Source organism: Jaculus jaculus, chromosome 12, assembly GCF_020740685.1.
Source record: "Jaculus jaculus isolate mJacJac1 chromosome 12, mJacJac1.mat.Y.cur, whole genome shotgun sequence".
Lineage (NCBI taxonomy): Eukaryota > Metazoa > Chordata > Mammalia > Rodentia > Dipodidae > Jaculus > Jaculus jaculus.
The window spans coordinates 28653348-28723921 of record NC_059113.1 but is presented as its reverse complement, the minus strand read 5'-3'; the positions used below and the strand labels follow the sequence as shown (position 1 = coordinate 28723921).

The following is a 70574-nucleotide window of genomic DNA, read 5'->3' as shown; positions in this document are numbered from 1 at the left end:
AAAGCTTTGCAGATTGGAAAACAGCTCCAGGGGTCCATCTCCATGACCCCTGTAAAGAGTCACTGTGTTAGGCAACCACAGCTGTGTGCAAAGGACAGAGTGTCCTGTGGTCCCCTCCTGGTCAGGGCATAGGGGAGAGTGGGATGGGGTAACTGCTCTGGCAAGTGGGGTGTAGTGGCATCCAAGCCAGGCAGAGCCTATTTTCTGGGCATGGTGTGGCTCTGAAAGAATGTGAGAGCTCTTGTCGGGTGACCCTGAATGGGAGCTCAGGAGATCGTTTACCATGGCACATAGGAGCTCTTCTTCCTCCACCTCCATCACTGAGGTTTTCTGATAGAGCCAAGCACAGGTCTGCAATCCCATCAGCCAGGAGATTGAGATAGGAGCACTGAGAATTCTAGGCTGGCCTGGGACACATAGATTTCTGTCATAAGGAAGGAATGAAGGAAGGAAGGAGAGAAGGAAGAAAGGAGGGAGTGTTGCAGTCAGGATTACATTGCTGGCCAAAATCACTCAACCAGAGCAGCTGGTAGGGAAAACGAGGTTTATTTTGGCTTATAGGCTCGAGAGGAAGCTCCATGATGGCAGGAGAAAACGATGGCATGGACAGAGGGTGGACATCACCCCCTGGCCAACATAAGGTGGACAATAGCAACAGAAGAGTGTGCCAAACACTGGCAAGGGAAAGCTGGATATAACACCCATAATACCCTGGAGTATTAAACTAAAGCTTACTGGCACAGCCAAACCTAGCATTCAGAACATCTAAGTTTATGGGGGCACCTGAATCAAACCACCACATTCCACCCTTGGCCCCCATAAACTGATAACCATCCGTGATGTAAAACGCAATGCATTCATCCAACTTTAAAAGTCTCTGTAGTTTTTTTTTTTTATCAATTCCAATGATGTTCATACATCCCCATAATCCAAGGTCTCTTAACTGAGCCATAATACCATAAAATAAACTCAAAAAACCCATAATGGCACCAAATAAACATTCCTCTGAAAAGATGGCATTGGGCACAGCAAAGAAATACTCAAGCAATACAAGATTTAAACAGGGAAAACACCAAACTCTGTAGCCCCAAGTCCTACAACTCTAGTCAGTGACAAATCTCCAGGTCTGATAATCCTAACCAGCAGCAAGTCTCTGGAGTTCCAATTCCACCCCTCCAGCTAGGCTACTCACAATCCTGGAAAACTTCATCCAGGGCTGACAACTTTCCTTGGCAGGTGTCTCGTGGTCCCGGTGTTTCCACCAGGTCTCTGCTGCAATCCATGGTTCATCCTCATGGCCCCATGGGGTCTCCATGCAGGCATACAGCAAACCTGTTTCACACTGCCCATGGCCATTTCCAAAACACAAGACCTCCTTGCAAACTCAATGACCCTCTCTTCCCTGTGATTCTTATACTCCGTTATACCAGGTGGGGTGCCAATTTGTTAATGGGGGAGGTAATAAAGCAGACATTGAAGAATAGGACACTCCTTGAGCACTCAGGTCCCTTCAAAAGAGTGTACATTCTTTCTTTCTTTCTTTCTTTCTTTCTTTCTTTCTTTCTTTCTTTCTTTCTTTACTTATTTATTTGAGAGCGACAGACACAGAGAGAAAGACAGATAGAGGGGGAGAGAGAGAATGGGCATGCCAGGGCTTCCAGCCTCTGCAAACGAACTCCAGACGCGTGTGCCCCCTTGTGCATCTGGCTAACGTGGGACCTGGGGAACCGAGCCTCGAACCGGGGTTCTTAGGCTTCACAGGCAAGCGCTTAACCGCTGAGCCATCTCTCCAGCCCATAAACAGTGTACATTCTTTCTGTTGCCCCAGTGCAGTTCAGCTGGCCCAATCTCAAAGGTTGTAATCTTCCAATGGCAGCTGAATGAGCAGCAGTTCACCCAAAGATTTTTCTTTCTGTGCCATATCCCTCTGCTCACACCAGTCCATTTCTATGCACTGCAACCCTACACAAGTTCTCAGGACATGGGCATAACAGCAAGCTTCTCACACAAATTGCCTCTAGCCCAGTCCAAGCGAAGCTCTTTCTCATCCTCAGAAGCCAAACCTCACAGTCCATAGTTCTTAGTGCATTCAGGTCTTTCAACTCTGACCAGAATAGTCCATCAAGCTGTACTTACAGCACTGCAAGGTGTCTCTTAAGCCAAGGTTTTAAATCCTTCCACATTCCTCTTGAAAATCAACTCCAAAAGGCCAAAACCACACAGTCAGGTGTCTAGCAGCAACCCCACACCTCTGTACCACTTCACATTATGGGAAACACCTGAATCACCCAGCACAGGTAGGGAGGAAAGAAGAGAAAGAAGGAAGGAGGAAAGGAAGGAGGAAGGAGGGGGGAGGGAGGGAAGGAAGAAAGAAAGGAAAGATCTCTGAACCAAGCATCTCAGTTCCTTACTTGTTAGTCTTGGTGTTTTTGTCAAACCGCTATTTTCTCAGAAGTAGCTGACCTCCTGGACTGGCCAAGTAGGTTGTACTGGGCTCCTAGGTATCCGCACAGCCGTGGAGGTGTCTGACAGAGGTAGGCTCCAACACATCTGCAGCTCACTTGAGTTTGCAGAAAGATGACTGGGGAGTCTTCCAGGGGACTGACAGTGAACTTGTCCCATGTTTTGCCCTGATTCCCAGGGCCCTGCACATCCTGGGTGAATCAAAGGCCTGGGCTAGCAGAACTTTATCGAGGTGAGAAGTTGAACAAGCACAGGCTGCCTTTGCAAGGCGAGGGAGTTGACTTTCCTTTAAGAGAATGTTCTGTACCTGACAGGCTAGGGGAAGGGCAGAATATCAGAGGTGGGGAGGGTAGATGGGTAGGGGACAGGGAAGGTGGGGATGGAATTACACAAAAGTTAAGACAACGTGAATCAGCTCCTTAGAAACCCTCATTCTGATTAGCACTTGTTGCGCCCCTCCCGCCAGCAGGAAGAACGACAACAACAGGATTCTTCTCAAGCACACTTTATTGGGAGCTTCAAACTGAAAGAGAGAAGGACCCCGACCCTACGGAGCGCCAAGCTTATATACTTATGGTCATGTGATTGTATAGCGTCGTCTGATTGGCTTAAGTCTCATCAGATGATTTTGCATCACCCAATCGGGATGGGTGAGCAACCATATTAGAATAACATCATGTGCTCATGCGCAGACAATTAGGATACGAAAGCAGTAAACAAGCTGACATGGCAAAGCCTGAGGAAGCCAGCATGGCTTCCCACAAGCACTCAACAAGGTATAACCACTGAAAAAGGGAGTAGGGGGGACAGCAAAGTCTAACTTTAAAGTCATGGACTCTGGCCAATAAAGCCCCAGGCCCAGAATTTAGTTGCCCCCATAGTGAACTGTTGGCCAGGGATACCCATGAAGTTCCTGGAACAATGCAGGCCATTGCCAAAACACCTGATTATCTGCCACAGCTAAAAGGTAAGACCTTATTGCTGAAGACACCACTGGCTGCAGACATAGGACATCTGAATGTCATGCTGGAACTGAAAGGGGAACTTGGTCCTGCCTGACTAACCCTCACAGTGCCAAAAAGCCCTACGGGAACTGCTGGAGAAAAATTGTCACCAACAACATGAATAAGCCGGAGACTCTACAGGCTACACAATCAACCAACTGGTCAAGAAGCACGTACTTGGGCAGTAGTGGCTCACAGCCTCTGTGCATAGCCAGCTGTTCTCTAACTGGACATGATGCCTGTGCACTGGGAGAGAACTCATATCTGGTACTGGAAACCAAGTTAGAATCCCATCGTCAGGAAACTCAGACTTCAGAGAGAAGCCTCCACTGCTCTCTGGAAAAGAAGAGTGGGCTTGCCCACAAAAAGAAAATCACTTAAATTTGCATACCCAGCCCGCTTTAACTCAAGCCACCCTCACCCTTGTTCAGTGGATCTGCTTTATTTCACAGATGGCAGAGAAAACAGAGGGGAACCGAGATCCATTGATAAGATAAGAACTGCCTACCATGAAATGTGCCGCCTCGACCACATCTGCCACGGCCCAGGAGAAATTGCAGGGGAAGTGACGACATGAACACTGCTCTTACTGCCAGCCTGACAACCAGCCCCAGGTTGATGGTGACAAACACAGTGACCAATCAAAACCCATCAAAGCAGAAATCCAGGTGCTACAGAGAACTAACTCAGCGCTAAATTAGACTGTCAACAGGCCTGCTGTGGCTCAGGGAACATCGTGGAAAAGGGAGAAGAAAGACAGTAAGAGCCACAGAGTGGGTAGGGATATCCTGAGGCATGATCCCCACGACCTCACAGGGACTGACTGAGGCCTTCATGATCCTTGAGTGACTATCATAATCCCTCTGAGGTGGGTCTCGAGGAGGGGTAACAGGAGCAGGGGTGAGGGCATAAAAGAATAACCTGTTATAACTAATAAAAAATAAAAAATAATATAAATAGAAAAACATATCAAATATAAGGGATTAAAAAGCTAATCAAAACTGGCAAAAAAAAAATCTTAACAGTGAGGTATCTATTCCATTGCTTTCCAATATACCTTTCATTAATAAATGTTTTTTAAAAAAATTTTTTAAGAGAATGTTCTGACATGCAGGCTTCCCCAAACCACCACCAGGGTTTCTTCCCTTTGCACGTAGTAGGTTCTTTATGCTTCAAGGACCGGCTAGAGCTCTGGCTTGCTATTCTATTTTTGGCTGGTGTTCTCTTCCATGGGAGATTTGGGGGCAGGAGTGGAGGAAGGGAAGCATCATGCATGACCTGAAGTTTCTTAACAGAAATGTAAGGAAGGTTGCACAGACAGTGAGTCAGGCCCACAGTACACAAGCAGGCTACAGACAAAGAAGAAAGCTGGGTTTTGGCTGCTTCTGCTCAGCTTGAGATTTCCTAGAGATCCTCCTGGTGGGAGACATTCATAGCATTTTCTGGGGTAGGCACTAGAAACAGGAGCAGTTGGGGAGGCTAGTGGCATGCTCTATAGAACATCTTAGGTGTGATCAACCAGGGCACCTGGACAGAGTGGAGGGGAACAGAGCTCACTATTCACATGCTTCCAGAGAAGCTGCATGGATCATAGTTAAAGGGAGGGTGCTTGCCAGGGACGGCTGGTTTCCTGCCCGGGTCTTGTTAGCTTTGTGGAAAATCCTCATGAGCCTTGCTGGATCCTGCCTCCTGTCCAGACATGCTCCCCCAATCTCAAAGCCACTGAGCTCTCGGCCTCCCTCTCTGATGATAGGCTGGCGTGTGACTCCTGTAGCCTTTCCTCAGAGCAAGTGCCTCTTGGTTTTGCAGGGAACCCAGGCAGTCTGCAATACCCAAGCCAGGCTTTCCCCATCTCTTCATCATGGGACAGGGTCCAGTGCAAAAGGGAAAGCTGTGTATGGTATGGCAAGTTCTAACAGGATGAATTCCTGCAGCCTGGAAAAGGTGTGTGCCAGCACGGTTCTGGTATGGTAGGTATATGACCCTCAGGGTTCTCCCCTCTTGGCATGGCCACCCAATGGTGGACTACCCTCAACCCCATGTGTGTCCCACGTGGAGAAGGGCTAGAAGACTAGAGAGGCCTGAGGTAAGTGTGCTGGGAAGGAGTCAGAGACCTGCTGTTCATAATAGCTTACTGGGTGACCTCAAGTAGGCTACATAAGCCTTTGAGTCTGTCTAAACTCTCCTGCACATCTCTGTCCAGAGATAGAGCAGGCGGAAAGCACTCAGAATTTCCCTTTTCTGGGGGCATAGTTCAGTAACTAGATGCCCCCAGAGAAAGGCAGAATGCCCAGGGAGAGTAGACTGGGATGGTGAGACGCATATAGATCAGAAAGGAAGGTGTGTGCATGAGTGGGCAAGTGGGCCAGGCAGAGAGAATGGGAGAACATACATCAGGTACAAACCCTGCACGTAGTAGGGGCTCATTAAATGTTCACTGATTGATTGTTGGCCTAAGAGTTCTTGCTCACTTCTTTGCTTCTGTGTGGTCTGGAACGCAGAAGAATATGACTCCACATGCGTCATGGACTGGACAATCGGGGCAGTCATCCAGAAAAGGTGAGCCATCCCTCAGCCCACCACCAACCAGGTCTTTTGCAATAACTACGATGATGTTTCAAATGAAGTAGGATTTTGAAGAACCTGTGTAATTGAGGCTAATATCAGAGCCACGCATTGTTCCTTCAGCACAGGGGAGGTGGATGTTCTATTAATCTGTCATCTTCAAAAAACAATATTTGTACTTTGACCTTTATACAAAGTGTTCTATGGTTGTTGCAGAAACTGAAGAAAAGGAGGAAAATAAAAAGAAGACAGTTAAGATGGGCGTGGTGGTGCACACTTTTAATCCCAGCCCTTAGGAGGCAGAGGTAGGAGGCTTGCCATGAGTTCAAGGCCACCCTGAGACTACATAGTGAATTCCAGGTCAGCTTGGTCTAGAACAAGACCCTACCTCAAAAACCATTAAAATAGCCAGGCGTTGTGGCGCACGCCTTTAATCCCAGTACTCGGCAGGCAGAGGTAGGAGGATTGCCATGAGTTCGAGGCCACCCTGAGACTCCATAGTGAATTCCAGGTCAGCCTGGGCTAGAGTGAGACCCTACCTCAAAAAAAAAAAAAACCAAAAAAAAAACATTAAAATAAAATAAGACAGTGTAAGCACCTAAATGATCCTAGCACTGAGAGATAGCCATCATTTCAGGAGACCCTTTCTCAGCATTTTCAGCTGACCCTTTTCCTTCTCTTCGACTTCTCCCTCCTTCTATCAAACTGTCATCCTTATTTCTGCAAAATTAGAATCACATTAGATCTATACATGGAACCTGACTTCTCTACGTGACATTCATTAACATTCATTTAGTCCTTGGTTCATTCTGCAGCCCTTATTGAGGGATTGCTGGGCACCAGAGCACTGTTCTGGGGAATGGGAAAACAAAACTGATGAAAAGAAATCTCTGTCCTTTGGAAGTGTTCATTTTGGGGAGGTGCTTCTGGGAGATAGACAATGAACCAAGTTAAGAGAGCAAATCTGGGGTGCATTGGGCAACTGGAGAGTGTGGGGATGGAAGCAGGAGAAGGACAGGGTCTGGAGGGCAGCAGCAGGCACCATTTTTCACAGGGAAGGTCTCAGTGAGTGAGTGTGGGGGACCAGTGCGGGGAGGAACGTCTGAGTCTGAATTGGCAGGTGGACCCTTCCAATGACACTCTTTTTCACTGTCAGATCTCCAGGTGCTTGGAATGACTTTCTCAGAGATACTAGAAAATTCAGGGAGAAACGTTCACAAGTGGCAATATCGCTAATGCAATGTCTGAAAAGAAAAACAAACAGGATGTGGTGCTGGGAGTGCTATTCAATGGTGGAATGCTTCCTGGCATGTGGGAATGAATGACGAGAAGCCATGGGTTGTAGCCCCAGTGCTGGAAGAAGATGAAGGAAGAAGAGGAGGAGGAAGAAAAAAGAAGAGAGAGGAGGAGGAGAGGGGAGAAGAAAGGAAAGAGAAAGGGGAAGGCTGGAGAGAGAGAGAGGGTGGGAAAACATATATCAGGTACCAAGCTTGAGTACAATAGGAGCTTGTTAGGAAAGGGAAGGGGAAGAAGGAAAAATTAGGCCCCGACCCCAGAGTAATCATCGTGTCCCTGGCAGAAAAAAAAGTAAAGAGAGCCTGGCATAGTGATGCACGCTTCTACACTCAGCAGTGTAGCACTTGGGAGGCAGAGGTAGGAGGATCATTGTGAGTTTGAGGCCAGTCTGAGACTACATAGTGAGTTCTAGACTAGCCTTGGCTAGCGCAAGACCCTGCCTCAAACAACAACAGCAACAAAAAATAAAGAAAGAAAGTTAAGGGGAGGTAAGCTCCCCGTTATGGTATGTCATTACGTCTTAACCATAGCTACCTGGTGACCCTCCTGTCTCCCTACTTTGACCTGTGGGCTATAGGAATTAGTGAAAAGGAAAGTCCCACTGTGTTAGCTCTGCTTCCGGTGTTGGCTTCCTTCCAGAGAGATCCTTGCCAAAGTGTTGATGATCATTAGCATCAGCTTTGGCTTTCCGTTTGCACAGTTCTGTTTTCGGTCAGGATGGTGAAGAAGCACGGTTGGAGTTTGCTTTTTACCCTGAACATCAGCATTGGAAGGGAACCAGAGCTGACCTAGCCTATGAGGCTTAGCGAGGTAAAGGTTTTATGAAGGGACACCCTTCAGCTCCTCCAGCCAGAAGCTGGAATCCGCCCAGCCAAATGCTCTTTCTCCACGAAGCACAGGCCTCCTGGACTGAGATGAGACAGCACATCCCCTCCGAGTGGCCACACCAGCTTGTCCTCAGTAAAGCTCCGTGTAATTAACAGCGCTCTGGAGTCCACCACAGAAGCCGCTGTGCTGTGTGAGACATGAGCTCGGTCCTGCCGGCTTTCTTTGGAGCAGTAGCTTCTCCCTGCCTCAGAACTGACGTGGCTTTGCCCATGCCTGGCCTACATGCCTCCCTTGGGTGCATGGCCCCAGAAGGAGCCTGTGCCCCGGTACCCAGCAGCCAAGGCCTGCAGAAGCCCTGATTATGGAATGTCTGATGGGCTCCCCTCGGCTCTGAATGGACCTAAACCAGCCATTTGGAACCCTCCCAAAAAATCAGCTCAGTCGCTGCCATTTTTCTTAAAGAGGCAGAGCTGACTGCTGGGCCTGATGTGTTCTATAACACCCTCAGTCCTCCCTGGGTGTTGGGGAGAGGAAAGCACTCCTTCAGCTCTGGCCCTGAAACACCCACTCCACGGGGAGCTGATCAACACGCAGGAGAAGCCCTGAGAACTGGCTGTGTGGGGGGCATTCTTGCTGGCTTCGGATGGGGGAGACAGGAGGTGTGCGGAGTGGTTGAGGATGCAACAAGAGAACCAGGAACGGGGGCTGGGGTGTTAGAGCAATGGAACGAGGAAGCAGCATGGATGTGAGCAGGAGGCACCAGGTGGTGTCTATGGAACAGAGGACCCTACTTCTGTCTGCATCCCGCGTCCTTGGGTACCCGGGTTCTTCAGGGTCCTGTCACCAGCAGTGCAGCTGTGCCCACAGCTCTTTCTCCTCTATAGCCACGCCCCATCTGGAGCATCCCACCTCCAGGAGATGTTGGGGTCAGGGATTTGTTCTGAGCTATCTTCACATATCTCTGCCTGTCCCTGTTTGGATCAGACGTGGCCAGACCAGGAGAAGGGGCTTGGGGGCAGGAGTCTGATTTTGCACATTTGTCACACAGGCCCTTCGGTACAAAGAGCTGTAGGAGACTCTAGTGACTATCTGAATTGCTCAGCTTTGCAAAGCCAGGCCTCCATCCAGGACCTCCCTTACCTTAGAGTTCCTGGCAGAACAACTTAGCCAAGGGAGGAAGGCAGGCAGGGTGTGTCTGGCCCATGGCTCAGGTGTCTTTCCTAACAAGACTGAGGTTTGGAAGTGTGATTTCCCTGGCCCAGGGCTGGGGGAGCTCACCCTCAGGCCCCACTGTCCATTTTTGGACATCAGCACTACCTGGCTCTTTGCCTCCTCTGGCCCTCCCATCCATGACTAGTGAATTTGCCCTTAGAGAGAGCAGCCAGTCAACCTTCAGGAAACCTCAAGAAAGCCCTGCTTGTTTAGGGTAGTGTGAATGAGGTGTGGGAGTGAGCAAAGTGATGAAGGTTGCAGGGAGCCGGTGAAGAAAGAGAGAGCCCCAATGTCTCTTTCAAATGCCATGCAATGACCTCACTTCCTTTCACTAGGCCTCACATCCTGAAGGTTCCTCACCTCCCAGTAGAGTCACAAGCTAGTGACGCATGGCCAAACCATAGCACTGATTGGGTTATCTTGTTAGGTCCAGCTTCCCAGATCTGCTTTCCCCAGCCTGGCATACTTTCCCCAGCCTGGCACATCCCTTGGTTCTGCCCTCCCAGAAGACAGCTCAGGACCAAGGGTGCTGCACACAGATAAGTGGCACATGGTTTTGGCCCCACTGGCTCCTGGAATCAGGAGAGAAGGACTCAGCAAGTGCCAGCCACAGGCTGAACTGTATAAGGAGCTGGAAGAGGAATGAGCCTCCATCTGAAATCCCCCTTAAATTGCAAGGAGACAATTTCTGTGGGATGGAGACGGAAATAAAATCCTAAAGCTGGGACTTTGCATGAGTTAAGACCTTGCAGGATGTGGGGCACTTTATCCTCCAAAAAGAACATTTATTCCCCTGTCAAGAGGACAATGACAATGGCAATAAAAGGAACCATAAGGGATGGGGGTAAGGATTATGCAGTGATTATATATATGTAACTGGAGCAGCCAGTTATATATTTCTAGACCCAAATGACTTGAAGAGTCTTCACAGCAAAGGAGGTAATGCAGGACTTGGGAAGCACTCCAAGACTGAATGGCTCTATTTGGGAAATTGTTGTTTATGGAGCTTTATACGGTGTATTTACCAATTCGGTGGTCTAGACTACAGTTAAAAAGAGAACAAAGGGGCTTGATGGACAAATTATGCTTTTCCGGTGGGAAGCTATGGCTTTCTTGTAACTCTGTAATTGTTGGAAGGATTTGATAAAAGGCCAGGCTGGTGTAGAAACAGATACCGAACACGATAGTGTCACAGTTGTCTCTACCCCTGAAACCCTGACTGCGCCCAATCTCATCTGAAGGAGCTGTGGCTTCCCAGAAGCCTCCAGATACACAGCTGCTGGGGTCTGTGTGTCTGGAAGACAGTGAGTTCTGCTGGGCTTGTGGATGTCAGGGAGCTCAGAGGGACAGTGGGTGACATTTTCCGCCTTGCATAGGTGGCATCCTGCCTTGCCAGTACCCTCACTTCGTTTTTTTATATTTATTTATTTATGAGAGGGGGAGAGGGAAAGGAAGAAAGGAAGAAAGAAAGAAAGAAAGAAAGAAAGAAAGAAAGAAAGAAAGAAAGAAAGAAGGAAAGGAAGGAAGGAAGGAAGGAAGGAAGGAAGGAAGGAAGGAAGGAAGGAAGGAAGAGGCAGATACAGAGAATGGGCATACCAGGGCCACCAGCCACTGCAAACAAACTCCAGGTGCATGCACCACCTTGTGCATCTAGCTTACGTGGGTAATGAGGAATTGAACCTGGGTCCTTAGGTTTTGCAGGAAAGCGCCTTACCTGCTAAGCCATCTCTCCAGCCCCCTTCTTCACTTATTTAAGCAAAGAGAGTTCCTTCACTCCTCTTACAGCCTTAGAGATTGATTGCATTTCTTGTTGGAATGCTCTGGATTTGGGAAGGCTGAAAGAACCTCTGTGTAACTTAGTTTTCTCTTCTGAAAAGACAGTGCTCATAGGACTCCCCCACCTCCGTGGGATGGAAAATGGAGGGATGTAGCTGAATGGGTGACACGGTGACATAGATAGGCTATCATAGCCATGGGTGTTGAAGCAGGAACATCGTATACAAACTCCTAGGCACAGAGGAGGGTCTCCCAAGGGGATGTTTCTTAGTCTTAAATATGCATAGAATTTACCAAGTAATTTCATTGAAGTGCAAATTCATATTAAGGAGGTCAGGGTGGCGCCTGCGAGTCTTCACTGGGAACAAGTTGTCATTCTAAGATGCTGCTGGACTCAGAACCATGCTTCGAGTAGCAAAGTGCTAAGAGAGTAAAAATTGGACCCTTAAACCTTTATGTTTCCTGACTGCTGTGAGAGACCCCAAATTAATGATCTGTGCCATTTAGTTTGGCTTCTAGCTGTCGGAAAGAGAAAAGTCCAATGACTCTCTCAGTGAGCACGGGAGATTGTAGGTCTCATCTAACAAGAATTTGGGAGTGGGCAGCCTAGGATTTCTTTGGACCCAAGCTCTTTCCACTTCTCTTCCTTTTAAAAATATTTTATTATTATTATTTATTTGGAAAGAAGTGGGGGGGGATTGCACATGGGTGCACCAGAACCTTCTTACTGCTGCAAAGTCCAGATGCATGTACCACTTTGGGCATCTGGCTTTATGTGGGTACTAGGGAATCAAATCCAGGTCATCAGGTCTTGTAAGCAAGGGCCTTTACCACTGAGTGGTCTCCCCAGCCTCTTTCCCCGTTTCTGTTCTACCCTCCTGTGTGCTAACAGTTATAGTCATGAGTGCGCTCTCGTGGTGGTGAGGCAGCTGCTATTTCCCCTTGTATCACATATGAATTCCAGGCGGGAAGAAGGGGTAGGAGGCGAGGTTCATGCCCTCCGAGGCTGGCTGTTTTACATTGCTTTTCCGCCTGCCGGCCTCCGTTTAGTGGCCATCAGTCAGAATTGGGTCCTGAGACTAAGCTTGAGAGGTGGCTATTCCAGTGAGTGCACGGCTGTTGGACAGTGGCTACTTGGCAGGCACTGGAAATGCAAAGATAATAATAATAATAATAATAATAATAATAATAACTATTATTATTATTATTATAAAAGGTAGAGTTTCTGCTCTCAAGAAACTTCTGGAAGAACTCCAGGTACGTAAGCCAGCAAAGGAGTAAAGTGAGGTGGTCTGACAAGTGTGTCTCTGGGGAGACAGCACAGCACACGAGGCTCGTGCTGGTCCTGGTGACCACAGTCCTGCCCGCCGGGCAGTATGAGCTCAGGCATGCAGGCACGAGCCCACAATCCGCATGTCCACCTCCTACCTCTGGGGAGCTGCCCCAGGGCCATGTTCAGCTGGCGCTCACCCACCAGGCTGCAGCGTTGGTTTTGTCTTTATACACCCCGGCTGGTCAATTCCCCTGCCATGTTGAGTTTAGAATATCTTCACTGTCATCTTTAGGATAACCACACAGCTCTCCATCCCCGCCCCCCCCTAGAGAGGACCATAGACCTTTTGCCTCACACCTCCTCCTTCTTCCTGTGGGTGTATTCTGAGATCTCTCAGTCTTTTCACCATGGAGAGTCTTCTCGGCCTCTCCGGTGGGCAGCTGGCTACACAGGTTCCTTGGGAGCTACCTCCATAGAGCACTGTAGTCCTTCTGTAACCCAGGACAGGTATGGGCTCACGTCCTTGCCACAGTCTCCAGAGCTCCGCTCCCAGTCCTGCGGGTGTACGCTGCTCCGCGCTACTCTCCTTCCTTCCCAGGCCCCACAACTAAGGCATTGTGTACACTTCCCTCCTATGTCTTTCCTCCCTAGCTGTGCATGAATTCATAGTAGAATGTCACTGACTGACAAAGGTACTCAGTCTCTCTTCCCAGGGACTGGCATTGGACATAGGCAAACAGGTCTAATGCAAAGTTCAAAGGCCCATTTTTCCTTAGTCTAGACTGTTCTACCATAGAGTGCTCTGGGGACGGTGGGTGAAGTTACCTTTGCTCTGAACCTCTGTCTCTTCTTCTGACACAAATACTGGACTTGGGCTGGAAAAACAGCTCTGCAGTTGAGGCACTTACTTACAAAGCCTGATGACCTGGGCTCGATTCCTCAGTACCCACGTAAAGCCAGATGCACAAAGTGGTGCACGTGTCTGGAGTTCGTTTGCAGCAGCAAGAGGCCCTGGCATATGCATTCTCCTCTCTCTCTCCCCTTTCTCCCTCTTCTTTTCCTCTCTTTCTCTTTCTCTCCTTGCAAGTAAATGATTAAAGATTTTATTTTTTTGATTTTTGTTTTTTGAGGTATGGTCTCACTGTAGTCCAGGCTGACCTGGAATTTACTATATAGTCTCAGGGTGGCCTCGAACTCATGGTAATCCTTCTACCTCTGCCTCCCAAGTGCTGGGATTAAAGGCATGTGCCACCACACCCGGCTAAGATATTTTTTAAAAGAGAAATCCTGGACTCTGCCAGCTCAGAGTCTTCTGGGTAGGCTCAATGTGAAAACACATATCGAAGGCATTCAGGAATGAGTGCAGAGAGGCAACCTCTGCTGGACAGGGGCCTCTGCCTTAACCCAGGTGAGTGATGTCTCTCAGATGACATAAGGCCAAGGGCATTATTCAGTGGGTTTAGGGTAGGAGTTTCCCAGCATGCCGGATAGGCATTATGACTGTGGAGGTGAGTGTTTTCACAGTGGAAGGCAGAGGGCTCTCCTGGGAGGTGATGGGCATTTTTGTTCTCTCCCCTTGCACCTCATTTATATCCGAGATGGCATCTGTTCAGACCTCACCCCCCACCAGGTTGTTGGTGAGTGTCTGGTGCGCCTGCCACAGAAGGTTAGATAAATACACATGTGGTCCTTGGGGGATGAGCCCTGAGGCTCTGTTGCTCTGCGCATTGAGGTGGGGGGGGGGACGAATGGGCCTTGTGCATGACAGCATGTGACACTCCACTTTCACCCTCTGCGCTGATCAGAAGGATTGCTTTCCTAAAGCCTGCATCTCCTGCCCTATGAGGTTCCTGTAGAGCCTTGAATCCCGAAGACAGGCCCTGGAACCGGGTGTTGGACTGAGGAGCCCCCTTCTGCTGGCTCTTGTGCCCTGCTCCTAGGTGCCGCCGTCACAGCTAGGACCCCCAGCTGTCCAGGAGGAGTCCAGTTTTACAGAACAGTGCTATGTTGTGGACTGTGGACAGAGGTTCTAGGCAGGATTTATTTCTAGAAAGCTCTGCTCTTCTGCCAGACCTGGTTTTCACACCCATTGATCTACCCACTTCCCACCCTCTACAGAGCAACCTCCTCCTCCGGTTAGACTGTGTAGAGGGAGTGTCATGGGCGTGCTCTCTGTCCACAGGGTGGTCTCTGGGATGGGAAGAGAGCTGCTACAGACATTCCCACCCTTTGTGCAAAGCAGCAATGATCAGTTCCCAAAGGATTCAGACCTGGGAGAGATCTTTGGCTCTTGAAGACAAAGAATTATGTGAATTCTTCACAGTGGCTTATTGCCTTAGTTCTCAGGAAACTTGGGTGCAAAATCAGTGCTCAAGGGCAATACCCCACTGAGCCTGCATCTTTCAGAGGTTTCCTTTCTTCTGCTACCCACCTGTGTATGCACTGGGGTTAAAATCCTTACTGAACAAATAGTGTATGCCTGGTCCTGTGCTAGAGGTTGGGGTCAAGGGACAGCCAGACAAAACAAGCCAAGGCTATGCTTTCCCAGGAGCTCATAGCCATGGGGCGAACACTCAGAAATCAACAGTTATAAAACGTAGACATGAGAGCTGTCTTGAGGTTTGTGGGTGCCCTGGGCACACTGATAATAGAGCCATTGACCTAGCTAGGAATGGAGGAGAGGTAACCAGGGGCAGCTCTCTGCAGGGTGCAAAGGTAGAAGAAGAATAGGTGGATTTGCCAGATAGGATACAGGACACTCAGTAAAATCTGATTTTTTTAGATAACAGTTATCTAAATTTTTAATCTTATTGGGCATCATATGTTTTTATTTCATTTGAGCTAAGAGTTGCACAAAGACAATGGGCGCTGTAATAGAGAAAAGAACGGAGAGCAAGCAGAAGGAAAAGTACTCCCCTGAGATCAGGGCCTAGAGGAGAGAGGGAGGGCAGCAGGAGAAGCTGGAGGGACGCTGCCTGTCATGCCTGATGTTGGACCCAGTCCAGTGGTCTGGCAGAGTTTGGATTACAGAAAGAGCCGGTTGGAGATTTGAATTTTACAAGGTGTATCTAAATTAGGACTTTTGTTTTCCTTTCTACAATTTATAGACCCATAAATAAGTTAGCATAGTCACCATGACTAAAAGTGGTCAAGCCCAGTTTGATCAAGCTTTCTCCGGAGAGTGAACAGACAAGCACGGGCAGTGACGACGGTAGACTCCACCATTTGGTGCGGCTGAGGTTGCCTTCAGTGGCCGGTGGTGTCCCAGAGGAGCGAGAAGGTAGGATGATGGTGGCATCTGGAATGCTCAGCCAGCCTCAGTCAGGCACAGTGCCTTAGCATGTGTGTACTGGGACGAGACGGACTTCAGTTTGTTCTCCGCTCCAGCCTGCAAAGATTCTTCCGAGACTTTTTGAAGCCCGTTATGGGACAGGTCAGTGGGTGAAGGCGTCGGGGCCTGGAAGTGCTTGCCCACAGGGGGGCACGGAGAAGAAGCCCGCCCAAGCGCGAAGTCACCGTGCTTTTTGCCGCCTCACCTTGAACACCCGTGTGACGGTGTCTGAGCTTGCCTGCGAGCCTGACCAAGTACGTCGGCGTGATCCCGGATGCTGGGAATTCACACCCTTCATTCAGCACTTTTTTTTCACGCTGCTTTACGAATGAGAACCCCGAGGCCTGAGGACGGGGCATATTCCCCAGCATGGAAGGAGGCGAACTGAGGCCAGAACCCATGTTTCCTGACTCTGGCCCTTAGTGCTCTTTTTTTTTTTCTTTTTCCTTCATACCAGAGCCACTGCTGCCTGCCAGTGCAGGAGCCCATATTTGTCTTGAGCAGTGCTGCCAGTCAATGGGGTATATGCCAGGTGTATCTGGAGAGTGTCCTAAAAACCACCGATGACATGACGAGAGGCGCTGTGGCTGGGAACGCTCCTCTTCTCCCACTTTTAAGCTCTCTGGGTGGGAAGAGGCCACCAGGTAGGTGCCTGCGGCACCTCCCCCCCCACCGTTCTCACCCCCCACAGGCTGCCTGCAGTGATCCTGCCTGGCCTGGCAGTCAGCTTTGAACACTGATTGATGAAGGCCTCCCTAAGCCGGTACTATGAGGCAACAGGGAAGACACTTCCAGTTTTCATGTACAGACACCGGATGACGTGGGAAAATCAAAACTTTTCTCAAACTAGAAAAGTAAGTGTACTCTAGTTGCCTCTGCTCACTTAAACCACTGGGGTGGAAAGAAGTCACAGGCTTCTCCCGGCTCACAGTTCTCATAGGCAGGAACCCTGGATTCTGGAAGTTGCTTGAGGCCAACAGTATTTTAAAGAGCCTTTGTTTTAGAGTGTTCTGGTACACACACACACACACACACACACACACACACACACACACTATAATAGCATCAGAGAAAGGAGATGAGGTTTAAGTATAAGATATGACAACATGGAGACTATGAGGCAGGTGCAGCCTGTCCTGGCTGGGGGTGTTCTGCTGTACGTGGCTGGCAGGGACTGAGAAATCCCAGTGCAGATGAACAGCCTTCTGTCAGTGGAACTGAACCCTCTCTTTCTAGCAGGAACTTGGAAGTATCCAGAAATGTACGAATACTGACGTTCCCTGGTGGACCTGGAGACAACTGTGTCTGCCACAGCCGGGGAAGTTCCTCTCTGAACGGGAAGACCTCGGGAGAGGAAGGGAGCTGGATATGGCTGACCTGACCGAGGCTGGTTCTTCTGTGAGGTTGACTGCTGACTTCCACAGCCAGACGAGCTACCGTCACCTGCATTCACTGTAATGGATAGCTGACCCAAGTCCTCTTGCCATTTTGGAAACTTGTGCACATGTAAGTGACAATGAGCTAAGTCTGTACTCAGGGGAGGGGCTGTTATCTACAAACAACAATCTTTCCAACAAGCCTGCAATTTGGTTTGGATGGAGGGCCTGTCCAGGAGAGAGAAAAGGACTCCTTCCCAAACAGCCTTTTTCTCTGCTGGCCCCTTGAACTGACACAGCTACCTGGTCTCCCGCTGCTGCCTTTTTCTCCACGAAGAATGTGGCTCTCCAGGCACACACTGTGGGCGGTTTTCCAGTTAACCCGTGGTCATCCACAGCCATCACTCTGTATGCTCTCCCCCTCTGGCTGTGGACTCCTTTCCTGAGCCTCGAAAGGACCAACACGTTACCCTTCAGCGTGCTTAGTGGAATCAGGACCTCTGTGAGCACATGACTGCTTTTAGCAAACAGCCCCCGCTGCTTCACAAACCCTAGGAGTTTTACTACCATGTTCTGCCTTGAGAGCTAAAAGCTGTGGCCCGTTGCCTCCTGGCTGGACACCACACTGCTCGGTCGTGAATTTCCACGTCCCTGGCTTCCCTCTGAAGGACACAGATGCGTGCGGGGACCCAGGGGACCTCAAGAATTGCTACTGTTGTCTCCTGGCCTCTGTGCTTATGCACAGCACACTCCTAGCCCTCAGGAACTTCCCGGCTTCTAAGGGGAATATTCCCAACGTGCGAAGAATTCCTGGAAGTCGGTTTCTGGGGGCACTAAATGACACCCAAGCTATTTGTGTCTTGTGGGGGACCTTTGGTTTTTGACTTGAGGTTCCAGGGCTGGCTCTGGATGAGCATGTGTCTGAATGCCACGCAAGCCACGATGGTAAGTGCGCATGTGTTTTTCATGCTTTGGCTTTCTATACCACAAACGTGTCAGAGTGTGTACGTGTGCACACACGGATGTGCTGTCAGCTGGGCTTGCACTAGAGCAGGGGCTTAGAAACCTATTTTGACTTTTTTAAAAAAAAACTGTCCTCCCAAAGCTGACACTTTTGTGCGCAGCTTCCCTCTACACCGAGGAGCCCCTTTCACGTCCTGTTAAAAGCCCCCCCCTCAGATAGTCTCACCTGAAAAGATAGGCTGCTTTGAAGAGCCCCCCAAAATGCCACCTTTCCTTGGTCCCTTCCGAAGCCCCGCCAGACCCACGGGGGCTTTAAAGGCAAAGCCAATCTCCGTAGCAGCTTCTGAGAGCAAACCTTGGTGAGAGGAGTTGCTACTCGGGTACGTTTCTGATTGAATTAGAAAAAAAGATCGTAAAAATAAACAAAAAACAAGAACAAGGGCCACCCAACCAGGCTTCGTCTCACGACTTTGCAAGCGCTACGGAGACTTCTTTTTTTCCTGCAAAACAACCAAGTCTTAAGAGCGTTAAACATCTGTGGTTTTTTTTTTTTTTTTTTTTTGGTCTATGCACCCCACACTTTTAACATCCCCCTTTTGCTTTGCTTTAACTTCTCCCCCCACCGCCCCGGCCCTAAGACCCTTATCCCTTTCTTCTTCGAAGTACTTATTTACTTTTTGGTTTTGCTTTCTTAGGGGTGTTGACTTGTGCCTAGTTCTAGTAAAAAAAAAAAAAAAAAAAAAGAAAAGAAAAAAAAAAAAGAAAAAAAAAAAATCCCCCGGCCAGCGCGGCGATTGGTTAATCGCCGCGCTGACGGACGCGGTAGCGAGCGCGGCTGCGGGCAGCGGCGAGCTGATTGGCTGCGCGCGCGGAGACTCGGGGCTCTGCCGGCCGCGCACGGCGCACTCGAGCCCGCCGCGCCGCCCGCCGCGCCCGCCGCCTGCCCGCGGCCGCTCGGCTCTCGCTCCCCGCGACCCGTGCGGAGCATCCTGCACCGTCTGCCACCGCCCTCTCGCGCTCGGCGGGTGGACCCGGGCCGGGAGCGCTCGGCCTCGGGGGCGGAGGGCACTCGGGGCGGGGGGGGGCACGGACCCGGTGCCTTTTGTTTGCCCCCGGGGGGAGGGGGCGGGCTCCTGGGAGCGTGCGGCGGGACGCGCGCGGGGAGGCAGCGCCTGCAGCCCCGATGTCTCGGAGCAGCATGGGCCGCGGGCGCGGAGCCGGGGGACGCGGCGGGGCCGCCTCGGGCGTGCTGCTGCCGCCGCCGCCGCCGCCAACACCGCCGCCGGCAACACCGCCGCTGCCGCCGCCGCCGCCGCCGCTGCTGCCGCTGCTGCTGCTGCTGCTGCTGGCTGTGCTGGCCGCGGGCTCGGCCAGCGAGTACGACTACGTGAGCTTCCAGTCGGACATCGGCTCGTACCAGAGCGGCCGCTTCTACACCAAGCCGCCGCAGTGCGTGGACATCCCCGTGGACCTGCGGCTGTGCCACAACGTGGGCTACAAGAAGATGGTGCTGCCCAACCTGCTGGAGCACGAGACCATGGCCGAGGTGAAGCAGCAGGCTAGCAGCTGGGTGCCCCTGCTCAACAAGAACTGCCACATGGGCACCCAGGTCTTCCTCTGCTCGCTCTTCGCGCCCGTCTGCCTGGACCGGCCCATCTACCCGTGCCGCTGGCTCTGCGAGGCCGTGCGCGACTCGTGCGAACCGGTCATGCAGTTCTTCGGCTTCTACTGGCCCGAGATGCTCAAGTGTGACAAGTTCCCCGAGGGCGACGTCTGCATCGCTATGACGCCGCCCAATGCCACCGAAGCCTCCAAGCCCCAAGGTAAGGGCAAGCTCCGCCGGGCCGTCCCGCGGGAGCTGCCCGGGCTGCGGTGGGGTCAGCGGAGGGAGGGGGGCTTGTGGGTGGGGTGCCCCGCACCGCACCGCACCCCGTGCCACCCCGAGTGCGGCCCGACGCCGCTGCAAGGTGTGTGCGCACCCACTCCCCAAAGCTGCGTCCCTTGGCGCCTCGCCCGCCCCTCCGACCCGGGCTGGTGGAGCCGCAGCGCTGCATGGTGGCTCCGCGGAGACTTTTGGTCTGGTCCATGAAGCGGCTCTAGGGACTCAGTCTCGCTTTCCGCTTACCTGTAACAAAGCCCTACGTTTTTGGAGAGCTCGTCTCTCTTCCCCGAGGGCTCTGAGCCTCCATCCAAAGTTCTTTACATCTCAGACAGGATATTCCTGGAGGAAAAAAATCCAACTTAAAGTGTAGAAAACTCAGGCCGCGGGACTGCTAGGCGCAGCTATGTTTATTTTCATTTAAGTTTGGAAAAGGTTTGCTTTCTTTTCTCCTTCCTTCCTTCCTTCCTTCCTTCCTTCCTTCCTTCCTTCCTTCTTTCCTTCTTTCTTTCCCTTCTTTTCCTTCCTCTTTCCTTGGCTCGTCTTTCAGCGGAGCAGCAGAACTGGTTGAGGGAAAGGAAGTTTGAGGACTTAGCTTTCCTAAACTTCTAAATTCGGAGGACAGCCTGAATTCAGCAAGTCTGAGGCGTGCAAAAATCTCTTGCCCACCATACTTGCATATTCCCAGCTTCTCTCATTCACACAAATCCTCAGGTAATTAGAAAGATAAAAATGTAATTAGCTCATTGTTTATCTCTGCCTGGGGGGCAGGGACCTGCAAACTGGACTCAGCAGGTTCCCCAAACCCTGGGAAACTGAGGCTCTTGTGAGGGCCCCCACCTACTTAAAGGCTAATTCTTGAGTGAAAGGGGGAAAAAAACAAATCTGGAGATGCACAAACAAAAATAGCCCAAGGCAACCCGGCTGCAGCCTGGTGGTGGCTGCATTTCCTGACTGGCTTCAGCTCCCTTGGCAGGGGAGTTGTGGAAGGTGCGCTTGGAGGAGTGGGGGAATTGAACTCACCGTGATGAGTGCGTGACACAGCATCCTAGTACGTACCCATCCCGGCCTTGACTTTAAAATCTTCCTGTGTCATCCTCCCCCAGTGTTGCGTGCCTTTAACCTCTGTTTATGCTAAGATGGGTGGGCAGTCACCTGCTTCTCCCAGAGCGAGGAAAAGGACATCCTGAAATTTCAGTGCTCACCCTTATTCTACGGGGAGGGGGAAAATGGTTGCAAAGTGACTGCTGTTGACTACCATGGATCTCAGCCTGTGGGGTAAGCAGTACGTTGGCACCTCTACCCTTAGGGTTGGTGTGTGCAACCCTTTGAGGTGGAGCTCTGGTACTGACCCTGAGCCAGGGTGTTCTGTTGGAATGGAGCAGTCTTGTTCCACGCGGGCCACACAGTGTCCTGCTCTCCTTCCTCTACTAGGTGGGCATAAAATAGAGACCCGAGGGGGGCGGGCAGGTTTGTGGAAAGTGGCTGATGTGTCAGGGCAAAGAGAAGGGGACTGGACCGGATGGTGCTTGCATAACCCAGGCCTTCCAAAACCCCGTGGTGGTGTGGGGGAGAACTCCTATTGCTCCATTCTGGGTGCCTTTGCTTGGAGGCCACTCCGCTCCCTCCTTGCCCTTGGGCTCAGGTTTTTTTGTCAAAAAAAAGAGCTCTCGCTGTCGGAGCATGAAGAGTCAGAAGTTTGACTAGGGCTGGTCCTCTTTTCAGCAGAATTTTAGTATCTGTGCTAGAGATTGCAGCCCCTGTGTGTGATGCCCCCTGTTCTGCCTGGTCACTGACCATCCTCTGAGATTGAAACTGTGTGCATGCGTGCGTGCACGCGTGCGTGCGTGCGTGCGTGTGTGTGTGTGTGTGTGTGTGGAGGGCAGGTTGAGGTAGTTAAAACTACTGCTCAGAACCTTAGGGCTGGTGGGCCAGAAACCTGATATGTTTGAAGAAAATAAGTTCAGAAAACACCCCTTGCTTTTTTTTTTTAATTCATCAACCCCTTATCCTTTGAATTATTTAAAATTAAAATGGAATTTTCAGTACAGCAGTGCATCTCTGTATACTTTATTATTAAGGATCAGCCGGATGATGAAAAATGAGTAAAAAGATATTTTTCCCCTCCAAAGGCAGATGCCCAGGCCCTGTCGACTGCTGTTCCAGGAGAGACAGTTGTTCCTTTCCCAGGAAGGTGATTTCCTAACTTGCACATCTACTAGACCAGGGACAATAAGTTGCCACTCTTCTTTCCTGGCAGCTTCTATGGAGGCGTTGTGTGAGCGAGCCCGTCTAGTTTGGCTGTGTTGTTTAGACATGTTGTGCATTAAATCAGAAGAGCTGTGGAGTTCCAGGTTGTCCGGGCCAGGGAGCCATCACTTCCCCCTTCCTTTAGAGTCCTGCCTTTACTCTCAGTGAGCTAGCCAGGGACGTGCGTGTGTTGGGGGGGGGATTTTGTGTGTTTATAGGTGTGTGCGAGACACAGGATAGGAGAGGTCTTGTGTGTATGAGGTGTGTCTATGAGTTGTGTGTGTGAGAGAGGGGAAAGTAGGATTGTGTGTATCTGGGGTATTTGTGGGGGAGAGAGAAGAGAGGAAGGATGTTGGGTGAGTGTATGTGAGAGAGGGGGAGGAGGAAGAAGAGAGTAAGGTGTGTGGGAGGGAGAGATTTAGTGTGTGTGAAAGGGAGGAGAGAGATGGACGGAGAGGGGGAAGGAAGAGAGGGACGAAAAGGAAGGGGGAGAGATATCTTGTATGCATGTGTGTGTGAGGAAGAGGAGAGAGGGGAAGAACCTTCGGTGTGTGTAGGAGAGAAAGGGGAGAGGGGAAAGAGGAGGGGGAGGGGGAAAGAGGAGGAGGAGAAGGAGAAGGTGACAGAGAAAAGGAATCCTGTGCACACGATTAAAAAGCAGGTTTGCTTAGTCTTGATTTCAGTGTTGTCCTTTCCCCTCTACTTCCCCTAAAATATTATTAAAGAAGAAAACATTTTGGTTTTGTTAATCTGCTTTAAACATTATTTTAAACACCCTTTGCAACTGTGATTTGGTTCATCTCTCAAGTGGAAGCCTGAGTGGATTTCTCCAGTGAGGCCGGGCAGGGCCCCAAGGACATGCGAGGGGCCCAGATTAATATTGCGTTACACATCCCTCCTCCTTTCTTTGCTCAAAGCTGCTCCGGAGTGTGGTTGTAAGAGGAGCCGAGATGAGGGAAAGCCATGTTGAAAACACAGAACTGCCCCCACCCCCAGGAACCCTTTGCCACCAAGAGTCCTTTACATCCAAGCTGGACTGAGGAGACTGAAAACTTTGCTTCTTCTCTGGGGCACAGAGCCCTCGGCTTTCAGTGGCTCTGGGAGCTCAGAGGAGTTGTGAGAGAGTGGAGGGAATCTAAAAGACTTGGTTTCATGCTCAGATTGCTCTGACTGGTACTTGCTTGGTCAACTTTACATTCCTTGAAACTCACAATGTGATAACTTCTACTTTTAAAATAAAGCAGACATAAAAACAACAAAACAAAACAAAACAAAAATCCCAGGGCACACAGTTCATTCTCTTGCCATAAGTCACATGGTCCTTTCTGTGTTGCAGGACTTTTTTTTCCCCCCCACTCCTTTTCTCCTTTTTCTTTGCATGGAGCACAAGCCATGATGGAAAATTCTGGACATGATTTTTTTCACGGGTCAGAAAATGTTACTTCCCGAACTCAACCCCAAGCTCTGGGTGCAAAACGTTTTCAATATCTGGCATAAAGCCAGTGTTGCTAGCCTCTACGTGGTGGGCTGTGATTCTCCCTACGCGGAGAATGTGGTTGCTGTTTTAGTCTGGGCTCAGAGTTCTGGTGGGATGTAGATTATGGGGGTGGTTACTGCTGGGCCCTGGAGGGAGAGGTCTGGGGGTATAACTGGTCCTAAGGGGACCACTGTGTGTGTGTGGGGGGGGGGCTTTGGCCATTTCACAGCCTGAGCAATGGGTGGGCAACAGGGGCAAAGAGTGCTGCTGGTCCTGTCTCCCTGGAGACAGGCAGGGAAGGACAGCGGGCAAAGGCGCTCTCACACCAAACCTCACTTTGGCATCTGTCTTGGGACAACTTCCTTTTATACAACCGGGCTCTGGCCTTCCAGTGTCCAGGGTGAACTGGGCTTAGAATATGCTAGTGGTTTTCGAGACCCTCGCCTCCTCCCCCTCTTCTCACTCCTCCTCCTAGAGTCATGCATGTCTGTGACACATACTTCTTCAAAGCACTCCATGAAAGAGAGTCCAAAGGGTCCCTTCCCAGCCAGCAATGTCTTCCCATTTGGTGGCTCTTATCCATGCCTCCCCTCCCCCACCCTGCTATAGTGGCCCTTTCTGGGAGGGGGAGACCCTCCCAGAAAGGTCTCCCCCCAGCCCCCTGGGCTCAAGTGGTGGAGTCTGACTATTTGGCTCCCAGAGACCTGGTTCCTAGAGATAGGCTGCTTTCTTGGGAACTTGCAAAAAACAACTGGGACAAGAGTCAGAGGGGATATATTTAAAGGCTGGGGGAAGGACAGGACACAAGCTATGGAGTTGATCACTTTTGGTTTATAAAGCAGGTTTTCCCAGGGACTCAAAGCAACTCGTAAGTCATGATTCGCAGGGACTGCCCGCACCTAACCTCAGACAACACTACTTTAAATAACTGTCATGTTCTGTATCTGTAGGTCAAACTGTTTCAGGAGACCATTTGTCTACTTACGGCTTTGATCCTGGGCTCAAGGGCTCTTCATTTTAATTCTCAGAATGCCTTTCCAAAATTCCAGAAGACCTTTCGCTCCTTTCAGTCTGGTCCTCCCTCCCAGCTGGCTGATCTCTTGTGTAGGGGTCCTCACCCTCGTAACTTACACTTCTGTTTCTCCCTGTTTCCTTTGCTAGGCACAACTGTATGTCCTCCGTGTGACAACGAGTTGAAATCTGAGGCCATCATTGAACATCTCTGTGCGAGCGAGTTTGGTAAGACAGAATTCCTCTTCTGGGGTTGACCTACCTGCCTTTCCCTCACCTGTGTCCCCAGTGAGCAAAGGGCCCAGGGGTGTCTGGTCACAGCTTTGTAGCCTTGGCCTCCGTCCATTGTCTTGTCCTTTGCTCTTTCTTCACAGGCTGCTGGGAGTCTGGGTAGAGTGAACTCATTGTATTCTGTTGAAGTCAAACTATAAGTTTGTCCATGAGTGTGTGTGTCTGTGTGTGTGTGGGGGGTTCCCTGTCCAGATTCGAGGGGGAACCTTGTATGGTGGCTAAAGGATGCAGACGTGGGCAGGCAGAGGAACCTATGAAGCATAAGAAACTCTGGAGCTGCTGGGAGGTGCAGCCTCTGCTCACCTGCTCCAGTAGCAGCATTCCCTGGCTCTTTTCCACGACTGGTTTTTCTGTGTCTGCCCCTAGGTGTCAGCACCACTCCACCCAGGAGTTAGTGGTCTGTGATGGGTGGTGTCCCAGGAGGTCATTTCCAGGCTCAGGAGATTCACAAGAGGACCCCCCCCCCCCACAAGCAGTCAGGCCCTCCCAGACAAAGCACAGTGACATCCCCATAGGAGCCCCCCCCCTTCCTGCCCATGTCGCTTTGGGTTGAAAAAGACTTCTGAATCAGCACCCAAGTCAATGGGAGCAGGGTTGGACCTGGTCTAGGGAGCAGCTCCAAGGCCCTTGGAGGATGGGTAGTCTTTCATAGCCTGACCTGCAGATCCCAGGCCCTCTGAGGATAGTCTCTCATACCTACCCTGACGTGTAGCTCTAAGGCCCTCCAAGAATAGCCTCTTATAGCCTGACCTGCAGGAGAATCCAGTGAATTCTCTGAGCATCTCTCCTTCTGGAAGAGTAAAAGTAACCCTAGTCCTCTTGGAGACCTGCTTCCTCTCCCTCTCTCAGGCTTCCTTCTTTCTGCGGAAAAACAGCCTGGGCCAAGCAGGCCCAGTTTGTTAAAGGACAGGGTCAGCTTGGTGCTCAACAATGTGCTTCTCTAAATCCTGCATTGTGTTCCTGAGGTTGGATTTCTTCGAGCATACAGGTAGGTAATGTGAGTCTGCATGTCCACTTAGAGCCTCCTCCTCCGTTTCATTCAGCAGACATGATCGAGTACACGGAAGGTCTGGCGTTGGTAAAGCACACTCTGGTGAGGTGCACACGTGGGGGAGTCTACAGAGACGGTGTGTCACTGTGGCACATTTGTCTGTGGGGGATTTGCAGCTGTACATGAGATGGAAGTTGGAGAATTCAGGCCCATTGTCATGGAGTGCTTAGTGAGAATGGATGTTTTTATTTCTTGTGTGTTTTTACTTCTACATCAGGTGACCCTGCCTGCCTCCTTTGTTCCTGAAGTAGGACAACAGTGCCTGAGAGAAAAAAAAAGTTGATCTGTATATTTTGCTGCTTGTGTTCGAGTCACACACCGCCTTTCTTGTTGCCATTTAACTTTTTATTGTTATTTTAAAGATGTGTGTGTGTGTGTGTGTGTGTGTGTGTGTCCATCCATGTGTGTGGAGACCAGAGGACAACCTTGGGTGTCTTTTCTCAGGATCACCATCTTTGTTTTGAGACAGGGTCTCTCACTAGTCTGGAGGTCACCAGTTAGGTTAGCTTGGCTGGCCAGCGAACCCCAGGGAGCCTCCTGCCTCTGCCTCCCCAGCACTGGGATTACAGGCGTATGTCGCCACGTCTGGGATGTTACGAGGGTTCTGGAACTTGAATGCAAGGCAATGCATTACCAACTGACCTATCTCCACAGCCAGAAATTTCTTCTGAGGGCTAGGGAGATGGCTTAGTGGATCAAGCACTTGCTGTCAACCCTGAGTACGTGAGTTCAGGTCTCCAGACTCCATGTAAAGACTGGAAGCTGTGGTAGGCTTTTTTGATGTCAGAGCACCTAAGATGAGAATTGAGGCAGAGACAGAATTTCCCCAAAGCTTGCGAACAGGGAGGTGAACAACAAGGGGACACCCTGCCTAAAAAGTGGACGGTAAAGACCAACTCGAAAGTTGTCCTCTGACCTCTACGTGCCTGCTGTATATATGCCCCCCACAAATGAATGAAAAAACCTAGTTTACAAAAGAAAAATTTGGACCCTTCATTTTTACTCCCTTCCATCCTTCCCCTCACCCCTCCCTCTCTCCACCAGCCTCCTTGCTTTTCTCTTCCAGATCCCGCCTTCATTTCCTCTCTTTCCTTCCTCCTCTCCCATCCTTCTCTTCTAAATGAAAAAAAAAAGGGGGGGGGGAAGAAAAATTTGGGCCTGGAGAGATGCCTTAGTGGTTAAGGTGCTTATCCGTGAAGCCTAAGGATTTAGGTTCGACTCCCCACACCCATGTAAGCCAGATGCACAAGGGGACACATGGGTACAAGGCGGCGCACGCGTCTGGAGTTTGATTGCGGTGGCCAGAGGCCCCGGTGCACCGATTCTCTCTCTCTGTCATAAAAATAACAAAAGAGAGATGGGTGGGGAAGAATTTCTCTTGCATTTATTTATTTATTTATTTATTTTTAGGCAGGATCTTACATGTAGCCCTGGCTGGCTTCCCACTGGCTATGTAGACCAGTCTGGCTTTGAACTCTTCATCTTCCTATATCCACCTTCCCAGTTACTGGTGTACAGGTGTATACCACCACACCTGGCACCTTCTACAATTTTATCTGAATACATTTAAAATGGTAACAAAAAGTCAGGTGTAGTGGTCTATAATCCCAGTCCCGCGTCCATAAAGACACACTGGATTCCTTTCCAAAGATGCATGTGGAAGGAGAGGAAGCAAGGGTCCACGGACAGTCTCTCAGGTAGCCTGACAGAAAGCCTCTGGTTCCCTGGTGACACCTGGGTGGATAAGAGCAGGTACAGCTGAGATCCCAGAGGAGCCTCGAGAGGGCGAATGAAGGGGCTGCGCTTTAAATGCCATCAGTTCTCTTTTTTTTTTTTTTTTTTTTTAATTTATTTGAGAGCGACAGACACAGAGAGAAAGACAGATAGAGGGAGAGAGAGAGAATGGGCGCGCCAGGGCTTCCAGCCTCTGCAAACGAACTCCAGACGCGTGCGCCCCCTTGTGCATCTGGCTAACGTGGGACCTGGGGAACCGAGCCTCGAACTGGGGTCCTTAGGCTTCTCAGGCCAGCGCTTAACCGCTAAGCCATCTCTCCAGCCCCCATCGGTTCTCTTAAGACATGGCGCAGCATAGCGCTCACTCCGACAAGTTGCCATGACACCTTGAGGCAAGGAATCATCCTGGAGGAAGTCTGACGGCACTGCATGGCGAGGTGCCTCGTGTACGAGGATCTTGTCAGCGTCAGCTCTGCAGGGAAGAGTGGGGAGACCCGTGGGATTGATTGTGCAGGGGTAATCGGTGAGCAATGGCTCTTGTTAAGAGGCATCCAGTTCCATGCATATGATTCCTTATTCACATGTATACTTTTAATCTACATTTGTTGGGTACAGAATACTGTGCTAGACACTGTAATACAAAAATAACTACCTAGAATAAGTGAAAATTCATTTCAAAAAATTTTTAAATATAGACTAAACAGCAATCAGAAGTTGTCTAGACTGTTTATAATGGAGGGCATGGGAGCATAAGGCCAGAGTCAGCTGAGAAAAGTAGATCCAGGTCTTCTAAATTCCATATTTTTGTTTGGACCTTGCCAACTTCAAATTAGCATCAGGTCTCCTCCCTTCCCTCCCAGTTGTCTAATAAAATTTTGGAACATGGGGGCTTTGTGGAGCTAAAGTTGATACTTTTGGCTGTCATGAAGAGATAAGCCCTGAGAAAGAGCTTTGGTGAGGTTGGTCATTATGAAATGAAGGCAGGAGGCTAGAGGACATTGTGTAATTCACCTGTGATGGGCAGCCCAGTACTGCAATGGGAGCCCGCTAATCCAGCAAGGCCCTAGACCACTGTGCAGTAAACTGGTGCCTCCTGGTGGATAGGAGTGACTGATGCTTTGAGACTGTGACCGTAGCCCTAAGATCATTTTCTTCTTGGGTTCGTGAGTTCCTCCAGGACCTTAAGTTCATCAGGTCCTCATATTTGAGAAAGAAGCTGACTTTCCTATTGAAGTCCTTTCACTCATCCATGATAGGGAGGAAAGGAGCTGGGGTTGCCATCAAGGCACTGGTCTGAGCGGTGTGAGCCAGAGGTGTGCCAGACTACCCTGAGGGGCAGGACAGAGTTTCTTCACGTTTTGCTTATAATGTTCTTTTTTTTTTTTTTTTCAAGGTAGGGTCTCACTCCAGCCCAGGCTGACCTGGAACTCACTATATATTCTCAGGGTGTCCTCGAACTCATGGTGATCCTCCTACCTACCTCTGCCTCCCAAGTGCTGGGATTAAAGGCATGCACCACCACACCTGGCTTTATAACATTCTTTTTAAAAATACTTATTTATTTGAGAGAGAGAGAGAGACAGAGATAGACAGAGACAGTGTAGACATGCCACGGTTTCTTGCCACTGCAAACAAACTCCAGATGCATGTGCCACCTTGTGCATCTGGCTTTACATGGGGGCTGGGGAATTGAACTCAGGCTGGTGGGCTTTGCAGGCAAGTACCATTAATGCCTGAGTTGTGTCTCCGGCCCATTTATAAGGTTCTTATGAACAATAAATAAGATTCTTCCTCTCCCTTGTCTCTTTATGGGGGCTGAGCTTAGCCCTGCCCCGAAGACGGTACACTGCCATGGTGAGAAACTTGCCTGGCTTGGTGCATTACAAGTGAGACAGTCAGCCACACTGATGGGGCTATGAGATTCGGTTAGGAAGCAAAGATGTTTGACGATGCAAGCTGACAAACAGCGAAGGAGAGGATGTTTGCCTGTGTGCTCCAGGAACATGGGCTACCAGAAGGCATTTTGGAAGCTCTGTGACAGGGTGCACTCTCCCTTCTGCAAGCACACCCTTGGACTCCTGCAGCCACTGTGGAGCTGGGCTTGCATTTCTGCTCCCTGGGTAATGTGTTTCCAACCCTTTCCTAGGCCTGCCTTGCCATCATTCTCTGTACCCCTTCACTCTTCCCCCCCCTCCCATTCAGTTCAGAGCACGTTTCTCCCCCAACAAGGAGAGAGCCTGTGGACTGCTGTGCAGGAACGTAGCTGGATCAGCCTGGGTTAAGCACCGGATGTGGGAAGCCCAGTTCCGTGGTACGAAGTCTTCAGATCCAGCATGGTGGCCGGCCTGCCTAGTGTACTTCAGTTAGGATGCGCGATGCGCGGTTCTGCTTTCGGTCTCCCTTGCTCTCCCTGCTGCGTGATACAGGGTGCTGGGCTCAGGTCTTCACCAGGCCCCTCCAGCATTTGCAAGCTGCCGCACTAATAATCTCGCTGTTAGCAGCTCCGTGCCCACAGCCATCCTTCTCCTGGCTAGGGGATGTGAGGCTCTGGTTTGCCATTGCTGGGAGTTGAGCACCCTGCCTCCAGCCACCTTCTCCGGCTTCTTTCCCAGTACTACTAGTTAAACACCCTTAAGAAGTTCTGGCAGAAATCTGCACAGTGGAAGGTGTGAGTTTTTCTAGGAAAGGCGTCAGAGCTTCCTTTTATACTAGTTTCTTTACCTTCTGAGGCTTGAACATTCATTCACATTTTCCTGCTGTGGAGAAAGGTTTTTTTGGCCCTAGAAATTTTCCTTGCCTGAGAAAGGATTTCTTTTTTAACCTATGTATTTCCTCATAAGGAGAAAAAACTACTTTGCGGCATTAAAATGAATCAAGCAGGAAAGAGGGGAGAAAACAATCAGCCCTCAGCACTGGGAGGGTTTGTTTCCTGGAAGAAATGTCTTCTGAGCTCCTTGCCCCTCCGCTAGTCTGTTCCCATGCTGCCTCCCAGGGCTGACTGTCAGGGTCTCCTGGTCGCGCTGCTGCTCAGAGGATAAAGCTTCTCTCTTCAGGGCAGTTTGCTCTCTTGCAAAAAGTCAGCTCAGGCTTTCCAAACCAAACCTTGGGTTTCCTTTTGGAGAGGAGGGAAAGCGGCTGCCAGCACGGTGATGGCCGCGCCGGGGCAGCTTGAGAGCGGCTCTGTGTCCCGGGCCGCCCCTCACTGCATGTGTGATACCTGTTGATTAAGACATGTTCTGTTTGCTTTGCACCACACTGACAAACGAGCTTCGTGCTGAAATGTGAGGAAAATCCGGGTTTTGGAGGTTACAAAGTAAGGTCTGTTTGTACTCGAGTCCTCCCTAGCACAGTGTCTCCTTCATGGTAGGTGCAAAGTAAAAGGCTGTTAGATCGTTGCGTGAGTGAGGAGACCTGGACATTGGACTTCTTTGTTTGTGAGGGAGAGCACCCCCTTCCAGGTGAATATGCACAGTGTGCTTGAATTCAAGAAAGTCCCTTAGGCCTGGTTTGAGGTGACCAGGTGTCTGTGGGTGTCTGCAGGACCCAGCCCCGACACCCAGAAATCTAGTTCATGCCAAGTAGACTTCAGCAGACACATGAGAAGGGCTGTCGCCCCTCCCTCGGGAAGTGGGGAGGTGGAAGAGAACCAAGAGCACCTGAGTATGTACCTCACCTGCGTCTGAACGCGCCAGATGGTAGGGCAGGTATTCCAGGGCAGAGCCTTGTGTTTCGTGCATCTGGGGGTGGAACGCATGGTCGTAGTCTGCATCTTCTTTGAAATACATTGCCTGTGCATGGGGTGGAAAGCCGGTTCCGACCTTATTGAGCCTGCACCCCAGAAAGCTTTTTGGGAGTGGAGTGTCTGATGTCACCTATCTGCTCATCCAGGATCTCACAGTGGAGAGTTCCTACCCCTGGGGGCGTGGCCCAAGGAACTAGGCCCTGGGCAGGGAGACTAGGCTAGGCTGAGGTCCTGGAGGCACGGAGGAGCCGGAGGGAAAGCTGTGAAGAGGCAGCTGTCCCTTTGGTGAGCATGGTGCCCCCTTCTCCTGCCCCTGGCACTCTCAAGGCTGTAATTGGCAGAAAAAAGTTACTTAGATAAGGATATGTCCCCAAGCATGACTTTAATCGTCTTGAAGCCAATGGGTGTGCAGTAAAGGAAGAGAAAGGACACAGACCTCCAGGACCTTGACCTGTGGAGGGGACACTGCACCCTTTGCACCCTCTAGGACAGATTTCTGTCCTCTCTCTGTTTCCTCTGTGCCATGTGTGGACCCTGTCATGCTGGGCAAACTTCCCAACCTCCCCACAATGAGATGATAGCTGATACCCAGACAGAGATTTGGTGAGGAGCGGAGGGCAAGAAATAGTATCTTACGAGGCGAATGTTCATTCTGATACTCTTTTGCAGAGGTCTGTCCCAAGCAGGCGGGGCCTCCCCATCAAGGGCTTCACAAAAGAAGTGAGTGGTGATTTGAATTTCCTCTGCTGCTAGCATTTTTGTTGAGCCCCATTCTTCCTTCTGCCCTTCACCTCTTTGCTTCAAGCCGGGATGATTGCTTTCTTTGTTCTGTAGATTTTGCTTCAGGCACCTTTGGTTCTGGACTGGCTGGTGCCTGACTCCTGTTCCTGGTAGAGTCCAGCTTTGACTGGGTTTTTCCTTGGGGTCAGCAGTTTAGTTACCAAGCACTTTGCCCTTGGAAAGTGCCCTCCAACATCAGTTCTGCGTCCCTCTGGTCAATAAGTGGCTCAAGCCCCCCTTTCTTTTATCATGATACCATATCTAGCATGAAACTTACCATTTTAGGTGTCCAGTTGGTGGCATTAAATCTTTCACATCGAGGAGTGGCCGTCTCACTGTCTGTCTCTGGAGTTTCCATTATCCACGCTGAAATTCTGTTCCCAACGGACAGTGACTCCCTCTTCCATTCTTCCCAGCCCCTAGCAACCTCACTCCATTCTTCTTTCTGTTCTGATGATGAATGTGACCACTCTAGAGACTATGAGAGTGAAAGGACAAATTGGGTATGGGGACTTGTCACAGCCTATGCACACTGCCTATTTTTTTTTTTTTTTTTTTTTTGGAGGCTCTGTTTCTCAGCTGTACCACATTTGTCACTGTAGAGCTATGTCAGGTTGGACAGGACCTCCGAGATCAGCCAGTCCAATGCCCTCCTCTTACAGACGGAAGAAAGTGAGATAGAGGGTTTCGTCATTTGATGGCTCAGAGCTGCTCCTCCCAGACCTCTTGACAGTTTCTTCCTGTCAGTACTTGCCAGGCAGCCGGGCTAGATTTCATGCCCCTTTGCTTGCCTTCCTGTCCCCATGCCTGTCCCCTTCCTGTCTCTCCAGGAGTGGTAGAGGTGCTTCCTGGCTGGGGCCACAAGTGTTCCTTTGCTCCCAGAGTGCAGAATTGGAGTAGATACCAGCCTGTGCCTAACACACAAGAAGGGGCTTTGCCATTGTTGCATCTCCTCTTGATGGAGAGGCAGGTAGGCTTTGGGCCAGACACATTTGGATTAACTCCCAGCTCTGCAAGCTGGGCCTCCGTAAGAAAGTCTGTTAACCTTCCTGGGCCTCATTCTCCATTTGCAATTATAAACGGTAATTCCAACATTGTTAATGTGTGGGGGGAACAGAATTAATCAAGTAGAATAATTAATTCAATTTCCTGGAATATGGTGCTTTTTCAATTCATAATGACCTCTTAATGCAAAGAATCATTTTAGGATATAATGTAGCCTGGGAAGGAGAATTCTGGACTCATCAAATCAGTTTATTTAGCAAAAGTTATTTTTAAAAGTGGGATGAAGTGTTCTGATTAATAGCGGATTAAGCTGAAGAAAGTTTTTAAGTGAATAACGTTTCAAAGACCAGTTAAGAGAAAAAGAAAAAAAAAACAAACTTTAAGCTTTTTTCAGGTTCAAGGTTCTATAGTTAACAAAAACAAACACAGACCAGTTAAGCTACACTTTCAGTGAACCTTAAATTTTATATATTCTGGAAGTGAGGGAAGTCTGGACTTGTTAGATGACTCTCTTAAGCCATTATATAACCAGAATTATGACCCATTCTGTATGAATACCTGGTCATGCCCCCCTGAAGTTTGCTTTGGTGTTTGAGAAATCTTATGTATGTCTAATATATAAGTCGTATACAATCTAATATATCCTGTTCATAACTTACTGAGGTCTGTTTCAGAGACGTTCGAGAGCCCCTTTGTGCTGGCACACCTCTTTCCCTCCCCCCTTTCTCAGGCAGCACTCTAGGCCTGAGCTTTTCAAGCAGCCGCCTTGTGATATGCTGCCCCCCAAACAGGCTATATTCAGAAGAAAGGAGCCTTGAAATACTGGTAGGTTTCATCCAGTTTTGCAGAAATGAGCCAGAGGCTCCAATCTGTTTTTTTTTTTTTTTTTTTTTTTTTTAATTAGAACAAATGGCCAAAGAAATGTCAGACCCTTGCCCTGCCCCAGCCTGCTTAGACCAGCCAATTAAACATGCATTAGCTCTGCAAGGCTTCTCAAAGGCCTATAGATTGTGCTTGAAATCTTTGTTTAGTCTTTCAGAAGCACTGTCACACGGATGATTTATCAAAGAAAGTTGTTTATCTGGCAGTAAAATAAACTCTGGGCCTGTTCAGACTAAGGTTTCCCGTGAATTTCTACCAAGGTAAACAGTGGTAACTGGCAGGTTGCACATTCTGCGTGAAAGCCAGACATACATGATAAATATTTGAACTATAGCTTTGCTGTGTAAGAGGTCCTGCCTGTCACTAGCGCTGTCACCCCTCAGTGTGCGCCAGGGGACCTGGCTGTGTGGGCAGCCCGGCTGGTAGGTGGACTGATACAGTTTGCCTCTGTGGAGCTGCCTGTGTTGCCTGGCCCTTCCTGCTCTAAGTACCGTTTAGTGCTGGTGCCCAGGGACTCAGTGACTCAGAGAAGAGCAGGCCCCTTGATGGCCGGCCTTTAGTACCACCACAGACTGCCTGTGATGGTGTTGGAGGGAAGTGAACCAGAAGCAGCCAGCTTAAATTTCTTTGAAAATAGACATTCAAACTGGCAGGGGGCTGGTTGTACTGAATGATGTGGGAGCTGAGGCCCAGGCATGGTGGTAAGGAATGAACTCATGGCTTGCATTCTGTTGGGTTTGTATTCTAGTGGCAAAAAAAAAATAAATAAGTAAAAAAATCAAGCAAACAAACAAAAACCTACTGAATACACTTCCTTGGAAGCCCCCCCCCCAAAAAAAAACAACACATTGTAGATACTTCTCTGGGGTCTCTGACTTTGCTCCTTGGGGATTTTGAGAGGTATGTGTGGGAATGTAGAGGCCCAAGACATGTTTAGGTGATGGATGAGTAAACAGGTGAATGTGATGATGGGAAGATGAAGTAAGCCAGGTAGGCCTTCTGAAGGAAGGTGTGTGTTGACCAATTAGGGTAGGCGTTTTAGTTACTTTTTGTTGGCTGCGGCAAAATTCCTGACAGAAATAGTAAACGAGGAGAGAAGATATATTTTGGCTCATGGTTTCAGAGAGTTCATTCCCTCATTCCACCATTACTTGGCCCCATGACCTCAAGCAGAACATCATGGTGGTGCTCGTGTGTGGCAGAGGAGACATTTCATGGCAGACAGGAAAGAGAGTGAGAGACCAGGGAAAAAAAAATCCTTCCAGTGACCTGCACTCTGGCTAGGCCCCATTGTTTAAAGTTTCCATGACCTCCCGAAATAGCACCATCACTTGGAACCTAGGCTTTAATACATGAGCCTGCGGGTGACATTTCATATTCCAACCATAATAGTAGCTTTTCACAGGGAGGGTGCTAAGCTACAAGCTATTGTTTTCTGGTAGCCAACCCCCCTCCCCATGCTAGAGTTACAGGCTTACTCTGGCTATGGGGTCCTTATTGCAGGACCAGGTTGAAAGGTGGTCATGTGTAGCTCCTGTAACTCGAGCCTCTTCTTGCTGGGCAGAGATGAAGAGCCAGCTCCTGGAAGCAGAGGTGGCATCTGAGTTTGAAGAGCAGTTTGGGGTGGGGAATCTAGGCCATATGCACAGCATGATTTGCTAAAGTGCTGGTCACTCAGGGGCCTGTAGAAGGGCTGCGGGCCTGTGAGGCCAGGCTGTTCCACAGTTCATAGGGATTGATGCTTCGGTGGAAGGTGTTGGTTTACATTTGGGGGAGTAAAGGAACATTTCCTTTAGGGCAAGAATGAAAGGAAATCATTCACAAATTCTGAAAGGATGTTAGGAGTTGTAAGGAGATGCCAGAGTTGTACTTGGGCATCGGTGAAAAATGAGGAGTTAGACCCTTCACACCGGGCTCTTTCTTACACAGACAGGATTAGGAGGGGATTTCTTCCTTGTTCCCCCTGCCCCCCCCAATCCTGTTGCCAGCAGCCTTCTCCACAGGACGTTTCCCCTTGAAAGGAAATGTCTGCTTCAGAGTTATTCTCTTCTTGTGGGCACTTGGAGAATTAATTCACACAGCACCTTCCACCATATACCTTTGCCGATTTGGGAGATGGCTTGTGATTGAAGGCCATCCCTCCGTGTCTGTGGCCCGAGTGAGAACTGGGCTTGAAGCCAGCCCAGCGCAACTTCCAGCCTGCAGGGCCTGGCGTGGCCAGCCTGTCCCATCACATGTGGCTCCTGGACCCCCAGTCCCTTCCGTACTTCCTTTGGCCCCAGCTCCCAACCAAGGACATTTAAGAATCTAGCAGGTGGGACAGGCTTGGGCCACACACTGGTCCCTTTGATCCCGTCACGTCCTGTGTGCTTGATGTGCTTCTGTGGGGCCTGGAGAAACTCAGGAATGAGCCGCTTACCTCTGAGGCCTAAGCGTGGAGAAAAGTCAAGAGGGGCATTGCTGGGGTCAGGAAGCGAGGGCAGGGAAAGGGGGTTGGGACCCCAACAAGTAACATCACAGCAACAAGTCTGAAGTCAGATATATGAAGCAGGTGAAAGATGTCCCTGTCATTTTTGCCAGTTCTAGCAACTAAGGCAGCATCCACTTATAGAGCTAAGCCTGACAAGTGTCTGGGACTGTTAGGGTTGATTTGGGGGTAACAGAAGGAATTGGTCCTTGTGATTGGCTGCTCCAAGCATGGCCTGGTCCCCGAAATGCTGGGCCGGCTTCTGTGCAGCAGCCACTGACACACAAACCATGTGTGGTCACCTGTGTGCTTGGGCCATAGTCCGGGCAGATACCTAGTCAAGGGTGGGAGGGAGGAAAGGAGGGCCGTCAAGCAGGTACTTGTCAGCTTGGAGCAAGGCGCTGAGATGTGGGAGGGCAAGACTGAGCTCCCGCGGGCAGCCTTAACCTCCAAGCAACCCCTTTACCTCCACTGGGGAAACCGCTGGCTGGAAAGAGTCAGGGCCTTTGTTCTAGAGCTGCAGCCGGAAGGGGAGGTGCCGCCTGCTGCTACGTGCCTGGCAGGCCTGCCTTTCAGGTGGCAGGTTCTTCACCCTTCACACACGTCCACTTGCCAAACCAAGTGCAGACGGGTGGGTTTTCTTCTGTAAATGTGGGCATCACTCTTGGGCACCGTCAGTTCCGTGACCAGTTGATGGGCTTTACTGAGAACAGGGTCCTGTTTCCTCTTTATACCCCATGTGCTAACTTTGGATGGATCCTCCAGAGGGATTTTCACCGTGCAAGTGGAGTGTGTGTGTGTGTTTTGCTCCTCCTGGGCATGTGGGAAGAGGGGTCTCCCCAGTCAGACAGGACAGCTGGAGAGCCAGTCTTGCTGGCTGACGGGAGGGGGGGGGGGGAATCGAAGTCTCCTTTCTTCTGGACCCCGAATCCCACCCCAGTTAAACTCTTTTTTTATTTTTCTATTATTTATTATTTGAGAGAGAGGGAGGGAAGGAGAAAGGAAGAGAGGGAGAAATAAGCAGGTAAAGAGAGAATAGGTGCACCAGGACCTCTAGCCACTGCAAGCATACTCCAGATGCACGTGCTTTCTTGTGCATCTGGCTTGTGTGAGTCCTGGGGTCCTTTGGCTTTGCAGGCAAGTGCTTTAACCACTATGCCATCTTTCTAGCCCCAGTCAAACCCTTGATGAGTCAGGTGAAACCTCTGCTGGCTAGAAGTGAGCTTTTACCTGCGTGCATGAGTACATGCAGGGGAGATTGCAGTCAGTGGGCTAACTCTTTGGTTGCATGTTATCTTTACAATTGTACGAAGAGGAAGGAGAAGCCCTGGGTGAGTCATCTTGTTACGGGAGGATGGGACACAAAGAACCTGCTGTCACGCCCGAGCTGAGTAGGTAGGTAATGGAGTTTGGAAATGAGGTTGTCTAGCTCGTGGTGAGCTCATGTAGGGACCGGGGAACCCTCTATCCACATTCTTAGGGCTAGCTTGAAGCAAATCTTTGCGCTTTCACTGAGCTTCCTCAGGGTGCCTCTGTTCCGCCTTGGCACATAGATTCTGCTTATGGTATTTCCTGCTTTGAGAAGTATAGTGTGCGGAAGAACTTGATCTCACACTGGTGCCGTTACTGGGCCCCATGGGACTGAACTGGCTGTGTTCTGGGTGAGCTGGGCAGGCTCACTCCTGGTGAGTGCACATGAAGTGGCTGTGTAGTGCGAAGACGACCATCCCGAGGTCAGAGGGCACGTAGGGTGCTCCCTGCTTAAGTGCTGGACTTTTCTGTAGCAGCCCAACTGGGGTCAGTGGTGGAGAGGAGGGAGGGAGCATTCCTCCTAGAAAGAGACCAAGGAAAGCTGCAGAGAAGACAGCATGCAGGCCTGCAAGGCAGAAAGATGGGCTCAGGCAGCTGTTCTTAGCCCAGGGCCCAGCAGGGATCAAGATGGGGAGGCATGACAAGTCCCCGCGCTTTGGAGAGGAGAACGGTGAGTCCGTGTGGTCAGATCACCCGGCAGATATGGTGCTGAGCATCTAGAAATGAGGTTGGAGAAGTAGGCAGAAGCAGATTCATGAAGGGTCTTGCTGCCCATGCCAAAGAACAGAGAAATCTCCTGGTTGGCATTTAAGCATCTGGAATCTATTTTAAAATGTTAATGACACTCAAATAAGAAGTACATACAAGGAGGGGAAGAGGAGAGAGTGAAGAATACTGCAAGAAGTTGCTCATTAATGCAGACTAAGAAAGAGCCAACGGCAGTGGCCGAGATGCGTAGGACAGCCCGGGAGAGAGGAGGAAAGGAGGCCCATGAATTTGCCTCTTAATGTTTGCGGCATTGCTGACTGGATCTGAGCTAGCTCAGGGCCACCCACCTGAAGGAGGCAGGCCTGATGAGGTCAACACGGCTACCCAGCATCCAGGGCAGAGCCATGTGCTGGGCAGGAGCCAGAGCCTACCATCGGCTCATATTTGGGTCGCCGCAGAGCTGGTCATTACCAAGAGCAGCCGTCATTAAGAGCTGTCGTGAACTGCTCTGTCTTTTCTCTCCTAGCATGTTGGTAGCCCTGGAAAGCAGCCAACACAGAGCTTCTGGAACCAGCCCCACAATGACTGGACTGGTAATGACAGTGATTAAGGCTGAGGGCCTGGGTCAGCTCAGGAGTCTGGGCTTCTCTGGGGGAGAAAGGCACAAGAGGCTATAACTATAATCTGGGGAAAAGGTAGAGGTGTCCATGTTGTGCGTGCGCGCGCGCGCGTGTGCGTGTGTGTGTGTGTGTGGGTGTGTGTGTGTGCACATCGCTGAGCACGTGGTGTGTCTGAGGTGAAGATGTCTATTCACCTGCACAGTGAGTGGTGGGAGGGCTGTGTGTTCGTGGCTCTTGCACGTCTGTCACGAGCGCAGCGCATCTGTGGGGTAGTGTGACTGAGCCAGCCACCCACTTGTGCAGCGAATGGAAGTCTGGCCTGGCATCATCAAGCACCTAGTGTCCACTCGGGGTCTGGGACTCAGTTATTCCCCAGGGCTTCCCGGAGAGGCTGGGTGTGCTGCTGCCTTCCCCAGCCTGGCAGGGCTTTGGAGAAGCCTGTGGAGGATTTCTCTACAGCTCTGTACAACCACAGGCCGTCTTTCTAGGTTTGGGGCACACTGCTATTGGCTCGGTGCTCTTATTTATTACTCCAAATGTCAAATATACCCATTGCAGATAGGTTTTAGGGTTTGCAGCAAGTCCATTTCGACTGCTGATTTTTCAGGCAGGATTCCTTCCTTAGCAGACTTGAACATTTGACAGGAATTGTCACATAGAGCATGGCATCCCCCCAGGATTTAAAAAGCACATATATTTTTAAAAAAACTATTTATTTGAGAGAGAGGGAGGGAAGGGGAGAGAGAGGGAAGATGGGCACACCAGGGCCTCCTGGGCTTCTAGCCATTGCAAACAAACTCCAGATGTATACACTGCTTTGTGCATTTGGCTTATGTGGGTACTGGGGAATCAAATCTGGGTCCTTAGGCTTCACAGGCAAGAGCCTTAACCACTAAGTCATCTGTGCAGCCCTGAAAAGCATTTATAAAGGGTATGTGTAGGGCTAGGAGTCACACGGCCTGAGTGCAAGGCCTGCCTCCACCGTCTGCCACGTTGGTGCAGGCGCCCTACTTGACTTTGTGGTCCAGTTTATCTCCTTGTGAAAACCAAATAAATAAACATTTCCATCCTAGGAGATAAAATATGTCATGTCAGAAAACAGCACAAATTGTGCTGTCTTGAGAGCAGAATCTCTCACTCACCACCTTGGTAGTTCGGGCCAGCCAGTTCAAGCCCCTCTCCAAGTTCCTGACGCAAGGGGAGTCTGCACAGATGATCCCCGCAGCTTGGAAACGCTGTGGGCTTGTGCTGGCAAAACCGTGGTTCGGTGTCTTGATGTAGCGTTCTTGCTGGCCCGTACCTGTTCCCTAGGCATGGCCACCCGAAACACCAGCCTTTGTCTCACTCAGGAATGTCTGGGAGAGAAGCCTGTGTCTGAGGAGCTGGAGCAGGTGACGAGCAGCACGGGATGGGTGGAGGCTTGCAGGACCACTGCAGAGTGTGGACGTTGGAGACCAGCGTTCTCCAGCTGCGTGCCTGCCGGTGACTCTGACCTCAGCCCCTTGGGCCACCCCCCACATGCAGGGTCTCCTCCTGAGTGTGTCCAGGGTCTCTCGTTCTTCCCTGTGTGCTGTCAGAGGCCCAGAGGTGGGTGACGGGGGGGGCTCATCACCTCCACGGGGCACTGTGAAGACGTAGAGTAGATGCTTGCTGGCTTTTCTTCCTCAGCGTCCACAACGTGTGACTCTGCTCAGGGCCATGTCTTTGGGCGAAAGTTTTCTCATCACACGGGGATGATCACACGTCCTTCCCTGAGATGGTGTGTACACCCCATGGCATCATGTCAATGTCCTGGAAAGTACAAAGCACACTTCCCATATGCCCTACGGTCATTGTGGCAGCTAGACACAGGTGCCATCTATAGCTCTGCATGGCATCCTCATGGGCAGCTTCTTTCTCAGATCAGCGCCTGGTGGCATGCCCTGCAGGGCCATTGTTCCCTGAAGCATTTATGCTGTATGCGGCGCTGAAACAGGCAAGCAAACAAGAGATGAGAAGTATTCAGAGGCGGAGTTCCTCCAGTGTGTAACCCCTGGCACATGCCTTTAACAGGAATCCAGAAGGGATTACCCATACGGTCCTTCCCAACCCTTCAGACTTCAGGATGCAGTTCCTCTTGGAAAACCTGCTCTTTGTCTCCTGCCAGTGGAGGGGGCTGGGTTGCGATGGGCCTTCCTTCCTCTGGGTGCTGAAGATGACTTTCCCAAGAAAGGGGAGTAGGTCACCAGCAGTGGAGGAGTCCCATCGCTGGGTCTGTTTCTTTCAAGTCCCCGACCTTACAGACAGACCTCATGTGAGAAGAAGGAGGCCTGTCTGGGCCAAAACAGCATCAAGAAGGTACTTTGAGTCCCACGTCTTACAGGCAAAGACCAGACACCGTGGGCCATCAGACCCGAGGGACAGTTGTCCGGTTACAGCAAGGAGGGTTGGTAGGTAGGCGGTGAAGCCCAGCCCTCAGGAAGTCTCCTTCCCCTCCGCCCTTCTCACAAGCAGGAACATCTGGCCCCATCTCCCACCACTAAGGTCCCCGTGATATCAGTTTTCCTGATGATCTATATTTTTTTGCCTTCGCAGTTGCACTACCCTGTGAGTGACAGGAGGTGAGAAGAGGCCATGCCCAGGCTGCCCTTCACAGGGCAAGGATTAGAAACAGTGCGCCGTGCTCCTTTCCCTGTGACTGACAGCTCTTTGCCTGCAGCCTTCTTCTCTTACAGCTTTAATGCACCTCCTGGTGCCCTCTCTTGTTTGTGGCTGCTGCTCGCTCCATGTGGAGAACAGGCAAGCAGAGGAATGCAGAGGAGCTTTCCTTTCACTGGCCCCATCCCGGCCCTCCTTCCCTCATGCTCTTTGGAAGTCTGATGATGAGGAGCCTCTGGTCTGGACTCCTGTTGCCATCCAGCTTCCTTCAAATGAAAAACCTGGGCTGGAGTTCACAAGTTGCCCAGCCAGGATGTTCTGAGGATCCCCACATCCCAAAATCTCCAGCACAGGACACCAACATGTTTTTATTTATTTTAATTTATTTTTGTTATTTTTATTTATTTCTTTGAGAGTGACAGAGAGAGGAAGAGGCAGAAAGAGAGAGAGAGAGAGAGAATGGGTGTGCCAGGGCTTCCAGCCACTGCAAACGAACTCCAGATGCGTGCGCCCCCTTGTGCATCTGGCTAACCTGGGTCCTGGGGAGTTGAGCCTCGAACCAGGGTCCTTAGGCTTCACAGGCAAGTGCTTAACTGCTAAGCCATCTCTCCAGCCCCACAACATGTTTTTTAAAAATATTTTTTTATTTGCAAGCAGACAAGACAGAGAGAGCTAGAGAGAGAGAGAGAGAAAAACCAGGACCTCTAGCCACTACAAACAAACTCCAGATACCTGCACTACTTGTGCATCCAGCTTTACGTGGGTACTGGGGAACCAAACCTGGGTCATTAAGCTTTGCAGGCAGACGTCTTAACTGCTGAGCCATCTCTCCAGCCCTGACACCAACTTTTGACATGGCCTGGAGGAGCCATGGATGGTTCCTATCTTACCTGGTTAGAAGACAGAGGAGGGACTGCTCTGGAGAAGCCCCAGGGGAACTGGGAGAGTTGCCTGTGTTGGATGGGAAGGACTGTGAGTGTGGGGCTCCTCTGGTCCAGTCAGTAGTCCTGGGACGACGGGGGGCCAAACAAGCCTGCCAGAGCAGAACTCAGGGAACAAGGGTCGGTGGAGGGACCTGTGGCCTGCCTTTCCTCCTCTGCTGCAGCGCTTTCAGGATATGATTCCATAGGAACTTGGGTTGTTACTGCTGCCCAGAGTGGGATGGGCCCTTTGTTCTGCTGCTGGCATGGGAGAGGGCTGTTTGCATTTGAGGGAGAGAGTAGGGCTTCTGAAACAGTGCGTGTGGAGGGGAAGAGGACACCAAAAGAAGTGCACGAGAGCCGGGCGTGGTGGCGCACGCCTTTAATCCCAGCACTCGGGAGACAGAGGTAGGAGGATTGCCATGAGTTCAAGGCCACCCTGAGACTACATAGTGAATTCCAGGCCAGCCTGGAGCAGAGTGAGACCCTACCTCGAAAAATAATAAGAAGTGCCAGAGGACAGAGGGGAGTGGTCAGTCAGTGGTCAGTAGTGTCCAGTTGTGGGGTGGCAGCTGGCCCCGAGGTCTGTTTAGCTGCTGACCGTTGGGCAGTGCTGGTCCCGTGTCCACTCTGGACCACTGCTTTCTGACCTTTAACTGATGTGATCTGCCTGCATGGCTTCTTAAGTCTTGTTCTGATCTAAGGATTCGTATCTCTGTGCTAAATGTCACCTAAGCATAGGGCTCGTGGCCCAGGCTTAGCATGCACAGAACTCTGGGTCCTATCCTAGTGCCACAAGAAAAACACATGGAATCTTTTAAAAAAAATTTTTTTTGGTTTATTTTTATTTATTTATTTGAGAGCGACAGACACAGAGAGAAAGAATGGGTGCACCAGGGCCTCCAGCCACTGCAAACGAACTCCAGGCGCATGTGCCCCCTTGTGCATCTGGCTAACGTGGGACCTGGGAAACCGAGCCTCGAACCGGGGTCCTTGGGATTCACAGGCAAGTGCTTAACCGCTAAGCCGTCTCTCCAGCCCACAAATGGAATCTTAAAAGCACACATGCCATAAAGAAAGCAGCATCTTTTCTTTAAGGGAAATTGTTCCTTGGTTGTCATTACAGTCACTCTTATCTCTCTCTCAAACAAATAAATTAATAAGATGATTACAAAAAAGCCAGCTAGCATGGGCCACTAGGAAAGAAGAGGGCAACATGGTCCATGGGCGTGGCCACTACTTCTGGGCACATCTTTGGGACATCTGGGAGAATGTTTGCCTTCAGGAGAAGGACAGAGGTTAATCAGTAAGGAACTCTGTACTTTTCAGCCTTGGCCATCAGAGCCTTGTCCAAGTGGCCCCTGGCCTTGCAGCCAGTGTGTGTGGGAATGATGACACTTCTGTCCAAACCGTGGGATCCTGCCCACCTGTACTTGCTGGAGCTCTCCAGCTTCTTGCCAGTGGCTCTGAGCCCACTGGAGTGGTTGAGACTCAGTTCCCTGTGCTGCCCTTTCCAGGCACCGTTGTCTGAGCTGCCCCTGGCTCCGCAGGCCGAGGCGGCGGAATGGAGGCTGTCGGCTCCGTGACTCCCGTGCATGCCTCTCTCCTTGGTTGGGCGAGCATGCGCAGAGCTGCGCCCACCACCAGGCCAAGGGTCTTTGCTGACAGCCAGCTGTCATGGAGCCACAGGAGTGCCACGCCCAGAGTGGGTCTCCCGGGTTTCCCCCCAGCCTTCAGGTCTGACTGACGTGGAGGACTTGAGAGTTCTAGGAGTAGCCAGACAGCCATTCCCTTCGCAGTGCACAGGGATGCCTCCAGATGACGAAAGGGCAAGGTGATGCCCACCTGGTAGTCCCAGGGCAGCACTTGTCAGGGGAAAGTACTTTTTTCTTGTAGTTGCAAGAAGAAGACATGGCTGAGTCTTGAAGCTTAGTACATAAAAATACCGGGCTGTCCATGCCAGCATGGGAGAAGCAGAGCCTACGTGCCGGCAGAGTTGGGTCGCAAGAAGCCATAATCCGTGCCAAGCTGAGCTCGTCTCTGTAATGTGCTCTGCCGTAGTACGATTACAGAGCTCTTGACAGAACACAGGGAGGTGGACTGTGATTTCTAAAGCGGGAGTTACTTGGTCCTGATCAGAGTAAAAACCTTGTGCATTTCCTGGTATCTGAGGTGGAGCAATACTTAAAAATGGGTCAAAAGAGAAAGGAAATGAATGTAAATCATAGTGCAAATATAGTACAAATATGTTCCACATGTAATTTATTTTTGAATCTGCAATTTAGTTTTAAAAAGGCAAATATATTCATATTATAATACGTTACATATAGTTATACAGACTATTCATATTTTACATATTGCAAAATATCCAAGGGGAATAGAGTTCAAAACAACGGGAACAGATTACTGTTTTCAAGTTACTCACCCATATGAGCTGGGAGTGAAGCTTAGGGTGGAACACTTACCTAGTGTGCATAAGACATGAGTCCCATTCCCAGCAATGAAAAAAGAGATAGACAAAACCTTTCCCCCAAATTACTTAGTTTTATAACTCGGAAGTGCAGAAAGTATTTCATTTTCCTTTTGCATTTGAGGAAACTTAGGAACTTGCTCAGAGACTCACTTCCCCAAAGTAACATGATAGAAATGGGACTTGAAGCCAGGTAGCAGCCTAGGGAGGGTGAATGAAGCTTCCCAACCCTTGTGACTAAATTTCTGTGTCTCTTGTGGACACATTACATCCTCTTGTCATGAGGAGCGTGTGACTGCACACCTGAGGTGAGGTGGTTCCTGCTAGTCATGAGGAGCGTGTGACTGCACACCTGAGGTGAGGTGGTTCTTCTAGTCATGAGGAGCGTGTGACTGCACACCTGAGGTGAGGTGGTTCCTGCTAGTCATGAGGAGCGTGTGACTGCACACCTGAGGTGAGGTGGTTCTTCTAGTCATGAGGAGCGTGTGACTGCACACCCGAGGTGAGGTGGTTCTTCTAGTCATGAGGAGCGTGTGACTGCACACCCGAGGTGAGGTGGTTCTTCTAGTCATGAGGAGCGTGTGACTGCACACCTGAGGTGAGGTGGTTCTTCTAGTCATGAGGAGCGTGTGACTGCACACCCGAGGTGAGGTGGTTCTTCTAGTCATGAGGAGCGTGTGACTGCACACCCGAGGTGAGGTGGTTCTTCTAGTCATGAGGAGCGTGTGACTGCACACCCGAGGTGAGGTGGTTCTCCTAGTCATGAGGAGAGTGTGACTGCACACCCGAGGTGAGGTGGTTCTTCTAGTCATGATGAGAGTGTGACTGCACACCTGAGGTGAGGTGGTTCTTCTAGTCATGAGGAGAGTGTGACTGCACACCCGAGGTGAGGTGGTTCTCCTAGTCATGAGGAGAGTGTGACTGCACACCTGAGGTGAGGTGGTTCTTCTAGTCATGAGGAGAGTGTGACTGCACACCTGAGGTGAGGTGGTTCTTCTAGTCATGAGGAGCGTGTGACTGCACACCTGAGGTGAGGTGGTTCTTCTAGTCATGAGGAGAGTGTGACTGCACACCCGAGGTGAGGTGGTTCTTCTAGTCATGAGGAGCGTGTGACTGCACACCCGAGGTGAGGTGGTTCTCCTAGTCATGAGGAGAGTGTGACTGCACACCTGAGGTGAGGTGGTTCTTCTAGTCATGAGGAGAGTGTGACTGCACACCCGAGGTGAGGTGGTTCTCCTAGTCATGAGGAGCGTGTGACTGCACACCTGAGGTGAGGTGGTGGTTCTAGTCATGAGGAGCGTGTGACTGCACACCCGAGGTGAGGTGGTTCTCCTAGTCATGAGGAGAGTGTGACTGCACACCTGAGGTGAGGTGGTTCTTCTAGTCATGAGGAGCGTGTGACTGCACACCTGAGGTGAGGTGGTTCTTCTAGTCATGAGGAGAGTGTGACTGCACACCCGAGGTGAGGTGGTTCTTCTAGTCATGAGGAGCGTGTGACTGCACACCTGAGGTGAGGTGGTTCCTGGTAGTCATGAGGAGCGTGTGATTGCACACCTGAGGTGAGGTGGTTCTCCTAGTCATGAGGAGAGTGTGACTGCACACCTGAGGTGAGGTGGTTCTTCTAGTCCTGAGGAGCGTGTGACTGCACACCTGAGGTGAGGTGGTTCTTCTAGTCATGAGGAGCGTGTGACTGCACACCTGAGGTGAGGTGGTTCTTCTAGTCATGAGGAGCGTGTGACTGCACACCTGAGGTGAGGTGGTTCCTGCTAGTCATGAGGAGCGTGTGACTGCACACCTGAGGTGAGGTGGTTCTTCTAGTCATGAGGAGCGTGTGACTGCACACCTGAGGTGAGGTGGTTCTTCTAGTCATGAGGAGCGTGTGACTGCACACCTGAGGTGAGGTGGTTCTTCTAGTCATGAGGAGCGTGTGACTGCACACCTGAGGTGAGGTGGTTCTTCTAGTCATGAGGAGCGTGTGACTGCACACCTGAGGTGAGGTGGTTCTTCTAGTCATGAGGAGCGTGTGACTGCACACCTGAGGTGAGGTGGTTCTTCTAGTCATGAGGAGAGTGTGACTGCACACCTGAGGTGAGGTGGTTCTTCTAGTCATGAGGAGAGTGTGACTGCACACCTGAGGTGAGGTGGTTCTTCTAGTCATGAGGAGCGTGTGACTGCACACCTGAGGTGAGGTGGTTCTTCTAGTCATGAGGAGAGTGTGACTGCACACCCGAGGTGAGGTGGTTCTTCTAGTCATGAGGAGCGTGTGACTGCACACCCGAGGTGAGGTGGTTCTCCTAGTCATGAGGAGAGTGTGACTGCACACCTGAGGTGAGGTGGTTCTTCTAGTCATGAGGAGAGTGTGACTGCACACCCGAGGTGAGGTGGTTCTCCTAGTCATGAGGAGCGTGTGACTGCACACCTGAGGTGAGGTGGTGGTTCTAGTCATGAGGAGCGTGTGACTGCACACCCGAGGTGAGGTGGTTCTCCTAGTCATGAGGAGAGTGTGACTGCACACCCGAGGTGAGGTGGTTCTTCTAGTCATGAGGAGCGTGTGACTGCACACCTGAGGTGAGGTGGTTCTTCTAGTCATGAGGAGAGTGTGACTGCACACCCGAGGTGAGGTGGTTCTTCTAGTCATGAGGAGCGTGTGACTGCACACCTGAGGTGAGGTGGTTCCTGGTAGTCATGAGGAGCGTGTGATTGCACACCTGAGGTGAGGTGGTTCTCCTAGTCATGAGGAGAGTGTGACTGCACACCTGAGGTGAGGTGGTTCTTCTAGTCCTGAGGAGCGTGTGACTGCACACCTGAGGTGAGGTGGTTCTTCTAGTCATGAGGAGCGTGTGACTGCACACCTGAGGTGAGGTGGTTCTTCTAGTCATGAGGAGCGTGTGACTGCACACCTGAGGTGAGGTGGTTCCTGCTAGTCATGAGGAGCGTGTGACTGCACACCTGAGGTGAGGTGGTTCTTCTAGTCATGAGGAGCGTGTGACTGCACACCTGAGGGGAGGTGGTTCTTCTAGTCATGAGGAGCGTGTGACTGCACACCTGAGGTGAGGTGGTTCTTCTAGTCATGAGGAGCGTGTGACTGCACACCTGAGGTGAGGTGGTTCTTCTAGTCATGAGGAGCGTGTGACTGCACACCTGAGGTGAGGTGGTTCTTCTAGTCATGAGGAGCGTGTGACTGCACACCTGAGGTGAGGTGGTTCTTCTAGTCATGAGGAGAGTGTGACTGCACACCTGAGGTGAGGTGGTTCTTCTAGTCATGAGGAGCGTGTGACTGCACACCTGAGGTGAGGTGGTTCTTCTAGTCATGAGGAGCGTGTGACTGCACACCTGAGGTGAGGTGGTTCTCCTAGTCGTGAGGAGCGTGTGACTGCACACCTGAGGTGAGGTGGTTCTTCTAGTCATGAGGAGAGTGTGACTGCACACCTGAGGTGAGGTGGTTCTTCTAGTCATGAGGAGAGTGTGACTGCACACCTGAGGTGAGGTGGTTCTTCTAGTCATGAGGAGCGTGTGACTGCACACCTGAGGTGAGGTGGTTCTTCTAGTCATGAGGAGAGTGTGACTGCACACCCGAGGTGAGGTGGTTCTTCTAGTCATGAGGAGCGTGTGACTGCACACCCGAGGTGAGGTGGTTCTCCTAGTCATGAGGAGAGTGTGACTGCACACCTGAGGTGAGGTGGTTCTTCTAGTCATGAGGAGAGTGTGACTGCACACCCGAGGTGAGGTGGTTCTCCTAGTCATGAGGAGCGTGTGACTGCACACCTGAGGTGAGGTGGTGGTTCTAGTCATGAGGAGCGTGTGACTGCACACCCGAGGTGAGGTGGTTCTCCTAGTCATGAGGAGAGTGTGACTGCACACCCGAGGTGAGGTGGTTCTTCTAGTCATGAGGAGCGTGTGACTGCACACCTGAGGTGAGGTGGTTCTTCTAGTCATGAGGAGAGTGTGACTGCACACCCGAGGTGAGGTGGTTCTTCTAGTCATGAGGAGCGTGTGACTGCACACCTGAGGTGAGGTGGTTCCTGGTAGTCATGAGGAGCGTGTGATTGCACACCTGAGGTGAGGTGGTTCTCCTAGTCATGAGGAGAGTGTGACTGCACACCTGAGGTGAGGTGGTTCTTCTAGTCCTGAGGAGCGTGTGACTGCACACCTGAGGTGAGGTGGTTCTTCTAGTCATGAGGAGCGTGTGACTGCACACCTGAGGTGAGGTGGTTCTTCTAGTCATGAGGAGCGTGTGACTGCACACCTGAGGTGAGGTGGTTCCTGCTAGTCATGAGGAGCGTGTGACTGCACACCTGAGGTGAGGTGGTTCTTCTAGTCATGAGGAGCGTGTGACTGCACACCTGAGGTGAGGTGGTTCTTCTAGTCATGAGGAGCGTGTGACTGCACACCTGAGGTGAGGTGGTTCTTCTAGTCATGAGGAGCGTGTGACTGCACACCTGAGGTGAGGTGGTTCTTCTAGTCATGAGGAGCGTGTGACTGCACACCTGAGGTGAGGTGGTTCTTCTAGTCATGAGGAGCGTGTGACTGCACACCTGAGGTGAGGTGGTTCTTCTAGTCATGAGGAGAGTGTGACTGCACACCTGAGGTGAGGTGGTTCTTCTAGTCATGAGGAGCGTGTGACTGCACACCTGAGGTGAGGTGGTTCTTCTAGTCATGAGGAGCGTGTGACTGCACACCTGAGGTGAGGTGGTTCTTCTAGTCATGAGGAGAGTGTGACTGCACACCTGAGGTGAGGTGGTTCTTCTAGTCATGAGGAGCGTGTGACTGCACACCTGAGGTGAGGTGGTTCTCCTAGTCATGAGGAGAGTGTGACTGCACACCTGAGGTGAGGTGGTTCTTCTAGTCATGAGGAGTGTGTGACTGCACACCTGAGGTGAGGTGGTTCTCCTAGTCGTGAGGAGCGTGTGACTGCACACCTGAGGTGAGGTGGTTCTTCTAGTCGTGAGGAGCGTGTGACTGCACACCCGAGGTGAGGTGGTTCTTCTAGTCATGAGGAGCGTGTGACTGCACACCCGAGGTGAGGTGGTTCTTCTAGTCATGATGAGAGTGTGACTGCACACCTGAGGTGAGGTGGTTCTTCTAGTCATGAGGAGAGTGTGACTGCACACCTGAGGTGAGGTGGTTCTTCTAGTCATGAGGAGAGTGTGACTGCACACCTGAGGTGAGGTGGTTCTTCTAGTCATGAGGAGCGTGTGACTGCACACCTGAGGTGAGGTGTTTCTTCTAGTCATGAGGAGCGTGTGACTGCACACCTGAGGTGAGGTGGTTCTTCTAGTCATGAGGAGTGTGTGTGCAAACCTGAGGTAAAATGTTTTTTGCTGTGCAGCCAGGGCGCATGAGGTGCAGTCATAGAAAGATACCAACTCCTACACAGAAGTCAATATAGCAGGTTCTTTAAGGCAACAGTGTGACAGTTTCAGACTGTGTGACAGTTTTGCCCTCATGGCACACCATAGCCTCTTGAATGCTATGAAGGTGATTAAACATGGTGTACCTGCTGTGAAGCCACACTGCCTTATGACTGTTTACCTATGCTAAATGTGCTCAAAATTTTGTGTATTCTAGTAAAAAATCCAGGAGTTTGTTTTAAATTGTTCTGTCACATAGGACCCTTTAAAACTTTACTTGCTCATGGGGATAATGTGACAATTTTTTTTATTCATTTAGCAATTTATTCTTTTGACTCCACAAGCTTTATATAGCTTTAGTTTAAAAATTAAAATAAAATAAATACAGCGAAATCAAGGCACTACTTTAATTTCTGGGACCTTTCAGACTCCCAAATGCAAGAGCTCTTAAAATTGTGTGTACCAATTGGAAGAAAAAGAAAAGCATATGAATGGGAGCTATGATGTTTCATAAAGGAAAACTTTATGTCACTGAAGGATCCTTCCTGGACTAGTTAGTTGCCTTTACAAAAGAGAGGGTGAAGGGCTGGGGGCGGGAGACAAAAACATAATAGAACAAAACTTCAGTGTTCTGAATCAGCATGTTACATCTCAATATAAACCCATAGTGTCCTGGGAAACAACATGCTTTCATTTTTTTCTGTCTGTTTGTAGAGCTTGAATCCTGATTTATTTCAGCCGAGACTCCACAGGCAACAGAACGTTATTCTGGGTGACTTTTGTTGAGGGTGGATGAGGAAACAGTGTAGCCAGCAGAAGTGGATCCGCCCTACATCTCCAGGATGGCATGTGTATAAAATTCTTGATTCCAAGGCTGGAGAGATGGCTTAGCGGTTAAGGTGCTTGCCTGCAAAGCCGAAGGATCCAGGTTTGATTTCCCAGTACCTACCTAGACCCAGATGCAAAGGTGTCACATGTGTGTGGAGTTTGTTTGCAGCAGCTGGAGGCCCTGGGTTGTCCATTCTCTCTCTGTGTATGTCTGCTCCTCCTCCCTCTCTGTCAAATAGATAAATTAGTAAAAATCCTTGATTTCAGACTGTGTGACCTTTTTGCCTACATGGCACACCATATCTCCTTGAAGGCTGTGAAGGTGATTGAACATGGTGTGCCTGCTGTGAAGCCACACTGCCTTATGACTAAGTGGCATCATGGCTGTTTATAGCGTGTGCATATACACAACTGCCCACAAGTCAGCTGGCACGATGCTTCCCCACTCCCCATCGTGCTGGAATCTTTGGCGGTAGCAGGAGTTGACTCTGTGGAGTGACTTTGCAGATTCTGTAGCCGTGGTCTTGTGCAAAGTTAAATTTATTGTGCTGTCACCCACATGGCAAAGAGCCATGGGGAGCATGCACAGATCCAGATGGGTGCCAGAGTATGCCCAGTAGGACAAAGAGGAAGGCTGGTTTCTCCAAGGTCAAGTTAGTGTTGGCCTGAGATGGGTTTGGTTGAAGCCACGAATCTAAAAAGTAAACCGCAATCAGCACGAGGCCTATGTCAAGCACGAGGCCCGGTCTCATCTCCGTTGTCTAGGCGTTGTCATTGTTTTCCACATGATTCTGAATTGGCCTGCACTAGGCTAGGCCACAGGGATCAGCCTATAGCTAAACAACCTGGTTCCAACTCTTGGCTTCTGAGTCCGTCTCTGTCAGAGCTACAGGAAGAAACACTGGAAGATAAACGTCCACAGGGGAAGGAGGGGACCCAGGACATGAGGGTCCTGGATAGTACATCTATTTTGTGAGCTTGGTTTTCTGGGATCCTATTTCAGCTCCACCATGGACTAGTTGAAATTTGGGCAAACGACCCTTCCCGCTGGTTGCTTCATCTAGAAATTTGTTCTGATCTGAGTACCTTCCTCCTGGGACTGTTTGAGGACTTGAGGAGTTTACATACGTAGTACGCAGAGCAGAGGCTTGTAGTGCTAAAGGACATGTTTGTGTAAAGAATTTGAGTTCAGTCAGTGAGGCCATAAGTGACTGTGTTAGTTAGCTTCTCGTTGCTGGGACAAAACTGACAAAAAAACTGGGACAAAACTCCTGACCAAAAGCTGCATAGGGAAGAAAAAGGGTCCATTTCAGGCTAACAGTTTCAAGGGAAAGCGAGAAAAGCGACCAACCGACACCATCACGCTTCAGCAGCAGAGAGAGAACAGCAAGCGTGAGCTGGCTCCGAACTCACACCGCACGGCTGCACTACACCCCAGGTCTGCGTCCGGCGGTGTACCTCCCTCAGCAAGGCTTCACCTCCCAAAGACTCTGCTAACCAGCAACCAAGGAGGACGCTTAATCAGAGATCCCCGAGGCTGTGGAGGACATTTTCCTTCAAAAGCCACCACTGTATGTATTGCCAACTTTATTTTTTTTGAAAAAAAAAAAAAAGATATTTATCCGAGACAGACTTAGTTCACTTAATATATTTTTTCTCTATTTGCATCTTTTTTTTGCCATTTATTAGTACTATTTTTATCATTTTTTTAAATTTATTTTTATTAGTTATGGACATACTTAGTATATAAACAACACATCTATTCTTTCCCTCATCTCTGCCCCTTTACCAAAGGGACCCACTTCGTTGGGGATACAGGTCATCCCCATGAGGATTGTGGGTCGTGCATTGTGGGATCAGCAGTCAGTAATAGGGGAGAGGCAGTGTCTCTGTGCATAATGTATTAGTATTACTGACAACATTTGGGTTGGTACCCTCTTTTCCTTCATCTCTGCCCCCATTCCTCTGGGGACCCTCCTCAGTGAGGTTGCAGGTATTCCCTGTGGGTTTGTATGAGCATCTTGTAGTTCATTCGTGTGTCTAAGAAATGCTTCAGCGAGTGCTCTGAGGGGCGAGGCGTTGCGCTCGTGGCTGAACAGAGACGTAAAGGCTTGTGTGAACTAACCGTGGGCAGGAGGGTGGATGAGGCCCACGTATGAGTCATTACCATGCAAACCTGTGCTCACCACTGAGACAGGGAAGGCCAGGAAGGGCGAGGTTGCACCTGGCTGGCTGGAGGCTTCCAGAGATGGACCATGTCTTGACTCTGAAGATGGGTGGGAAGAGCATTCCAGTTGCTTGGGGTTCAGCCTGCCTCTACATGGATCAACCTGAGAAACTTAAAAACAAAATGAACTCTGTAGTTTGTTTGGGGTCACCATTGTTCGCAGGCACTAGATTCATTGCTGCTTCAAAGAGATGCCATCCAGGGGACAGCACCTGCCCCATGTCTCTTCTTGCCGTCCGTTAAACAGAATGGCATGAAGGCCTGTTACACCATGCTTAGAGTTTGCTGGGTCCTTCGGTGGGGCAGTCCTAGTGTAGATAACTTCATGACCATGGTGGTACTCTGGTGTCATTGTTTTTCCTGTCAAGCTGCGTTGAGGCAACAGTAGTTGAAGTTCCTGGGTGGTCTCAGCAGGTGAGGGCCACCTTTACCATCTGAGATACTTTCCCTTGGGTGGCCTGGGCTTCAGCGTTAGAATTCAAAGACAGGAAAACAATTAAAAGATTTAGATTTAGGTTGCCAGGCCTAGGACATTAAACTTGGCCTAACACCTTCAATTTAGAAATGATTTTATAAACGATTTATAAGTGGCTACACTGAGAGCCAGAGAAATAAAGAAGTTTACCCGCGCTTGTACAAAAAGCTGGTGGTGCACTTAGCTAGTCTGTTGACTCCGGATTTGGGTCCCTTTCCTTCCATGATGCGCTGCCCCTTACTCGCAAAGGCTTTGTTTCGTACTCCGCATGTGCCCACATTGACTGCGTAAATGGTGCTAGACCCATCCTTAGTCTCATGGGCACACCCTTGAAACCAGTGGTTCTCACGCATGGTCTCCAGTCCCACAGCAGCAGCATCTCTCGAGAACTTCCAGTTGCTGTTAAATCGGAAATTCTAAGCGGAGCTCAGCAGCTTGTATGGTAAACATGCCTTGCAGTTGATTCTAATGCTCAGGCCATTTCAGAGCTGTAGGGGGCTCACTGCTTTTCCAGTTCAGTGGTTCTGAAGCTTATTCCCCATTCCTCATCCCTTTCCTTCCAAGAGGCCATGGCATGTCCAACTTGCCATTTGGGTGAACACCAGGAGGTGGCATGGAGAGGGCTGGAAGCCGAATGACCTCATGGTAGGAACAGCTGTTGGCCTTGATGCACATTTGCCTTCTTGGAGCCAAGATTCAGCCAGTCCTGATGGCTCACTGACTTAAGTGACCCTTCTTGTCTCCTGGGCTCCCTGATGGGTGGGTGGTGGGAATACAGTGTATTCCAAGAAAGGGAAGGAGCAAAGATTTTCATCCTACTCGGGCCCAGAGACACCAGTGCAGATGCCTTCTAAAACAAAGTCACCCTGGGCAGCACATTGGTCTCCAAGTCGAGGTTCCATTTTGCACTGTCAGCCCATATCAGAGGAGATTTCACGTAATCGATGACGTCAGAGAGGCAGCAGGATTTGGGAAGGCTATGCAGGTGCTGGTGTGTGTGTGTGTGTGTGTGTGTACGTACACATGTGCATGTTGGAGGAAGGAGTTTGGGAGGGGCACACCATTCTCCTGCATGGTCACTTTTCTAAGTCATCTGGGGCGCAGACAAAAGGACAATTTAACTATTGTCCTCAAATGAGTCACTCAAGAACATTTTCTATACCTGCTGTTCTTTGTATGCAGGAGGGATGAATGCTGCAGTTGCCCTCTGTGTGCTTTTTATTATTTTATTTTTGAGGTAGGGTTTCACTCTAGTCCAGGCTGATCTGGAATTCACTATGTACTCTCAGGGTGGCCTCGAACTCATGGCGATCCTTCTACCTCTGCCTCTCACCCGTGTGCTGGGATTAAAGGCGTGTACCACCAACTGTGTGTTTTTTAAATTTTATTCTTTTTTAAAATATGTCCTGTACAGTAAATGCATGTAAATACGCAGCCTGTGGTTTGTGGTCATGGAGAGTCTTGAGTTCTTGTGACACAGTGCCAGCTCCTTTCTTTGTGAAACAAATTAAACACCAGCCCCTGATGGGACTGAGGGTTCTGTCAAGCCACCATCAAGAGGCCTTTGTCAGTAGGACTCATTTGAACACCAGTACCTCAAAGCCGGCTCACCATGGGGCCCAGACCCTCTGCTGTGTGTGGGCAGGAGGCTGCAGTGCTGACATTGAGCTCTTCCTTGCCCCGACTGTTACTGAATTTCATTTGCACAGTTGGATTCCAGGAAGGTTCTTTTTGCCTTGGGCTTCCAGAGATGGAGGGTGCCAGCCAAGAGATTTGTGAATGGGGGTAAGGGCGCAGAAAATTGAGTCCCTTTGTTTTCATGGCTTGTTGAAGTGTTATTAGCTGGACTCTCACCTGGAGGTTCCATATGGCAGAAGGTGTGTAATCTGGATGGCATGACTGAGGCATCGGGCTGCCCATCTTCCTCAGCCATTGGTCAGCTGACTCTGACTGGTGAAAGGGAACTTTGCAGTGAAGTTAACAGCTCTTGAGACTGGCTCACCCCTGCTCCCTAGACCATCTCTTTGGGAACTTTGGACTTCTCTGAGAAAGTACTTCAGGATAAAGCAAATCTCTTAGGAATCCAGGTATTTGTCTTATGTCTGCTTATGGTTGAATCTTAATTGGTATTATTATTATTATTTTTTTTGAGGCAGGGTCTCACTCTGGTCCAGTCTGACTTGGAATTAACTATGTAGTCTCAGGGTGGCCTCGAACTCACAGCGATCCTGCTACCTCTGCCTCCCAAGTGCTGAGATTAAAGGTGTGCACCACCATGCCTGGCTTTAATTGGTATTTTATTGGTGATGGTGTGTGCAGGTGTTGGTCCAGTCAGTGGACCCTAGATTTGCCATGCTTGCGATGTCTCTGTGCATAATGTCCCAACATATGCAAATTTCCCTGAGCCGTGTTGGGCGAATTTAAGTCTGCTTCAGTGCTGAGGTCTTGAGAGCCTCTGTGTCTCTGGATCTCTGGTTTGGTAGGAGTTGAGTGTTCTCTGTGTCTGTCTCCTTCACCCTTGTGCCAATACCAGGCTCACCAAGAAAGCAGCACCCTTGCTCATTTCTTGTGGGTGAGTTTTAAGTCTACTTCAGTGGTGAGCTCTCAAGAGCCTCTGGATCTCTGCTTTGGTTTGGGTTGATCCCCAGTGTCTGTCCCCTTCACCCCGACCCTGGTTGTCAGGCTCACCACGGAAGCAGCTCTTGCTCGTCCCCCCATTGCCTCTGCGGTTTTGCCTGGGCCTCCACTGAGATGTGAGGGGTGGTTTATCCCCTTGGGTCTCGCTACCTTCTGATAAAGAAAAACAGGTTTGTGCACAAACACCTCCAAAACAGGGCGGAATAGAAGTTTTAATAAAGGAAAACTGCAGTTCTTCCCACCATGCCCTCCACTCCAGCTTCCCATAACCCAGAAGTAATAATTTTCTGTAATTGTAGTTACTTATGATAGTTAATAAGTTGTACCAAGCACACAACAAGTGCATATTTGTTTTTTTAAAAATATTGTTTATTTATGAGGGGGAGGAGGGAGAAAATGGGTGTGCCAGGGTCCCTAGCCACTGCAAACAAACTCCAGCCCTGGCACCCATGCCTACACATTTATTTGAGAGAAAGGCAGATGAGAGAGAGAGAGAGAGAGAGAGAGAGAGAGAGAGAGAGAGAGGGGGGGGGGGGAGGGAGGGAGGGAGGGAGATGGGGGGGAGAGAATGGACGTACCAGGGCCTCTAGTCACAGCCAATGAACTCCAGATGCGTATGCCACCTTGTGCATATGACTTACGTGGGTACTGGGAAATTGAACCTGGGTCCTTAGGCTTCACAGACAAGTGCCTTAACAGCGAAACTTATCAATCTCTGAAGTCTTTTTTCAAAAAATTATTTATTTAGTTTAGTTTCTTAAGCCCCATATGCAGACATCCTTTATTTTTCTGCGATTTAAATTGTAGACTAACTTGTTTACAGCATCTTCCCAATAATCACATCACACTTTGGGCCAGGTTAACAATTATTAAGTCGTTAAAATGATATAATGTTATTTGTAACTGAGCAGTAAACCGCACCACATTCATGTTTTTTTTAAAAAAAATTTTTTTTTTAAATGTTGACCTTTCTTTGACATCTTTCTGTTTTACTTTGAGATAGCAGCTGTGTCATTTTATTTGCTCTGTTCTTCCTGTTGCTGTTAAGGTTTTGGCAGCTGCACATCAGGCCATCTGAGCCCTCGACCCTCTGCGTCAGGGCAGACCCTCTCCTGAGCCCCTTCCCAGGTGCTGCTGCTGCCGTCACTTAAGCTTCCCGCTGTACCTGTTGGCCAAGCCTTTTTTTTGTTTTGTTTTTTTTGTTTTTTAATCTTTTCTGGTGTTAGATTTTTATTTAACTGAAACTTGGATCCTCCTTTTTATTTTTGCAAGAGAATTAGATTCCTGGGCTGGAGAGATGGCTTAGCAGTTTAAGTGCTTGCCTGTGAAGCCTAAGGACTCAGGCTTGACTCCCTAGAACCCATATAAGCCAGATGCACAAGGTGGCGCATATGTCTGCAGTTTGAGTTCCGTGGCTAGAGGCACTGGCGTGCCAATTCTCTCTCTTGCACATGCACGTGCATGCTTTCTCTCTCTCATAAAAATAAATAAAATAAAAAATTATGGCTGGGCGTGGTAGCACATGCCTTTAATTCCAGCACTCGGGATTCAGAGGTAGGAGGATCAAGGCCACCCTGAGACTACATAGTTAATTCCAGGTCAGCCTGGACCAGAGTGAGATCCTAACCTAAAAAAAACCAAAAATAAATAAATAAATAATGTTCCTAAAAAAAGAAACATGGGAAATATTTTTAACCCTTTAGTATCTGAAGATGTCTGCATTCCACGGTCACATGGTCTGGCTCAGTGTCACATTGGGAATTTTAAAGGCATTCATTCATTGTCTTACGACGTAGTGTTGCTGTTAATAAATCCTGTGCCCTTCTGGGGAATTGAACCCAGGTCATTATGGTTTGCAGGCAAGAGACTTCCACTTAGATGTACACTCTTTTTCTGTAGAAAATTTAAAGATTTCTTTTAATACCTAGTGTTTTTAAACACTGTGACTCTTTTTTATTATTTACTTATTTTTGAGAGAGAGAACTGGCGCGCCAGGTCTTCAGCTACTGCAGTCGAACTCCACATGCTTGCACCACCGAGTGGGCATGTGGACACCTTGCGCTTAAGCTTCATCTTTAAGTGTCATCTTTGTGCATTTGGCTTATGTGGGATCTGGAAAGAGATGGAACATGGGTCCTTAGGCTTTGCAGGTAAGCACCTTAGGCAGTAAGCCATCTCTTCAGCCCCCTGACCCATTTTTTAAAAATATTTTATTTATTTGTAAACAGACACAGAAAGAGAGAGAGAGGGAGAGAGAGGGAGGGAGGGAGGGGGAGAACAGGTGTGCCAGGGCCCCCTGCCGCTACAGACCCATGTGCCATTTTGTGCATCTGGCTTCACTTGGGTACTGGGGAACTGAACACAGGGCATTAGGGTTTGCCGGCAAGCACCTTAACTGCTGAGCTACCTCTCCAGCCCAACAACGTTATGGCTCTTGGAGCTGTGCTCTGTTCAAACCGAGAATTCAAGTTCTTTATCTCTAGAAAGTGCACCTATGTTATTGCTTTGGTATTGCCTACCATCTTTTCTGTGCTCTCTTTCCTATAATTCCATTACTCAGGTACGGAAGCTCTTGGGTTGATATCTTACTTTACTTTTTCCTAGTTCCCCCTTTGTCAGTTTGTTTAGAATAACAAGAAACTGTATTCAATTCGTTTATCCTACTATATTTTAAATATTCAAGCTATTCTTTCCTGTCTTGTAACCTTTACCTTTAACCGCCTTCTGTTCTTGCTCTATGAATAAAATAACATTCTTAATGTTATTATCATATAGAGTTTTATTGTGCTCTCTGCATTGTCTCTGCTACCTCTGAGTCCCCTCCCCCACTTTCTGTTCATTTGGTCTGCATTGTTCACATTTAGAGACTCTCCTTAAAAGTCTGCCAGCCAGGCTGCAGAGATGACTCAGTGGATAAGACACTTGCTTGCAAAGCCTAAAGACCCAGGTTTGATTCTCCAGTATCCACGTAAGCCAGATGTACATGATGGCGCATGTATCTGTTCCTCTCTCTCTAATAAATAAATAAAAATAAAATATTAAAAATGTCTCCCAATTCTTGCTTACACATTTGAATTTAAAAGGCTTGGAATTGAAATCTGTGATTCGTTGGGCTTCATTTGGACTTTTATTTTGGTGGGGGAAGACCCATGGTCATTACTTTTGAGTTGCTAGTTTTCTTGGAGAGAAACCATTTAACCTTTGACTCAGGGAGGAAAATACGGATCTGAGGGTCCCACTGTTTACCAGGCAGACTTTCACTTAACCCCACCAACTTCTCTCCCATGCATCTGGTTTGAACCTTCTGTGTGGGTGTGTGTGGGGGGGGATATCTTGCCTGTTTGTTGTACAGCAATTTGCTAAGGAAGCTCTTCAGGAAGTTTCAGTTTGAACTTAGGCTGGCTCAGGCTCAGTAAGTAAAAGGCTCAGTGAGGAGATAAGCAAATCACAAGTCTCAGGAAGTTCTTGAAATTTACAAGACTCCTCCCTAGGTTATGTAAGGACTGAGAATTCCAAGGGAGGCAAGATTTTCCCAGCAGCCCAGCTGATTGCAAAGTCCTGGTCTGAGCTCCCGAGACGCAGCTTTTGTGAGTGGTCGCCTCTGCTGGGTGGACTTCTTGGTAATGCAGCTGTTTCTGAGTTGCCCCTAATCCCGTGCCCTACGCCGCTAACTAAGCTAGACTTGGGTGGAGTTGTGTCTTTGGTCTGTTGGCGGTGCCGGGGAAAAACCAACACAACGCCGTAGCTGCTGCTGGTGAGTGGCCTTCGCTTGGTCCACAGGTGCATCCTGTGTCCCCAGCCCCTGAGCACCTGTGGGTTCTGCCATGTAGACCAGCCGCCTCTCCCCAGTACCTGACATCTCTGCTTGGAAGCACCAGGCATCAGCTTGTCTTCTCTGACAAGCCAGGTTTTTCCCTTCATTTTCTTTCTGTTATCCAAACTCTGAATTACATGTTTGCTCCCTTTACCGTGTGTGCGTGTGTGTTTGTGTGTGTGTCCGTGTGTCCACATGTCCGTGTGTGAGTGCAGGGGCACATGCAGAAGTCAGAGGACAACTTTGGGTGTCAGTCCTCATCTTCCGTCTTGTTTGGGGCAGAGTCTCTCATTGCTTGCTTCTCTGGACGCCAGACTAGCTGGTTTGTCTGTCTCTGTCTCCCCTCCCACGTAGGTGCGCAGGGATTACACCATGGTGCTACGGCTTCCGGTCTTTTTGTGGGTTTTAGGGAAGTGAACTCAACTCAGGTACTGAAGTTTGTGTGGCACTTGCTTTATCCACTGAGCCACCTCCCTAGACCTGAGTGCCTTTAAAAATGCTTTTATTTCTGTATTTATTTATTTGCAAGCAGAGAAAGAGAAACACACACACACACACACACACACACAGAAAAAGAGAGAGAAAGGGAGATAGACAGTGGGTTGCCAGGGCATAGTGCCACTGCCAATGAATTCCACATGCATGGCCTGCTTTGGGCATCTGGCTTTACGTGGGCGCTGGGAATTGAACCCAGGTTGTCAGGCTTTGCAGGCAAGCACCTTAACCTCTGAGCCATCTCCCCAGCCCCTGTGTGATTTTTTTTAAAACATATTTTGTTATTTATCAGAGGGAGAGAGGAAAAAAAAAACAAAAAACAAGCAGATAGAGAGAATGGGTGCGCCAGGACCTCCAGCTACTGCAAAAGAACTCCAGACACATGCACCACCTTGAGCATCTGGCTTAAGTGGGTCCTGGAGAATCGAACAGACAAGTGCCTTAACTGCTAAGCCATCTCTCCAGTTCTACCTTTGTGCTTTTTAAAACTGATTTCTAGGTGACTTCAGGAAGAAGGGAGAGTATTGATTGTGCTTAGTCTAGAATGCTTGGCTAGCAGTAGCCAGTGGCTGTAACTTCACAGGCATTCTGGGGTTTGGTCATGTATTATAGGTCATACTTCTGTCTCTTAACTCTTGACATTGGTTTTTAGCTTACTGTAATCACCCCATCCCCTTGGATCCTGTCCTTCCACAGGGACCTCTCATCATCTTGCAGTCCAGTTTCAGGCACATTTAAAGCTCTAAAACTTTTGGGTTGAAGACAAGCTCCTCTGTTTGAAACAACTGCCTAGGTTTTTTTTTTTTTTTTTTTAAAGTCCTGCCCTGATGGCTGTGTGTGTGGGGGGGCGGGGGCACACAGGTATACATGTGTGCATTTATACAGAAGCCAGAGGACAGTCTCAGGTGTTATCCTCAGGAACAACATCCACCTGCTTTGACACAGGTTCTCTTATTGGTCCATAGCTCACCAGTTAGGCCAGCCTGGCTAGCCAGTAAGCTCCAGGGATCCTCCTGTGTCCATCTTCTCAGCACTGAGATCAAAAGTTCATGCCACTGTATCCAGCATTTCTAAATGGGCACTACGGATCAAACTTGGGTCCTCATGCTTACTAGGGCGGACCAAGCCATCTCCCTAGTCCCCTTGACTTCTAGTAGCTCTTTCCAGCAAAGGTACTTCCTGAGGTCCCCCCTTTTATTCTTTCCCCTCTTCTTTCCCCTTCATTTTACCTGTGACTCTAGCCAGATGAGCTCTAAGTCTGATTCATGACTTGGACTCACCTCCACTACAGCAGTTCCAGATTACTGGCTGTTGAGATGCCTGACCCTTGGCCAGTGGCTGCCTGACATCTGGTGGGTGGCTATGTCTTGGTCTCAGGAAGAACAGGCGAGTCGAGAGGAAGAGATGGTTTGCAAACAAGTGTGGTTTGGGGCTGGCTAGTGTGACTTTCTGATTCTCATTTCAGCCTTAGAAACATGGCCAAGCCTTGTGGGGAGGCTGTCAGGAAAGTATAATTTTTGAGCAAAAAACATGGTTCAAGTGGCTGAAAGATGAATGAAATTTTAATGGTTGACATTAAGTGCTGAGAAAAACCCAGGCAGTACAAAATTGCAGCCTCAATTTTTAAAGTTTCTTGAGTTATTGATGGCAGTAAGGATTAGGTGGGAGTAACATCCTACTTTAGAGGATATTAAATTGTTACTAAGGGGGAAAAAGGAGGGTTTTTTGTTGTTTGGTTTTGTGTTCTTGTGTTTTAGTTCTGGGTCTGGCAGGGTCTAGTTCTGATCACAAGTGGCTGAGATCGAGGGTCTGAGAATAATGTTATGTTGTCTGTCAGAGCGTGGGAGGCACTGAGGGCGGAAGAGATGAGCCCGGGCGGGGGCAGGCTGGCAGTGACCCATGCTTCCTAGTCTTGCCAGGCATGCACCGTCTGCCTGGCACCTCTGTCACCCAGCAGTCAGACTGGGTTTTATGGTCATAGATAGGAAAATTGAGACAAGGCATTTACAACCAGAGTGTTTGAGGGTGCCCAGAACCTAGCACTGTCTGAGTCTAGTTGTTACCTCATCTGCTGTGTTGGGGTCTTCTCCTGGATGTCCACTGCCATGTGCATTGAAATCCCTGGGGTCCTGGCATGGGACATGATAGGACTCGGGGAAGCAGTGACAATCAGTCCCTGGCTGTTCTGAGCGCCCATCCATTCCTGCTCCGGGAGCCACGGGTGTGGTGTGGTGTGGTGTGGTGCTGGGGGTGGGTATTGCTAAGGCGTTCACAGGCATGTGGGAATCAACCTTGGACAAGTAATTGCCTCTCCACACATTGCTGGTAGTCTTCAACCCTAAACTGAACCCTTGAAAGATGCAGTGGTGTTAGCAACTCTGGCTGCATGCATCTTCTTCCCTGCACTCCCCGTTCCGAGAGCGTGAGCCTGGGAGAGTTCTGATGCGTGACACATCCCCATCATTGATTCCCCTCACACCTGTGGAAACCAAATTCCTTTATAGGGTCATGACAGAGGAACATTATTATTATTTTTAAATCTGACTTGTGATTCAAAAGCAGCAAAATCAACAAGAGAAGTAAGGGGTAGGTCAGCGGCTCAGCAGCTGAAGGTCCTTGCTTGCAAAGCCTGCCAGCTTGGGTTCAACTTCCCAGTGCTCACATAGAGCCAGATGCACCTGGAGTTTGTTTGCAGCCGCGAGAGGCCCTGACACACCCATTTTCTCTCTCCCTCAAGTAAATAAATATAAACATTAAAAGAACTCGTTTTTCTCTGAAGCAATAGCCATTTAAATTGAGCCATGGACTGTACAGAGAGCAATGGCCTATGGATTCTAATCTTTACTGTGTCTCTTCAGGACTATGAGCTGACCTTGTGCTCTCACTGGATATAGTCTGGGTTCCCTCCTTGACTGTAATAACGTACTAATGATGTGTCCTATCTAATAGTCAACAAAGACTCTGAGGTAGAGCGTCTGCCTGTGCTTTTATTATACTAATAGAGAGCTGACTAATGCACATGGGCTCAAACGTAGGATTAGTAACTAGCCACATTAGCTGTCTCCTTAAAATCAGTTTCCTTAATGCTTAGATGGAGAAAATACTTGTACCTTCCTCATGGAGTTACTAGGGTCCATCCATTAAAGCAGTGCAAGGAGAATGCTTATACACTTAACACACATGCCACACACTTTCCTAGTCATTGGCTGTTGAGTGTGGTTTCAAACCAAGACTCTTCATGGTTTATGGGTAGAAGTCCTGAAGAAAGAGAGGCTTAACCACTAAACTATCTTTTCCTGTGCAACCTAAGGACCCATGTTCAACTCTCTAGATCCCCCATAAACCAGACACACAAGGTGACGCAAGGGTGCAAGTTTGCACATGCGCACAAGATGGCACACGCATCTGGAGTTCGATTGGAGTGGCTGGTGGCCCTGGCATGCGAATTCTCTCTCTCTCTTTCATTTTCTCACTCATACAAAGAGAGAGGCTTAGTCATTTAATTGAATTTTGCATTTTTTATAAACTATTTATCATATTAAACTTTTTAGCTTATCAAAGTGAAGAGGCCACCTCCTTCAAGATGCCAGAAATAATGCTGAATTATCTATCTTTATTTTCTCTGAGAAACTTTCTGTAAATGTATCAGGAAGGTGCATTGTGCCCCTGCCCAAAATAAGTACTGACTTGCAGGACATTCTAAACATGCATATAGACATGCCAGTTTGTTTTTTGTTTCTGTTTCTGTTTGAGACAAGTTCATTCTATGTGTAGCTCTGGCTGTCCTCACACCTGAGAAAGGTTCTCACTGTGTGGCTCTGTCTTCACACCTGAGACAGGTTCTTACTGTGGGGCTCTGTCTTCACACCTGAGGTAGGTTCTCATTCTGTGGGGCTCTATCTTCACACCTGAGGCAGGTTCTCCCTCTGTGCGGCTCTGCGGTCATACCTGAGGCAGGTTCTCCCTCTGTGCGGCTCTGCGGTCACACCTGAGGCAGGTTCTCCCTCTGTGCGGCTCTGCGGTCACACCTGAGGCAGGTTTTCCCTCTGTGCAGCTCTGCGGTCACACCTGAGGCAGGTTCTCACTCTGCAGCTCTGGCTTTCCTCACAGTTGTAGTCTGCCTTCTTGGCTTCCTCAGTGCTAAGAAACACATGTTCTACTGCCATGGCCAGACATCAGGGGCTCACTCACTTTCATGTATTCTTTGTGGGATATATGCAAATTGGATGTCTCCTCAGCTTTTAAATGATCATTTTAATATTATAAACTGAAATATTTTTGTACAGTATTTATTACTGAAATTGTAAAGTAAATTGCTTCACACCTTTCAATAAAGAATAATTTTTAATCTCAGAAGAATTCAGAGGATGTACACATTATCTGGTGACTGACATCTAGAAAATGATTTCCAATCTAAACTTTTTTTTTTTTTTTTTTTTTTTGATGTAGGTCTCGCTATAGCCCAGGCTGACCTGACTCTCACTCTGTAGTCTCGGGCTGGCCTCAAACTCAATTCCCCTATGTTTGCCCCAAGTGCTGGGATCAAAGATGTGTGTCACCATGTCCAGCTGGAAAATGATTTCCAATCTAAGTACCTAGAGTTGGCCAGTTTCAAAGGGATACCAATACCATGTGTTTACTGCACTTTTAGTTCTTTTAAAAATATTTTATTTTTATTTATTTATTTGACAGAAAAAGAGGGAGAGAGAGAGAATGAATGGGCATGCCAGGGCCTCCAGCTACTGCAAACGAACTCCAGATGCATGCACCCCTTTGTGCATCTGGCTAATGTGGATCCTGGGGAATCAAACCTGTGTCCTTTGGCTTTTCAGGCAAATGCCTTAACCACTAAGCCATCTCTCCAGCCCCGACTTTTAGTTTTTTGAGTGTCTTTAATCAGTACTCCCTGGAATGGCCATCATCCCAGGAAGAATCTGATCCACGGGTTCTAAATAATGTTCCTGGCTGGGTGGGGTACAGCTCATCAGCAGAGCATTTGACTGCATATATACAGTGAGGCTTTGGGTTTTATCCTCAACACGCAAGTACATACACACACACACACACACACACACACACACAGACACACACACCCGAAGGCAGAATCTGTGGGGACAACGAAAAGAGTTGTTAATGAGTAGGTTGTCCCCCCCCCCCCCCCCCCCCCCCCCGCTGGTGCTAAGAACCGAAGCCGCTCTTGCACCATGCTGGGCTTGAAGGGAGGTCGTCACCTGGACGTATTCACCCGGCCCTGCTCTGAGCCATCGGTCAAAGCAGAGTTTGGTTCTGTGGGAGTCTCCTCAGTTTAGAGGACATAAGGGTGCCTGAAATCTATGATAGCCATGGCTGGTGACCAGTGTGGACGGAACACCAGCAGCACCTGCTATCCACTCAGGGCCACCTGGTTTCTGACCTTACCCATGCAGAGGTTGGAGGTGGGTATTTAATGCAACCAGCCATGGCACTTTGACATGCTGTCTACTTCACGACACGTGAAGATCTCCAGTTCCACCCATTTTCCTGTCCATGACATCATGTCGTGCTTCTTCATGGTTGAGTAAATGTTTTGTGTGTGTGTGTGTATGCACCATATCATCTCGCATTCATCTGTTCATGGCCGTGTAGAATGATTCTTTATCTTGGCTATTGTGAATAGTGCTACAATAAATCTGTCTTTGTGGTATATTCCCAGGGGTAGTATCACTGGGCCATATGGTATTCCTTTTTTAAAATAAAATTTATTTATTATTTGCAAGGAGAGAGAGGGAGAAAGAGCAAGAGAGAGTGTGTGTGTGTGTGTGTGAGAGAGACAGAGTGTGTGTGTGTGTGTGTGTGTGTGTGTGTGTGTGTGTGTGTGAGAGAGAGAGAGAGAGAGAGAGAGAGAGAGAGAGAGAGAGAGCGCATGCCCCAGGGCCTCCAGCCACTGCAGACAGACTCCATATGCACGTGCCACTCAGTGTGGGCACTGGGGAACTTAGCCTGTGTTATTAGGCTTTTCAGGCAAATGCCTTAACCTTTGAGCCATGTCTCCAGGCCTCATATGGTATTGTTAGTCAAACCCCTTTAAGTAAAGCATTGTAGATGGTCTGAGTCACTGATTTTTTTTTTCTGTGCTTTGATGGAACCCAGAGCCTGTGTATGCTAGGCTAGAACTCTACCACTGAGCCACAACTCCAGCCCAAGATGCTGAGTTTTGGCAAAACATATATAACTTGGTTTTGAAAACTCATTTGAGGCTCGTGGCATACTATGACAATTCCTGCACTGTCTTTAGAGCCCACAAGACTAGAGATCAGGACCAGTGACGTGGTGGTGGAGGCCCTGGCTGTTTCCTAGGAAGCTGACTCTTGCTTCTGTCTGCCACTGGAGCCCTAAGTGTAGGCTGTTGTTTTCCGTGAAAAGCTGTGTTCTAAACACCTTCTCTTTCCTGCCCTTCCTTTCTCTCTTTTCCTGCCCCCACCATCCTAGCCCTGAGGATGAAAATAAAAGAAGTAAAGAAGGAGAATGGTGACAAGAAGATTGTCCCTAGGAAGAAGAAGCCCCTGAAGCTTGGGCCCATCACGAGGCGGGAGCTGAAGCGGCTGGTGCTGCACTTGAAGCACGGCGCAGACTGCCCCTGCCGCCAGCTGGACGACCTCAGCCACCACTTCCTCATCATGGGCCGCAAGGTGAAGAGCCAGTACCTGCTCACCGCCATCCACAAGTGGGACAAGAGGAACAGGGAGTTCAAGAACTTCATGAAGAAAATGAAAAACCACGAGTGCCCCACTTTCCAGTCCGTCTTTAAGTGATCCTGGAGCGGGTTGGGGAGGGAGTGTGGGCTGGGCTGAGGGATGGGGGAGTGGGCAGCCCTGGCTCCTGGAGCTCCCCCACACGCTGCTCCTGCCCAGCATGGCTGTGGTGGTCCTTGTTCCACGGCTGGCTCTGTTCCTGCAGTATTCCCACTCCCCTCTCTTCACAGCATGCTCGACCCCAGCATAGCCTCTTTCAGCTGTGGTCAGGACCCTTTAGATTAGGAAGGCTTTTAAAGGCTATAGTGGGGACTGGTAGTCACTGTGCCAAAGGAGGGGCAGAACCTTTTCACCCAGAGTTGCAGGCACAAAAAGAAGGAATGAAAGAAAATGTTTGCCAGTTCAGGAAAAAAAAAAAAAAAGGCAAAAAGTGTGAAGTGTGAGAGGGCTGCAAAACGTACATTACATATCCTAAGTGTCATTACAAGTAGCTTACAGGTCCTTTGGCTAATCTAAGTCTTTGGAGGGAGTAGAAAGTTTTGGCCACTGTCCGGTCGGTAGCTTTTAGTTCCAGGGCAATTCTTTGTATGCATTAGATTGAAAGAGACACACCGCACTCATGTCGATTCTGAAGGTGCTGGGTGGGAAGGAGAAGTCCAGGACAGGCTGTGACAGTGAGACACAAGGATGGCCAGGCCGCCACTGCCTGCCTTGCCTTCTGCTTCTGTATCCGTTGCCTTTGATATGAACCTGGTAGTCTCAGATGTCCCCAAGTGCCTTTTCTGTCAGCCTGGGTGTGCCGCCTTTGTGTAAGGAAGAGGATTATAGGAGACGTGAAGGGCCCAGGAGTTTGCAGTTGACAAGGTAATGGCTAGTGGTTTTCACGAACATAGCAAAGAAAAAAAAAAAAAATCTAGAACCCACAGATGACTAGGAAGGGGGACTTGTGAAACTAGGTGAAGAGCTTCTCCTCTCATTTCCTCTCGCAGTTCCTTTTAGTTTTTTAAAAACATCAACATATAAGTGACAAAAAACCTCCCTTGCTGGCCACAGTTTGGGGGGAAGTCGACACTGAGCATTTGAAAGGTGAACCAAGACAGAGGTCTCCTGACCCCAGAGGAGGCTGGCCCTCATGAGCGCTCTCTCGCATGTGCAGTGGGAGATGGGCCTGGCTGCCTGGCTGCCATCAGGTCTTCTGCTTTCCTACAGAGGAGCCCATCCCTTTAAAGGTGGGCAGTGCAGAACAGCGGCCTGCCTGGCCCTCCACGTTTCGCTTGTGTACTTCTTCTCCCACACCGCCTCTGCAGAGGATCAGTGTCCCCATGTGAGAAATCCGTTTTAAAGGCAAACCACCTCTGCAGTTTCCCCAAGCAAACCAAAATCTTCCTCAGTTCTTTTAGACAGTGTTACTCCTATTATCCAACACGAGGAAGTAGTTCTAAACTTAACACACACACACAAATGCTAGTTTCTTCCAGCAAAGCCTGGTTCTTCATCCCCAGTTTCCTGTCAAGGACCTTAGAGGTTGTCCCCCTGGGTGGATGTTTGTACCCAATGCAGAGGCAGTAGTGAGCTTAAGGAGTCTCCCTGTAGCCCTGGGCCGACCCGGAGACAGTGAAAGCTTCTGTGAACTTCTTGAAGACTCTAGCCTGAAAAGCAGCGTGCCGACTTGGTTATTTTTCTGAGTGAGGTCCTGACCTAATTACACACAGATCGCATTTATCCCAACACCCTTTTCCACTTCTCTCTGACCTTTAGTCATGAAGTACTGAGGACCTTAAATGATTTTTGCCTATGATTTTGGAAGATTTAAAATGTATATTATATATATATATTTTAGTAATTAGAAACACTACTTTCCTCTTGTCCAGTTGACATTCAAAGCGATTTCATGAGTGCCTGGAGCTGGGCCTTGAGTCGTAAGCTCAGAAGTTGGGCCCACCTCCTCATCTCTGCCAAGAGCATTCTGCAGCTGGGCCTTCTCTGTAGCATGGCCTTTTCTGGGTGGGTTTACCTCGAGCATCAGCAGTTCCTATGGAAGACAACCAAGTGGCCATGTTGGGCAGCTCTCTAAATGGGAATTCCCCATAGGGAGAAACACTGCCAGAAAGGAGTCACAATAAACTGGAGATGTGAACTGAAGCGTCTGGTTCCCCTGTCCCTCCGCCAGCTTCAGGGTCCCTGGGTTTGGAATTCCACTGTGTACTTTAGTGAGGACAGTAGACACATACCAGCTTTGTCTCCACCACATCAGCAATTCAGCACAAAGAGGGAGACACTCTGGGCCTGAAGCTTCACGATCACTAATCTTTGTTGTCCTCAACAAAGGATACAACAAAAACCAATGTGCAGACTCATTGGTTAGTGGTGGGTTTCTAGAGGAGGAAGGCCACATGCAATTGGATCATTGTTGCTAGTGCAAAGGTTGGATTTGTAAAGCTTTAAAGCCAGTCTGGAGAGTCCTAGGAGGCTTGGCAGAGCTCTGCTCAATCTTTACAGAATGTCAGTAGTTGTCTTAGAAGACAGAATGGAAGGCAAGAATTCTAAGAATATTTTACTATTAAAATACCCTGCGTAACACTCGTTCTCAGTGTCTGGATTAGCACCAAGTTCTCCCTGAGGCATCATCTAATCAGAACTGCAGTTTTCAGTTGAATCTGTAAATTACAGAAATCCTATTTCCCAAACCTAAAA

The 70574-nt window shown here is 49.5% G+C and overlaps 1 protein-coding gene across 1 annotated transcript; it reads left to right on the top strand.

Moving 5' to 3' along the window:
* Nucleotides 1-19285: 19285 nt before the first annotated feature.
* Sfrp1 (secreted frizzled related protein 1) lies at nucleotides 19286-70022 on the top strand. The gene is made up of 3 exons (XM_004668981.2): nucleotides 19286-19910; nucleotides 24855-24932; nucleotides 67618-70022. Exons 1-3 carry the CDS (start codon nucleotides 19286-19288, stop codon nucleotides 67938-67940), a joined length of 1026 nt encoding a protein of 341 aa, XP_004669038.2. The 3' UTR covers nucleotides 67941-70022.
* The last annotated feature ends 552 nt before the right edge of the window (nucleotides 70023-70574 follow it).

Bases quoted from the DNA above. Each gene is read 5' to 3' on its own strand.
- Sfrp1 (XM_004668981.2), top strand. From the start codon at position 19,286: ATGGGCCGCGGGCGCGGAGCCGGGGGACGCGGCGGGGCCGCCTCGGGC. The intron at 19,911-24,854 runs GTAAGGGCAAGC...TTCCTTTGCTAG, and splicing joins CGAAGCCTCCAAGCCCCAAG to GCACAACTGTATGTCCTCCG. The intron at 24,933-67,617 runs GTAAGACAGAAT...CCACCATCCTAG, and splicing joins TCTCTGTGCGAGCGAGTTTG to CCCTGAGGATGAAAATAAAA.